The sequence below is a fragment of the Leucoraja erinacea genome, chromosome 4 (assembly GCF_028641065.1).
Source record: "Leucoraja erinacea ecotype New England chromosome 4, Leri_hhj_1, whole genome shotgun sequence".
Lineage (NCBI taxonomy): Eukaryota > Metazoa > Chordata > Chondrichthyes > Rajiformes > Rajidae > Leucoraja > Leucoraja erinaceus.
Genome location: NC_073380.1, coordinates 84,164,248 through 84,225,195, shown reverse-complemented (window position 1 = coordinate 84,225,195; position 60,948 = coordinate 84,164,248). Strand labels below are relative to the sequence as shown.

The 60,948-nt window shown below is 43.7% G+C and overlaps 1 protein-coding gene and 1 pseudogene across 2 annotated transcripts; both read left to right on the top strand.

Moving 5' to 3' along the window:
• The first annotated feature begins 5,258 nt into the window (after positions 1–5,258).
• On the top strand, positions 5,259–47,754 carry gask1a (golgi associated kinase 1A). Of its 2 annotated transcripts, XM_055634698.1 has the most exons (6): positions 5,259–6,171; positions 10,907–12,352; positions 24,145–24,267; positions 36,706–36,778; positions 36,938–36,968; positions 46,185–46,386. In XM_055634698.1, exons 1-6 carry the CDS (start codon positions 6,169–6,171, stop codon positions 46,384–46,386), a joined length of 1,878 nt encoding a protein of 625 aa, XP_055490673.1. In that variant the 5' UTR covers positions 5,259–6,168. The 2 variants fall into 2 exon arrangements, with proteins under 2 accessions (XP_055490673.1, XP_055490672.1); XM_055634697.1 differs by lacking the exons at positions 36,706–36,778; positions 36,938–36,968 and having other exon boundaries at positions 5,260–6,171; positions 46,185–47,754.
• LOC129696802 (U2 spliceosomal RNA) lies at positions 28,132–28,239 on the top strand (annotated as a pseudogene).
• Positions 47,755–60,948: the final 13,194 nt, after the last annotated feature.

Here is a 60,948-nt window from a genome sequence, read left to right as displayed (position 1 = left end):
CCGGCAATAAATTCCAATATGAACATTTACCAGATGCATTTTTTATTTATTCTGATCCAGTGTTTCAGCTTTGCCAGAGGTCACTGACAACTGTTTGCAGACTTCATCATTCAGTCTGAAACATGTCGTTAACCGAATATGGGCAACATTTAACCCATTAGTAAGGCATAGACTTTAAACTTTAGAGATACAGTGTAGAAACAGGCCCTCCAGCCCAATGAGTCCACGCCAAGCAGCGATCATCCCGTATACTAGCACTATCCTTCACACTACGGACAATTTACAATTTTTGGTCTGAAGAAATGTCTCGACCTGAAATGTCACCTAATCCTCTTCCCCAGAGATGCTGCCTGACCCATTGAATTACTCCAGCATCTTTGGTGTAAACCAGCCTCTACAGTTCCTTCTGTATTTTGGTCTAACCTGCAAACCTGTACATCTTTGGAGTGTTGGAGGAAATCGGAGTAGCTGGAGAAAACCCATGTAGTCACGGGGAGAGCGTACAAACTCAGTATTGGTAGCACCTGCCGTCAGGATCGAACCCAGGTCTCTGGTGCTATAGGCAGCAATTCTATCACTGCGCCCTTGTGTTGCATAGACAAAGATATTTGAAATATGCATTACACAGGTGATTATTTCATCAGTTCTGATGACAAGTTGTTGATCTGAAATATTAACCTTGTTTCTCTTTCCATGCTGCTCAATCTGCTGAGCATTTCTTAGTATTTTTGCATTTTTCAGTGAGTTCTTGGCAACGTCTATCCATTAAATAGCATAATTAAAGCAGGCTAATTGCCCATTAATCTACCACCGTTTGGGGTGTGGTTGGGTGCAACCCTTTGACCAAAAGTATCAGCTTCCAAACAAGTCTAATGCTTGCACATCTCACATTATACATATACCCTCAAATTCTTGATTCCCCTGCCCTGGGAAAAATATTCTGTATATTCACCCTATCTATTCCCCTCATGATTTTATACATCTCTAGAAGATCATTCCTCAGCCTCCTGCTATCCAAGAAATAAAGTCCTTGCCTGCCCATCCTCAACCTATAGCTCAACGCCTTGAGTTGTGCCAATATCCTCGTAAATCTTCTCTGCACTCTTTCCAGCTTAATGGCATCTTTCCTACTGCAGAGTGACCAAAACTGAACACAATACTCCAAGTGCAGTCCACTTCTATGTCACAAGAAAATGTAAAATATGAAAACAAGATACTTAAAGTTGAATAATATGGGAGAGAGTAGGCACCAAGGATTTGAGACACTGCAGTGAAGGCTTTAATGGAAAAGGTATAAAGTAGGACATGTGTTGTGTTCACATGCGAACAACCAAATACTATTGGAAGGCAGCAGCAATGGAAATCAAAACCCTATGAGTTTGAATGCAATTCATCAAGAGGTTCGGTGACCTCATACCTTAGTCAAGTTGATTGAATGCAGTTCTGACCAATGGCATAGCTGGCTAGAACACTTCAATTCTATACATCCTCATGGCTCAAATACTAACAAACAGTTGATGATAGGATGGTTCTGTTGCCTGATAACAGCTAGAAAGAAACTCCCTGAATCTCGAGGTGTGCATTTTCACACTTCTGTACCTCCTGCTTGATGTACCTCCTGCTTCCGGTAGGCGGCGCGGCTCTGGCCAGCAGCGGCCTCTGCAGTCTGTCCGCGTTTTTATTATTTTCTGTCTGTGTTTTAATGTAGTTTTTTGTTAATTTTTGTTGGTGTGTGTGTGTGGGGGGGTGGGGTGGGGTCTGCGAAACTTTTTAAATCTCTCCCTGCACTGGAGACCAGACCTTTTTCAGTGGTTTCCGTTTTTGGGGCCGCAACAAAGCGGCCTCCAACAGGAAGAAGCCGAGGACTCTGGTGCTACTCACCGTCGCCGTCGCTGGGCTGGCCGAGTCCGGAGCGGTTGGAGCGGTGGAGGAGCGCTGCTGCTGCTGCTGCCGCTGCTGCTGCTGCTGCTGCTGCTGCCGATGCCGCTGCTGAGTCGGAGGCTGCTGCTGCGGGTCTGCGGACAGCGGCGCCGGGAGCCCGCAGATCCCTGGAGAGAGACCGCTTTTCGGGACTCCTGCAACGGAGAATTCTCCTGCCCGTGTTGCGGGGTTGAAGAGCTACTGGAGCGGGGCCTCACTACACCGCCCCGCGCGGCTGGAATGGCCGCGGGACTTTGCGATTATTACATCGGGGCTCCAACACCATTACCCGGTGTGCGACCTCGCACCACCCGGCGTGGCTTCAATGGACCGCGGGACAATCGCCATCGCCAGGGTTCTGCTTTGACTTTAACTCTGCTGGAGAAGAGAACTCCCTCACAGCTATGTCTCGATGTGTGCATATGTTTCACATTTGTCTGTAATGTTCTGCAGAAACGGCATTTCGTTTGGACCTCTAGGGGTCCAAATGACAATTAAATTGACTCTTGACTCTTGACTCTTGACTCTTGATGTGAGAGGGGAGAAGGGGAGGTGACAGGGGTGGGACTCATCCTTGATTATGCTGGTAGCGTTGCTGAGGCAGCAAAGGCCTATCCTTGCAAGATTTTAGAAGAAAATTAGATAATGTTATTTAAATATATAAAATCCTTACAAAGCTTGATAGCGTAGATGCAAACTGGTGTAAACGTTCAAAATTATTTCAAAAGGCATCGTAAAGCATGGTGTCTCATGTAACAAAATATCTAAATGTTTGAAGGCTTCAAAGGACTTAAATGACAGAAAATGTATAGATCATTTTTGTGACAATAACATTTAAGACAAATAACATAATGATACAATAATTTATCATGCTCTGAGTTCTAGGTTATGTTTTACGTGGTAAACCGGAATAGTGAAACTAGTGCCCCCAATGTTATAATCAGTATTTTGTGAAGGAGTATTTTGTGATATACGAGACAAATCGTACATCAGTCATGTTCTTATTGAATAGTGCATCAGAGAAATAGTCCTGTTTCTTTATTTTGGTTTATAGATACAGCATGGAAACAGGCCCTTTGGCCCACCGAATCATAGAAACATAGAAACATAGAAAATAGGTGCAGGAGTAGGCCATTCGGCCCTTCGAGCCTGCACCGCCATTCGATATGACCATGGCTGATCATCCAACTCAGTATCCTGTACCTGCTTTCTCTCCATACCCCCTGATCCCTTTAGCCACATGGGCCACATCTAACTCCCTCTTAAATATAGCCAATGAACTGGCCTCAACTACATTATGTGACAGAGAATTCCAGAGATTCACCACTCTCTGTGTAAAAAATGGTTTTCTCATCTCAGTCCTAAAAGATTTCCCCTTTATCCTTAAACTGTGACCCCTTGTTCTGGACTTCCCCAACATCGGGAACAATCTTCCTGCATCTAGCCTGTCCAACCCCATCCACATTGACCATTGATCCCCATTCACACTAGTTCTATGTTATCGTACTTTCGCATCCACGATCAACACATTAGAGGTAATTTTACAGAGGCTGATTTATCCACAAACCCGCACGTCTTTGGGATGTGGGAGAAAATCGGAGCACCCAAAGGAAACCCATGCTCTCTATGTTGAGGAAAGAACTGCAGATGCTGGTAAATCAAAGATAGACATAAAATGCTGGAGGACAGGCAGCATCTCTGGAGAGAAGGAATGGGTGAAGAAGGGTCTCGACCCGAAACATCACCCATTCTATTTCTCCAGAGATGTTGCCTGTTCCGCTGAGTTACGCCAGCATTTTGTGTCTATTTCCCATGCTCTCTATATTCTCTAAAGGATTTTGCAAAGGAAATGAAACAACAGAGCCAGACTGGATATTGTTGGAAGTGGACTGTTACATTATCAGATACGGTATCATCAGAAATTATTTGTGTAGATTGGTTTATGCATGCAACCAATCATATATAGGTTAGCATCACTAACCCTGCCTTACTGTATCATTTATATTAACACAATTAACCCAAAATTGTAAATTGTTCCTAGTGTGTAGGATAGTGTTAGTGCAAGGGGATCGCTGGTCGTCACAAACTGGAAGGGCCTGTTTCCCTAAACTAAACCCATCTCAGAACCCACAGAACTGGAGAGGGAGAAATGTCCTTCTAATTCCTAAGAGCGGGAATAGTGAATTATGCTTGAGGCCAAATGGCCTTTTCCAACTTCAATATTCTCAAAAATATTTTACAAAGGAAATGGTTACCCAGAGCCAGACCGGATCAACTCAGATCTATTTGAGTGGAAGATATGCTGCATAATCAGAAACAGCATCCTAGGAAATGATTCGCTTCAGAATTTCATTCAGCAATATTACCAATTTCTTGTTCTAATTTTGAAGAAGAGTTTATCCCTTTATTTCAGCTGACTGCAAATCTCTTAACAAATACCTTCCTTTATCTGAATTATTTAAGTGGTACAGAAATGAATAAACAATGCCTTAAGATTTCATTCGAGACCTATGGAGGCCTATGGGCGGCACGGTGGTGCAGCAGTAGAGTTGTTGCGGGAATTACAGCACTTGCAGCACCGGAGCCCCAGGTTCGATTCCAACTACGGGTGTTGGAATCGGAGGACTCTGTAGAAGTTTGTACGTTCTCCCCATGACCGCGTGGGTTTTCTCCGAGATCTTCGGTTTCCTCCCACACTCCAAAGACGTCCACGTTTGTAGGTTAATTGGCTTGTTTCTATAGGAGTGTAGATTGACCCTAGTGTGTGTAGCATAGTGTTCTAATGTGTGGGGATCGCTGGTCGGTGCGGACTCGGTAGGCCAAAGGGCCTGTTTCCGCATTGTATCTCTAAACTAAACTAAACTAAACAACACTACCATGATCCTTCTTTCACAAATAATGCTTACTCCAGTTTTATTTTCCGCTATCACAGAAGCTGCTGCTTGTAAGTACAAAGGATCGATCATCATAGTGTCATCTGTTTAACACATTTGACTGAGAATTGTTTGTGGCTTAGTAGTGGTTTCAATGAACTCGGGCTAGTATTCTGGGTTATTTATAAGTTACAATATTTAAATATTCATGAGTTCATAAACTCTCATGTGTTCATAAACATGTAACTGGCCAGAATTTGACTATTTTTCATGTGCTGCTCAGACCACGTGGCAGCCCACAAGTCTGTCATTATTGAATTGGGAAAGGGCAAAGGAGAGGTATTGTCTGTGTACACTGAAGCAGTCTTTGGATACTTTGTGTATTGTGTTAAAGGGTTGGAGGTCTCTTGATGCTTCTCTAGGGATATTAAAATGATAGCAGAAACAAACTGCTGGAAGAATTGAGTGGGTCAGGCACCATCTGTGTAGGTAAAAGGCCATTCAATTGTTGGGGTCATGACTGATCCCTACACAGATGCTGCCTGGCCTGTTGAATTCCTCCAGCAGTTTGTTACTTGCTTTAGATTCCAGCATCTGCAGTCTCTTATGTCTCCATATTGAAACGATAGCGTGATGTGGAGAGTTTCAATCCTCATCATTTCAGTCTGTGAAGTGTATACTCTTAACCCACCAAACACCCCAAAATCAACCTGGTTTAATTTCTAGCCCAATCTGAACAATAGTTGGGATTATTTTTCTACTTGAACATTAAATACTTTGACTTCCTGTTGAAAATTAGCAATATATTTCTTATGGCAGGAGACCTTTACATGGAAATACAACTTTTACTTTGAAATGATCTTCTGCATATAATCGGGCCTCCCTAAAAGGGGAGGGGATAGATGGATAGTTTTAACCATCTTTCTGCTGGCTCCTTTCATTGTAGATGTGAAAAGCAAGTGATGTTTATTAAACAGCTTCCAGGAATAGTGGAGTTTTATGAAAACCTAGGAGCTTTTCATCATCCACTGCTGCTCTTCAGAAGTAAATTGCAGCTGAAGCAACTGAAGAAATAGTTTGTATTGAATTATTCCTGTTGAGATAGAAAAGGAGAATACCTGCTCTAACTTAAAAAAAAGTGAAAAGTTGCACAGAAGGATCTGTGATGCCAAAACACTGATACCAAAAATAACTGGCTCAGTGTAAAATAGCTCAAGTTTCTTATTAAAATGCTACTGCTGCACACAGGAGGAAAAAAGCAGTAAACCCCTGCTTAGGGCACCTCATGAATGGATGGATAGAAGATACGGTGTTGAAGGACTTTTAACACGAATGCAGAAGATATATTTCAGAGAATTGTAATTCCTGAGGAGAAATGGTATGATTTCATTACTCTTACAGTATTAAGGCGATTTATTTCTCATTTATTTTTCTAAATACAAAAACGGACGGCTCTATTTATCCAAGGAAAAAATATTTCTGTGAATTGAGGTAGAGATATACAGTGCATAGTCCTTGGCTGGATTCTCTGAAATCCGACCCTGGACTATCATCCCAAGCCCCAGCATGTGGACAGTGAATGTTAAAATCACGTCGCAAAGTTAAAGTTAGATGTGCTATGAAATAAAAAGTTGCATTAATATACTGCCTTCTGTAATTGAAGGACATTCAAAGCAGCCAGTGACATATCTTTGAAATGAAACTGCTGCAAATCTGGTATCAATTTGCAAATAAAAATAGCCTTATTTAAAGGATAAATATTTGCCAGAAATTGAAACTAGCTTCCCTGTTCTTCTTTGTTACTGTTATGGAATTGTTTACATTCACCTGAAAGAGCAGATGGAGGCTTTACTTGGTTTAATATCTCATCAGAAAGCAGCACCTCCAAGAGTTCAGGGCTCCCTCAGTGCTACATTGAAATGCCACATATTTCTTGGTTGGGAATTGAACCCACAAGCTTCTGACTCAGGCAAGAGTGCTGTCACTGGATGACATCTGGCACTCTTACAAGTGTTAACATGACTTAACACTTGGTGCATGAATCAAAACTGAAACATCATTTTGCCTCAGGACAAATACTCGTGCCTGGGCAGAAAAGAGTTTTGGGTCAAGATAAAAAACAGAAAATGCTGGAAATAATCAAGAGGTCATGGAGTATTAATACAAAGAGAAATGGGGTTCATGGTTTAATCTGAAGACCCTTCATCAGAACAGTTTTGGGTTCAGGCTCCAATCCTGGGTTTGAGCATTTAATCTAGTTTGGAACTTCAGTTTGTTTTGAGTAAGTGGTGCTTCATCAGAGAGACTACACAATGATGCAAACATTAACATAATACTCTTTGCCTCCATGTTTCCAATGATTTATCCTTCATCTTCTTTGTTCCGTCATAACAATCAGCAACATCATCTACAAACATGGAGTAAGCTTCCATTTATACCAATGATGCCATCTCTACCTCGATGCTCCTCCATTAACACTTTCATTGTTTCTACTTTGTGGGAACACTCATCTAATATTCAGCCATGTATTGACGATGTTTATCTCCAGTTAAATATTGAAAAGATGCACCCCACCTGAATTAATTTCCATATCACCCATCACTGTTTTATACCTTTTCCCCCATACCTTGCCTCAGTCTGAACAATACTGCTTGCAATTTATTTGATCCCAACAATGCTCTCCCATAGAAAGGTAGCCTAGTTCCACGTGCACAACTTTGAATCTCCACCCAGCCTCAACCCATCAACCATTGTAACCCTAATCAATGTCATTATTGGTTTCAGGTGTCATTATTTCAAAGCTTCTAGTCAGCCTCCTGTTTTCTATCCTTCACTAAGCTCAGCTCATTGCAAACTTTGTAGACAAGACATGGGGAATGGGAGGGGTAGTTGAAGTGCTGAGCCACCGGGAGGTCAGGTAGGTTCTTGCCGAACACCTCCGCCTTGTCCACAAGAACCTACCTGACCTCCCGGTGGCTCAGCACTTCAACTCCCCCTCCCACTCCATATCCGACCTCTCTGTCCTGGGTCTCCTCCATGGCCAGAGTGAGCAACACCGGAAATTGGAGGAACAGCACCTCATATTCCGCTTGGGGAGTCTGCATCCTGGGGGCATGAACATTGAATTCTCCCAATTTTGTCAGCCCTTGCTGTCTCCTCCCCTTCCTCAGCCCTCGGGCTGTCTCCCCCCATTCCTCAGCCCTCGGGCTCCTCCTCCTCCTTTTTCCTTCCTTCTCCCCGCCACCCCCTATCAGTCTGAAGAAGGGTTTCGGCCCGAAACGTTGCTTATTCCCTTCGCTCCATAGATGCTGCTGGACCCGCTGAGTTTCTCCAGCATTTTTGTGTACCTTCGATTTTCCAGCATCTGCAGTTCCTTCTTGAACATGAAATCAAGTCACGTCAACTTGGTTTATTGTCATATGCGCAAGTACAGAGAGATACAGGTGTAATGAAATATCTTGCTTTCAGCAACATCACAGGCATATAGACTCAGAGGGACAAAAAATAAATATGGAGAAAGTACACTTAAAATTTCTAAAGGAAATAAGACTGCAGAAAACAAGACATAGGTGCAAAAACAGAGTTTAAAAAAACAAAAAACACAGAAGAAATTAAAAAGTACACAGTAGTGCAAGAGTTGGATAGTAGTGTTCTGTTGTTGAGGATTACGGTTGGCGCAGGTTCATGTTGGAAAGTAGCTGAACCTGAACCTGATGGAGGAAAGGGCTGGGCATGTGATGGACCAGGCTGAATCGACTACACTCTGCAGCCTCTCACATACCAGTGTGTTAGAACACAGAAACAGGCCCTTTTCCCCACTGTGCCCATACCAGCCATCAAGTGTTCAGAATGTATTTTCAATCAATATGTAGATGCCCTTCTAGTAGAGAGCTAAAACTGCAGGGCAGGTGACTAAAGTGTTAATCGGTAAGCACTTTGAGACCAGCGATCATAATTCTATTTTAAATCATTTTTAAATAATTTGGATGTTCAAAACATTAAGTGCTATGATGGGGGAAGGCCAATTCTGATGGAATTACAGGAACCTTCAAAAGTTGGTTGGGGAAGGCTGTTTGCTGGTTAAGGGTTGTCTGGCAAATGGGAGGCCTTGAAATAAGGAGTGTTCAAGACCAGCATATTAGGTAGCGGAGACATAAGGAACTGCAGATGCTGGAATCATGAACAAAACACAAAGACTTTTGGACAGGTACTTGGATTGGAAATATTTAGAGGGTTATAGGCCAAACGCAGGCAGGTGGGAATGGGGCATCTTGGTCGGCATGTGACCAAAAGGCCTTTTTCTTTGCTCAATGATGCTATGAGAAAGTGCTGCAGTAACTCAGCAGGTCAGGCATCATCTGTGGAGGCAATGGATAGACAACGTTTCAATTCACGACCCTTCTTCAAACTGATGCCAAGGCTGACAGGAACACGGAACCCTGGATGACAAGAGATATTGAGACTCTGGCCAAGAAAAAGAGGGCATACAGTATATCAGGTACAGGCAGCTGGAATCAAGGTAATCCTTTGTGGAGTATAAGGGTGTAGGGGTACACAGGAGAGAAACCAGGAGGGCAAAAAAGGACAAGAATTAGCTTTGTCAAATAAGGTCAAAGAAAATCCAGCGATTCCACAGTATATTAAAGGCCAAAGAGTAACTACAGAGAGAATTGAGCCCCTTAAAGATCAAAGAGGTTATCTATGTGTAGAGCCCCAGCAGATGGATGAGGTGTTAAATGAATATTTCTCATCTATATTTACCATGGAGAGAGATATGGATACTATGGAACTCAGGGTGGTTATGCTTGATGCCATGAGGAAAGTACAAAGGAGTTTAGGACTCATCACCATGGCTTTGTGCATGAAAAATAGATCTCACCAATTTGTTTTTTGAAGAGGAGACCAAGAACGCGGTGTGGTAGACAATGTCTACATGGACTTTAGCAAGGCCTCTGAGAAGATACCACATGGCAAGCCAGTCTGGAAGGTTAGATCACGTGGGATCCAAGGCCAGCTAGCCAATACTATAAAACATGGGCTTGATAGTAAGAGACAGAGGATTGATTTTTTTAGACTGGATGTCTGCAATGAATGTTGTGCCACAGGGATCCATTTTGGGTTCACTGTTGTTCATTATAAAACAGCTTGTATGTGGATGTAGATGGTATGGTTAGTAAGCTAAAATTGATGGTATAGTGGAGTGAAGAAGGTTATCAAAGAATACAATGGAACCTTGATAACTAGGCAAATGATCGGTAGATGGAGTTTAATTCAGATAAGTGCAAGGTGTTGCATATCGGAAGACAAACTGGGGAAGGACTTACAAAGTAAATGGTAGGCCCCAAGTGAGTGATGTAGAGCAGAGATCTAGGGGTGCAAGTACATAGTTCCATGAAAGTGAAGACACAGATAGATAGACATGATGGTGAGGAAGTTGTATGGCTAGCTTGCGATCATCAGTCACGATATTGAGTACCAGAGTTGAGACAGTTGTACCAGACATTGGTAAGACACATTTGGAATACTGTGTATAGCTCTGAGTCACCCTGCTTTAAAAAGGACATCATTAAACGGCAAAACTGGAGGCCATAGACTTAAGATGAGAGGGGAAAGATTTAAAAAGGAACTAGGAAATGACTTTTTCGCATAGATGATGGTGTGGATATGGAACGAGTTGCCAGAGAAATTCGATAGGGGGTACAATTTAAAAAATACGACAGGAATATGTATAGCAAAGGTTTGAAGGGATATGGGCCCAGTGTGGGCAAATGGGGACTAGGTCAGTTAGGCAACATGGTCGACATAGAATTTATAGATAAAATACTGCAGATGCTGAAAATTAGAAATATAAACAGAAGTCCTGGAGATATCAGGTCAAGAGTAGGTGATGGATGGATGGCATTGACTTGGTGGATCAAAGGGCCTGTATCCATGCTGTACCTTTAAACCAAGTTAAAATAAGAAGACAGAGAAAACTAGTTAAACCCAATATTTCAAAGCAATGCATTTTCCGGCAATCCTATTCACTGGCTTGTGGTAATGTGGAATGGGATTTTTGTGAAGCAGTGATCCACATTTGGCTGAATTATTGTATTTGTTGTCTCTCCGTAAAGGTATCCAGATTTTCATTGAAGAGAAAGTTAAGGATGAAACCAGTGGTTGCTTGTTGTTTCTTTACTGCCCTATCCATGGCGGCAATAAACATTTTCCCTTCATTTCATTTCGATGACAGCGTATCTGGGCTTGATTATCAAGCATCCAGCCAGTTATATGGAAAATTGACTCAGAAAAGACTGTGGAGAAACACTGGCTCCATCCCCAAGCAAACAAATAGCTTCTACAGACATGACAAACTACTGCCAATGGAAAAAAGACAACTAAAAAGATGGCAGTCCAGTGATATGCCACACAATCTCGCAGAACCAACTCAAGAGAAGGGCAACAGGGAAATGCCTGAAGCAGCCAGCATATCGGAAGATAGAAGAAAGCTTCTGAGAGAAAGGCTGAAAAGTAGAAAGATGATGCTGCCTATGGTTCGGAGAAGCTGGAGGCAGAAAGTCAACAAGGCTGAAGACTCCTCAAGGATTCCCACCATACGCTTTCAATCCTTGGTTGAAAATGGCAATTTACAAGTTTCTAAGTCTAAAGAGACCACAGCAGACTCTCAAGATCCTGAGCATCTGTCCAAGGTATCTTCTACTTTGAATTATATGACCATTATAAAGAAGGCACACTTTCCACAAATTCAATGCAGTACAGATATTCAGTCCACCAATGATACTAAAAAGACTTTTGCATGGTTTAAATTTTCTCAAAATGATGGAAAGCTTACTCAAATAATTAGAGAGAATGAATACAAAGCCCTTCGCAGTGAAAAGATGATGAAGTCGGATTTTTCCTTGCAAAACAATGGGAAAAGTGAGAGAGACAGTGCTTCATTGATGAACCGATGGGTATCTGAGCTCAAGTTCCATAACAGTGTTGGAACCAGCTTACCAATTTCCAATGCAGGAAGGAGTGGTAGGCTCCATAAGGATTCTGCTCACTGGTTTGATTCGAATGATGTTGAGAAGATAAAACTGTTGACTAATGGTTCAGTGATTGCAAAGGCGAGGATACCAGGACACGGACAAGTAATGAAAGTTTGCCTCGGCCTTCAATCCCCCATTGATGGCATCATGGAGTGTTGTCAACAAGGGATGTGTGGTCTGATAAAACGACCTAGTGACCTCAATGAAATCATAGCTTTCCATCTGGACAGGGTGCTGGGTCTAAACCGGAGTCTCCCTGTTGTAGCCAGAACATTTCGTGATGATCTGCTGCCGTACAAGTTCACAAATGGAGTTGTTAGGCCGGTTGTTTGGTGGGATGCAGACATTCAACACATGGACGATCCCAACAATGACCAAAATTCATTTGTACTGAGCTGGTCTCAGTACCAGGCAATGCTGCGACAGGGATGCGACACTAACAAGTCTCATGGAAACCACGCTGTGCCCTGCCTCGGTGTGAAAAGGTCTGAGTGGGGCAGGCTAGCTCTCTTTGATTTCCTCTTGCAGGTAAGGTCTGGTTTTATGGGTGAAGCTAATTTTTCCACATTTCTTTAAGAAACTTACACATCCAGGGAGGTAATATTTTTTTGATGATGGCGATTCTTACATTTCCAGGAGAACATATTGGATTCTAGTCATGACCTGGCTGGTGATCCTCACTTGGAGAATCTTGTTGTTATTACATCCCACCACTGGTCTGCACTCTACAATGTTCACCATGATGTCTGCAGTTAGGCTATGCCACCTACAAGCCTAGTGAGGATGATAACAGCTTGTACTCATGAAGGACATTTAACATCAAGAAACACAATAGAGCACTGATTACATTCGGTTGAAGGGAGTACAAATTAGGCATGAAAATTGCATCATACAGGAAGGTTTAAGAAAGAATTGCAGATGCTGGAAAAATTGAAGGTAGACAAAAATGCTGGAGAAACTCAGCGGGTGAGGCAGCATCTATGGAGCAAAGGAATAGGTGATGTTTCGGGTCAAGACCTTTCTTCAGACTGTTGTGGGGGTGGGGGGAGAGGGCGGGAAGAAGAAAGGAAGAGGCGGAGACAGTGGGCTGTGGGAGAGCTGGGAGGAGAGGGGAAGGATGGAGAAAGCAAGGACTACCTGAAATTGGAGAAGTCAATGTTCATACCGCTGGGGTGTAAACTACTCTGACACAAACTCATTAATACTCGACAATATATTTCAGACATATGTCATCATGCATTTGCATTAACTCTTACACATGCAGAAAATAAGCTGTTTTAAAACAAATGTGTCGTGCACATTGCCACATATTCATGAAACATGAACAGCGTTAGCACGGCTCATGTTTATAGTCCATCCCTAATTATTCCTGAAATTAGTCAACCGTTTTGTTGGATCTGGCATCATATGTGGGCTAACCAGCTAAAGACAGCAGATTAAGAACATTGGTGAGCCAGAACACAATCCAGCGCAGGAACAGACTCTTTGGTCCAAGACTTATGTATTGAAGAAGGCAGAATGAAATGATAGCGGAGGCTGGGCTATCGTTTCTCCGAACACCTCCGCCCGGTCCGCAATAACCAACCTGACCACCCGGTCAACTCCCCCTCCCATTCCCCATCCGACCTCTCTGTCCAGGGTCTCCTCCATGGCCAGAGTGAGCAACACCAGAAATTGGAGGAACAGCACCTCATATTCCGCTTGGGGAGTCTGCATCCTGCGGGCATGAACATTGAATTCTCCCAATTTTGTCAGCCCTTGCTGTCTCCTCCCCTTCCTCAGCCCTCGGGCTGTCTCCTCCCATCCCTCAGCCCTCGGGCCCCCCCTCCTCCTCCTTTTTCCTTTCTTCTCCCTGCCACCCCCCCCATCAGTCTGAAGAAGGGTTTCGGCCCGAAACGTTGCCTATTTCCTTCACTCCATAGATGCTGCTGCACCCGCTGAGTTTCTCCAGCATTTTTGTGTACCTCAGAATGAAATGATAGCTTGCCCGTTGGAAGTTGGTAGTGCCAGCACTGCCAACTCATTTCTCCAGGTTTACCACCACTGCTCCACTCAGTCTTTGGTTGGATATTAGCCCAACATAACACGATGCCAAATACATAAATAAACCACGGAGAAGCACAGTAACAAGGTTTTTTTGTAGCTGTTGCCAAATAACAACACAAAGACACTGCTGACTGATACGGGTATTAGGAGCTAAAAAAGTCGCAGAGCCAGACTGAAAATGCAGCTGTTGTGTTATTGCTGGGATTCATTAAGTAGTATTAATAAAAGCCTTAGCCTGGAAGCAATTTACTGATTAGTCAAGACTCTACATAGCAGACAATAATTACCGTGACCAAACATTGAAACAAACTTTCCCAATAACTTAAATATAAACCTGATGTTCAAACAACAAATGATGAGAAGCACATGCTTTTCCCCCACAGAGAATGTTTTTATCTAATTATTCATGTTGCCACAGTTCCCTTGCCTAATATTTGATCAGAGAATTCGAGCTGCTTCCCACCTCCACTGTCTTGGCAAAGGTGCTCTTCCAATTCTACATTATCTTTATGAATTTGTGTGCAGCATTCACTTCCTGTCCAAGCTGCCTGTGGTCGTGATTCAGACTGCCTACATATTCCACAGAATCTATTCCCCATGGATCCCTGGGGAGCCAGCTCCTTCTGAATAGGCAGCAGAAAGTTAACTGTACTTTTACTTCTGGAAAGATAAGTAATTGCCTCTTCTCAGAACTTGCCTTTTCCTCCTATTGCAATGGTCCTCCACCTTAAGACTTAAGGAACATGACAGGGTCTGACAGAAGAGTGGGGCGACTTCCCCCTCTCAAACGACAATTTTCACGTCCAAATGTTTGCTCACCGAGTCACAGAGAGATACACAATGGAAATAGGCCCATTGACTGCTTGCAATAATCCTGCATTAATCCTATTTTTTATTCTCCCCAACCTCAAATTCCTCCTTTTTCCTTCCTTCTCCCCGCCACCCCCTATCAATCTGAAGAAGGGTTTTGGCCCGAAACGTTGCCTATTTCCTTCGCTCCATAGATGCTGCTGCACCCGCTGAGTTTCTCCAGCATTTTTTTGTACCCACAAATTCTACCACTTTTCTACTCACTAGAGACGATTTACAGTGACCAAATAACCTACCCAGCCGCATAGCTCTGGTCTGTGAGAGGAAACCAGAAAACCAGGGAGAAACCAATGCGACACATGCGGAATGTGCAAACTCAAGACAGACAGCATCTCAGGGCAGGATTGACCCCAGGCCCCTGGCGTTGCATGGCGGTGACTTTATTAGGTTTGCCACTGTGCCACCCAATTTAGAGAGGGAGCTGCATCAATTCACTGGCACCCCAATACTTCCTGTCCTCTTCAATTCCTGGACATCAATGTGAGCATGAGCCCACAGTCAGGATGCACTTCCTGTAGGATCTAATTTGTCATCACATGCTGTCAGGAACAGTTAATGGAATCCAACTTTCGTAGGATTTCAGTGGAACAACGGGAAAAACTTCTACAATACCCCTCACAACCTCAGGACAGACATCCCAATGTGTTTGTAGCCAAAGAAATCCTTGTGATGTGTAGTCACTTTGTAATATAGGGAGCATAGGAGGAGAGTTGCATACAGCATGCGCTCACAGACAGTAATTTTTAAGTGATGCCGTCGAATGAATAAAGACCAGGATAATGTGAGAATATATGGAGTCATAGAGGTATACAGAATGGAAAGTGGACCTTTGGCCCAACTCGACCATGCCAACCAAGATGCCGGCTTAAGATAGTCCCATTTGCCTGAATTTGACCTGTGTCCCACTAAACCTTGCTATCCCTGTACCAGTCTAAATGCATTGTAAACATTGGAATTGTAGCTGCCTCTACCACTTTATCTGGCAGATCGTTCCATGTACGCACCATCCACTGTGTGAGAAAAATGATACAAGCAAATGGCATTAGCATGGACAGGCATCATGTTTGGCATGAGTTTGGAACAAAAAGCCCTTTTCATAGTTTAGTATAGAGATACAGCACGGAAACAGGCCCTTTGGCCCACTCGGTCCATGCCAACCATTCAATTACACCAGTTCCATGTGATCTCACTTTCTCATCTACTTGCATACAAGGGGATATTTATGGAGGCCTATTAAACTGAAGGCCAGCACATCTTTGGAATGTGGGAGGAAACCGGAGCAACCAGAGGAAATCTAAGTGGTCACATGGAGAACATGCAAACTCCACACAGAGAGCACCAGAGGTTAGGGTTAAACCAGGGTCTCTGGTGCTATGAGGCAACGGCTCTACCAGCTGCATCCTAGTGCTCCCCAATTCCATGTTTGTTCTGCTCAATTCCATTCCATGACCCAAGGACGTCATCGTCTCCTATGCTCCAGGGATGAAATCTTATCCAGACTCCTTATAACAAGCCCTCAAATCCCGGTAACAACCTTGTGAATCTTTTCAGCACCCTTTCCACCTTAATGATAAGCTTTCCTATTGTTCTTCAGCATAGATCTTGCATGTCCACCTGAATTAGGAGAACAAGTCTCTTTTTAACATCTCTATTGAGAAAGGACATCCCTGCCAGAATGGTCCTTTCTTGGGATTGTAGACGCCAAGATGTTGCACTCACAAATCCACTTGACAAGACTTAACCATAACCTTGCACGAGATGAGAGAATGGTATCATTTAGCCACAATTAACAACTTGTCAGATTCCCTCCAGTCTGCAAGACATATAATAAAACAGATGACTTCTATTGAAGAATTATATGATTCACCCCTTTTATTGCACATTTATTTGGTCTCATCGCTTATTTTAGGATATAGAACAATAATGCATAGGAACAGACCATTCACCCCACAATGTCTTTGCTGAACATGATATAAAAATCAAATGTATACCTTCTACCTGCACATGATCCAGATATATGATCCAGATACATTATTTCCTGCATGTTCATTTGCCTATCTGAAAGCCTCTATTATATCTACTTCAACCGCTATCCCTGGCAATGCATTCCAAGCACCCACCACTCTCTGTGTAAAGAAGCTTGCCCTGCACATCTTTAACATTTCCCCCTCTTACCTTTAAAGCTAGGATTTGGCACTTCCACCCTGAAAAAAAGGTTCTGATGGACTAATCTCTTAATTTTATAAATTACTATTGGTTCTCCCCTCAGCCTCCGTCACTCCAGAGGAGACAATATGTCCAAACTCTCCTTGTAGCTAACACGCTCTAATCCAGACAACATCCTGGTAAACCTCTCCTGGTAAACCACTTTCTCCTAAGCCTCCATAGCCTGTAATGGAGCCACCAGAACTCCACACAATAGTCCAAATGCAGCCTCTCCAAAGTTTTATAAAGCTGTTACATGGTTTCCTGACTCTTACTCTCAATGCCGTGACCCATGGTGACAAACATACCATATGTCTTCTTAATGCCCCTGTCCCACTTAGGAAACCTGAATAGAAACCTCTGGAGACTTTGCGTCACACACAAGGTTTCCGTGTGGTTCCTGGAGGTTGCAGGTGGTTGCCGGAGGTTGCAGGTGGTTGCCGGAGGTTGCAGGTAGTGGAAGCAGGCAGGGAGACTGACAAAAACCACCGGGAACCGCACGGAAACTTTGGGCGGGGCGCAAAGTCTCCAAAGGTTTCCATTCAGGTTTCCTAAGTGGGACAGGGGCATTACCATTCTATCTACTTGCGTTGCTACTTCCAGGGAGCTATGGACTTTGACATCAAGATCCCACTGAAAATCAATGTTATTAAGGGTCCTACCATTAACTGTATAGTTTCTTCTTACATTCAACCTCCCAAAGTACAACACCACACATTTGCCCAGATTAAATCCATCTGCCATTTCTCCATCCATACCTGTATCTGATTTTAAGTGTGTAAATGTCAATTTAAGGAGAAGTTCTGATTGACCGCTTCTCACAATTTAATTATCTGGAAAGAGAATCCAAGCAAAAGAGACCCGAGGCAAGGTTAAGGCCCTCAATTCAGCACATAAATCCTGCCATAAATTTGATAGTTTTCTTCTGTCCAATTGCCCCAAGGTGGAACAATAAAAATCAGGTCCACACAAGATGCGTAAACTGGAAGAATTTGAAGGTAGGAGAATTTTGACACACAGCCCTGTTCATTCATCACAGAAATAGGGTAGAATTTTGGACAACCTTGAGTTTATGTAGAGTGTGTGGTGGGATGCCAGTGAGGAAAGCATTGGGAAATTCCAAGCTTCAGGTAGTAGAAACACTCAAAAGCTGATAAACTGAGCTAGGGGCAATATTACAGCAATATTATCATCAATTTTATATATCCAAGCATCTGGTGACTTTTCCGCTTCTGTACGTCAATAAAACAGCCTGCGTCTAATCAATCCCTGAAAACTCTGCAGATCAGTTTGATAGCTTCCATTTGTGGTCATATAAGACTTCCTTTAAATCCAGCAAGGAAGTCAATGGAAACTTCTTTATCCAAAGAGTGGTAACAGTGTGGCAGTCACTACTGCAAGCAGTAAGATGAGGTAAGCAGTTCCATTTCGAGGGAAGCCAGATAAACATATGAGAGATGAAAAGGAAGAGAAATTTATTGTTATAAGCTGAGAGGAAGTGAGATGGAAGGATGCTTAGATCCAGAGTAAATTCTGGCATGTCTTTTGATCAGTCTACTTTTTGCAACCATACCATTAGTTACCCTGAACTCTAGATATCTTTCCGGAGGAGGCGCTGTCCTGAACGGCTGCCTGTCCTGCAGCTGTCCGTTTTTTTTCCGCCATTTTTAGTACGTTAAGTGTACAGTCAGGGGGTCTAATCCTTTTATGTGTGGGGGGTGGTGGGAGGGGAAGGGGGAAACTGCTTTTCCAAGTCCCTACCTGGTCGGAAGGGTTGCCTTCCTCCGAGCAGCGTCTTCGACCCGTCCTCGCGGCCCACCAGCGGGTCCTGGAGCGACGTTTTCGTGAGGGGCCCTGCCCAGAACATCGGCTTTGGCGGCGGAGCGGCGCTGGAGCGCTGTCGCGGAGAAATCGATGCCTTTCCTGGGTCACTCCAGTATGCTGGGACCGCGGATAATAACATCGGGGGGCTGCGGTTCTGGCGAGCGGCCGGCTGCTACGTTGAACTTACATCTCGCCGAGATCACCAGTGTAAGCACCGTCTGGCGCGGTCTGTTTGGCTTGGAAGCCGCGGGCTCCGGTGGGAAGGCCGTTCCTTGCACCCAAAGCCGCTGGGGGTTCTCCGACGCCATACCATCACCCGGCGAGAACATCGGGCGCCGTGGCGGCGACTGTGGAGGCCTCGATAGGCCCGACTTTGGGTGGACAAGAGGATGGGGACTGGACTTTGTGCCTTCCCCCACAGTGGGAATCACTGTGGGGGGATGTTTTATGTTTGGTGTTGAATTTCTTCATGAATGCTATGTTGTATTTTTATTAGTGTGCTGCAAGGACATCTGAATTTCCCCTGAATAAGGGGATTAATAAAGTCTAATCTAATCTAATCTTTTCTTCCGCCACATGGGCGTTCTACCATTGACTAACATTATCCAACATTGTGCAAATTGTTTAGGTAACACCACTTTGAAACTCTTTGGGAGCCTTACTACATTAAAGATACTATCTAAAAGTCAGTTATTTTAGAAATCTATTTTCATTAATGATAGGATCTAAAAATCAGTTATTTTAGAAATTTATTTTCATAATCATAATCATACGTTATTAGCCAAGTATGTTTGCAACATACGAGGAATTTCATTTGCCATACAGTCATACCAATAAAAAAGCAACAGGGCACACAAAATACATTTTAACATAAACATCCACCACAGTGACTCCTCCACATTCCTCACTGTGATGGAAGGCGACAAAAAGTTCAATCTCTTCCATTCTTTGTTCTCCATTCTTTGTCGGGGGGCCTCGAGCCTTCCGTTGACGGGGCGATCTTGGCTCCCGTAGCCGGCGGTCGGGCCATCGGCGTCGGGGCGATCAAGCTCCTGTAACGGGGGAGCTATTTTGAAACTATTAAACATGCAAAACCTTTATGTTGGTTTGTGAATATTTTAGAATATTTTTGATTTTGTCTGGTGTTTGAAAAGGTGTGTGTCAGATACACAGGATTAATCAAACCTTTGGAGGACTGTCAAGAACCAGTTCCCTATTACTTGCTGCCATGGTTGGTCAGATATTAGAAATAGAATAAACATCCTTAAGGTTAGGAAGGGGTTCATTAAGGAAGTAGAGAAGTAGTTTGAGTTTTCAGATAATACCAGAATTTAGGATCAACTTTATGCTTATATATAAGATCTAATGCTAAATCCAGTAGGAAATTTAGAAGAACCATTTTTCTATCTAAATCCAGTAAGAAAGTCCTTTAAACTTTGATCAGGCAGATATTTTTAGATCACTTATCCACGTTCTCCAGAGATGCTACCTGACCTGCTGAGTTTCTCCAGCACTTTATGTCCTTTTCTAGCCCCAAATGATCTGTGGATTGTCGTGATGTAAGTTCAAAACGGTCCCACCCTGAGGGGAAGATTGAACAGGATGATTCCAGGCTTCAGGTGATTAAGCTGAAGCAAACCTCTAGTAATTCAATTTGATTCAAATTGGGAAATGACTGAGGAGCGACTGGAGGAGTTTGAAATAATCCAAGAAATAGGATTGAAGACGCATCTCTATTTAACAGACAATAAGGCCGAAGGGCATATATATTAAATCAATCTACATTTCCATCCCACACAGCCTGGTATCCCCACCACATTTGCCAAGAACAGTGTCCTAGACAAAAAGAGGTTATTTAAGGTGACTTTACACATTAAAAAAATATTAGACATTTTCAATATCAATCATTTCATCAACATTTGTTGGGATAATCGAATAGTGACTGCACAAACTAATTTCTTTCAGAGGAGATATGGAAAGGCAATTTTTAAAGTGGGGATCGGATGGGGAGAGAGATCTAAAAAACATCTGCCTGGTCACAGAGCTTCTTATTCTAGATTTTTCCCATCTGGCCTAGACACTTAGTACACATTAAATTCTTTTGGTTTCTTCATAACATATACTTTACTGATGTCAGTTTTCAGATTCCTGAGTCAATGTGATTTGGTTTGGAATATGGCCACAACCCATATTTGTAAAGACTGAGTTATGGAATTTATTTGGCACTGCTGGCATCAACTTATATCTAATCTTCATTCCCAGTTTTAGATTTCACTCATAATATTAAGTTAATCCCTCCATGTAATATTAGCAATATTATTTCAAAAGACTTCACCTTTTAAAATATCCCTTTCATTTAAGTATGTTAAAGCTTAAAAGCAAAATATTGTAGATGCTAAGAATCTGAAATGACAACAGATGTTCCCGAAACTCGTCTGCAATTCAGGCAGCATCAATGGCTTTTCATTAGTACTGGGAATACTTCAAGATAAGCAGGTTCTGAGATGCAGAGAAATAAGGGGAGGGAAGATTGTTTGAAAGAGGACCTGTAAAAAAAGATGTAAACAGCATAGTTAAATGACAAAAGAGGTTATCAGTGTAAGGAAACAAAACCTAAGAGGAGGCGAAATGGAGAAGAATTACAATAGACAATAGACAATAGGGGTGCAGGAGTAGGCCATTCGGCCCTTCGAGCCAGCTCCACCATTCACTGTGATCATGACTGATCATCCACAATCAGTACCCCGTTCCTGCCTTCTCCCCATGTCCCTTGACTCCGCTTTCTTTAAGAGTGTCTAATTCTCTTGAAAGCATCCAGATAATTGGCCTCCGCTGCCTTCTGAGGCAGAGAATTCCACAGATTATCTGGGTGAAAACGTTTTTCCTCATCTCCGTTCTAAATGGCCTTATTCTTAAACTGTGGCCCCTGGTTCTGCACTCCCGCAACATCGGGAACATGTTTCCTGCCTCTAGTGTGTCCAATCCCTTTATAATCTTACATAATCTTACAGTCCCACCATCCCGGGATTAATCTCGTGAACATTCGCTGCATTGCCTCAGTAGCAAGAATGTCCTTCCTCAAATTTGGAACTAAAACTGCACACAATACTCCAGGTGTGGTCTCACAAGGGCCCTGTACAACTGCAGAAGGACCTCTTTGCTCCTATACTCAACTCCTCTTGTTATGAAGGCCAACATGCCATTAGCTTTATTCAGTGCCTGCTGGACCTGCTTGCTTACTTTCAGTGATGATGTACAAGGACACCCAGATTTTGTTGTACTTCCCCTGTTCCTAACTTGACATCATTCAGATAATAATCTGCCTTCCTGTTCTTGCCACCAAAGTGGATAACCTCACATTTATCCACATTAAACTGCATCTGCCCACACACCCAACCTGTCCAAGTCATCCTGCATCCTCATAGCATCCTCCTCACAGTTCACACTGCCACCCAGCTTTGTGTCATCTACAAATTTGCTAATGTTACTTTTAATCCCTTCATCTAAATCATTTATGTATATTGTAAATAGCTGTGGTCCCAGCACCGAGCCCTGCAGTACCTCACTAGTCATAGATTGCCATTCTAAAAGGGACCCGTTAATCCCTACTGTTTCTTGTCTGCCAACCAATTTTCTATCCATGTCAGTACCCTACCCCCAATACGGCCTGGAGCTGATGCAGCGGGGCTCGGAGCTGAGATTGCGGGACCCGGAGCTGGGGCAGCGGCCTGGAGCTGGGGCGGCTGCTGGAGCTGGGGCAGCAGCCCGGAGCGGAGACTGCGGGACCTGGAGCTGGGGCGGCGGCCTGGAGCGGCGACTGCGGGACCCGGAGTGGGGGCGGCGGCCCGGAGCTGATGCTGTGGCGGGCCGTCTCGGAGCAGAGACGACGTTCCGGCTTTCGGCAGCGGCGTCATCACCACGGAGGTCCGCTGGACTGGAGAGCGGCATCTCCGGCCTGGATCGATCGCCTCAACGCAGAGGGAGAACAAGGAGGGAAGAGACGGAGAATAAGACTTTGCCTCCTCACAGTGAGGATGTGCTTGGTGAACTCACTGTGGTGGATGTTTAATTTGTGTTTATTGTATGTTTTGTTTTTATTGGTTCTGTGTATGACTGCAGGCAACATAATTTTGTTCAGACCAAAAGGTCTGAATGACAATAAAGGAATCTAATTCTAATCTAATCTAATACCATGTGCTCTAATTTTGCTGACTAATCTCCTATGTGGGACCTTATCAAAGGCTTTCTGAAAGTCCAGGTACACTACATCCACTGGCTTTCCCTTGTCCATTATCCTGGTTACATCCTCAAAAAAATCCAAAAGATTAGTCAAGCATGATTTTCCCTTCGTAAATCCATGCTGACTCGGGCCGATCCTGTAACTGCTATCCAAACGCGCTTTTATTTCATCTTTTATAATTGACTCCAGCATCTTCCCCACCACCGATGTCAGGCTAACTGGACTATAATTCCCTGTTTTCTCTCCCCCTCATTTCTTAAAGAGTGGGATAACATTAGCTACCCTCCAGTCCACAGGAACTGATCCTTAATCTGTAGAACATTGGAAAATTATCACCTAATCACTGAAAGGTCTGAATGACAATAAAGTATCTATCTATCTATCTAATAATTATCTAAAATTACACAAGTAATATGATAGGGATACCAAAAATCTGGAATAATGTTGTAGGAATGCTGATCATCAGAAACAGTTAAACTCACTGTTGAGTCTAGAATGACATAACATCCCCAATTAAAATATGAAGGACTTCAATCTTATAACAAGCTTTGTTGAAATAATCTAGAAGGCCTATGATAGGGAGGTCAGCGTGGGAACAAAGTTAATTATTAAAGTGACAAGTGACTGAAGCACAAGGTGCTGATGAATAGTGGGGAGGTATTCTGTAAAATGATTATCCGTTATTTAGCCTTCCTTTTTTGCTTCTTGTCATGTTATAAGAATGATAGTCTACTTCATCACACCAGATTCAGGTTCTTCAGACAATTTAGCTTTGTTGGCTGTGATGATAATATACACCTGCAGAACAATTAAGACAAAGTTGCCTTGATATGTTGATGCACATCATCCAGATCTCTGAGTGTCGAGTCCTCTAGATGTTGATGGAACATCCCTTCTTTTATGTAGTTAAATATTTTGCATGTAGTGGTCAAAAAGGCAAGTTGGAGTAACATTGGCTGACAGTCCACACTTGCTGATGGTATCATAATGAAGTTTAAATTAAACTATCTCTATATCTGCAAGTTGTGAAGAGCCAACTTCCCTGGCAAACATTTTAATAGTACTGTACTTTTAAAGTAAACATGTTGCAGACATGTGGAAAATGCCTGGGTATAATTAAGTTATGTTTCCCCAGGTTCACGATCGCCTGGATCGAAATTGTTGCGGTTTTAAACCAGAAATCTCAGAGCCCTGTGTGGAGGATCTGCTGCATGGGAAATGCAGCAACCTTAAGGAGCAACTCCTTGTCCATATCCTGGTACGTTGGGAAGAGAAACCTATAGATTGGTCCAACAGAAAATGAAAAACCCGCGGATATAATATCTTTCGTAATTTCAGGATATCCCAAAGCTCTGCAGAGGCAATTACACACTTTGGAAGTGTAGTCACTTGTAGGAAATGCAGTTGTTAATTTATATGGAGCAAGCTTTCTAACAGAAATGGCATACTGCTCAGATAATGCCATTGAATTGTTTACATTCACCTGAGAGGGAAAGAATGGGCAGTTTCGCTCATGTGATATTGGTACCTCCAATAGTGCAGTATTCAGGGAGACAGCATAGAGTTGGATCTCAAATGGGACTTCAACACATAACTGACTCTGGATACAGTGCAACCTAATGCGACACAGCAATATTTTACTGCCTGCAAAGATTCTACTGTCTGTGGGAAGGTTGGGCAGATGGAGGAGCCTCAGCCGTATCTGTGTGCCAAATGCCCACACCAAGTCTTCTTGCAATGCAGACACATTCTCTGGGACTGTCAGACACATCATAACTATGGGCCAGAGATTTCAATTTGATTGTGGTTAAACCCAGAAACAAAAATATTTCACCGCAGCACATCTTAGCAACAGTATCTAAATCAAAATGAATGAGAAAACCCATCCAGCACATCATTTATTCCCTCGTCTTCTCTTACTGAGCAGTGTTTCACCGTTGCTGGCAACTTGCTTGTGCATTATCATACCCTGGATAGTAACAGCAGGTAGGCCAATTAGTGCAATGCATCATACCTGACGCTGCACCACACAATCAAACATAGCTCCAGTTTGTTCAGGGACTCATATGATCTTTACACCTGGAGGCTCCAAACTAGAATGGCTTGTCAGAAAACAAAAATCGATCACCTATGTAAATACAGTAACTACGTATTTGTGGTTCTCTGTTGTAAGTAATCTCCCAAGGAATTAATACTATCAACAAGGCTTTAGAAGGCTTCAGAAGATTGAGGGGGGATCTTATAGAAACTTACAAAATTCTTAAGGGGTTGGACAGGCTAGATGCAGGAAGATTGTTCCCGATTTTGGGGAAGTCCAGAACAAGGGGTCACAGTTTAAGGATAAAGGGGAAATCTTTTAGGACCGAGATGAGAAAAACATTTTTTACACAGAGAGTGGTGAATCTGTGGAATTCTCTGCCACAGAGGGTAGTTGAGGCCAGTTCGTTGGCTATATTTAAGAGGGAGTTAGATGTGGCCCTTGTGGCTAAAGGGATCAGGGGGTATGGAGAGAAAGCAGGTACAGGATACTGAGTTGGTTGATCAGCCATGATCATATTGAATGGCGGTGCAGGCTCGAAGGACCGAATGGCCTACTCCTGCACCAATTTTCTATGTTTCTATGTTTCTATAAGTTAGATGGCATGCTTGCTTCTTGCCTGGATAAATGTAGCTCCGACCAGAAGTTTGATACTGTCCAGGACAGAAGTTTATCCACGTGTTGCTTTATCCACCACCTTAAATTGTCACTCCAATACTTGTACTGGAGCACTGTACAAGATAAAATGCTGGAGTAACTCAGTGGGTCAGGCTTACGCATCTCTGGAGAACATGGGTATATGACATTTTGGGGTTGGGACCCTTCTTCAGACTGATTTAGGGGAAGGGGAAAGGGAGCTGGGAGAAAGGAGAGACAGGACAAAGTATGGCAGGTGAGGGGATTTTTTGATAGGCAGATAGATGGAACAAAATGCAGAAGTTAAAGCAGAAGGTGTGAGATAAAGTAGATCAATTGAAGACTTGCAAATTGTGAAGCCAGAATAAGCAATGTAGGAGGAGGGGGAAAGGACAAATTGGTGTGAGCTCAGGTGCTGCACAGGGGTGGGGGGTAAGAAAAGGGGGGTGTAGGGGAGAGGGGTGGCGTAGTTCATTTAAATTGGTGAATTCAAAGTTAATACCATTGGGTTGTAAGTGGAATATGAGGTGCTGTCCCTCCAGTTTGTGTGTGGCATCACTTTGGCTATGGAAGCCCCGGACAAGGTCAATATGGGACTGGGATTTAAATGGTTAACAACCAGAAGATCCAGTTGTGCACTGCAGTCACTGTGCAAAATGTCCTGCAGCAATTTGTTAATGCACCTCTGACAGCACCTCTTAGCAGATGGGCAGACAGTGATCACCTGCGAGATTGCAACGTTGTTTATGACCCTGATCGCAACTTATTTGCAGTTTGCTTCAGTTCAGACTTTATCCTGTGGCAACACTGTGCAGCATTCACTCGACCTGAGTAGCATTCTAGCCAAGTTCCCCGTACAACGGGATGATCTGTAACCATCCCAAGTGTCAGAAACTGAGCTGGTGATTTGTGCCCATGGCATCGGTGCCTCCATCCAGAAAAAATATTGCCCAAGCCTTCAAAAAACGTAATTAGTGGATGACTATTGTATTTGTATGTGACAGTGATTTGGTGCAGACTCACAGTCCCCCATCAAATTCAAGCTCCACCACAAACCCAGGAAGTCCCAGATGTTATTGGTGCATGTCCAATGACCTACGGTGCATGTGTGGAATTCAGAGCACGTGTGTGCCAAGGTTGTGGGTCCCATATTGGCTTACCTCGAATAAACATCACAAACCCAACAGGGTTACCTTTGTGAGCCTTAAAGAAATATAAATGGTGGAAATACTTTCTAGCAAGACATATCCTAAAGTTTCCCTTGAAGAACCACACTGAATCTATATTTCAGTTGTCCAGCTGTTGAAAGTGCTTGTCACAAATTCTGCTTTTTGTTGCACATTTTACTTCGGAGTCACGTGAGTGACTTCGTGAAGAACCCCGCTTCCACGCATGCGTGCCATATCGCTACACGCATTGCAACGAGTCACACAGGGGGGAACGGCGTTCCCCAAGCGGGAGAATTTGAAAGTCGGGAACAGCAGGTAAGAGACTCTGCGTTCCTTTTTTACTACTTACTTTTAGGTGGCTGCGGAAAGCCGGCGGGGAGACCCGTGGAGGGCGAGCAGCCAGCAGCAGCAACAGCACGAGTTTCCCTGGAGGGGAACAACCTGAGCCCGACTTTGCTCCCGCACCGGCAAAATTCACCTCGGCCGGGCGGGAAGCAAAGTAAAAAAGGTCCCTATGCCAGTCTCAAACGAGACTGGCTTGGGAGCAGTCGGTAGCAGCCAGCGCAGAGGCTGCGGGACAGACAGCTCGGACCAGCGAGGGGCTCGGAACACTCAGCGAGTGCAGCGGCACTGATGGAGTCGGAACGGGACGTTCGGGCTGAAAACCTTCTTCAAAAGGTAAGGCCCAGGGTCCAGGGGATCCATAGGTACAGCCGGGGTTACCGGCTGCGGAACTGCCGCGAAGGACCAGGCCCGTGAACACCGGGGTCGGTCCAAGCGGCTCGAACCCGACACAGGGAACGACGGTCACCAGCGGGAGAAGGAAAGTCGGGAACAGCAGGTAAGAGACCCTGCGTTTCCTTCAACTTACCTTCTAGGTGCAGACATGGACCAGGTCCATGTAAGGCCGGCGGGAGAACCACGGAGGAGCGGCAGCGGCAGCGGCAGCAGCAGTGGGAGCCGGCAGCTGCAGGAGCACTAACAGCGGCAGCAGCACTAACAGCGGCAGCAGCACTAACAGCGGCAGGAGCACAGACAGCGGCAGCAGCACAGGCAGCAGCAGTGGCAGCTGGCACTTCGTGAGGAGCTGGCAACGGCAGGAGCAGCATGGGCACATCGATTCCCGGAGAGGGAAAAACACCTGTGCCCAACTTCGCTCCAGCATGGTGAGAAAGTTCATTTCTCGACAGCAAAGGACTTTGCAGTTGACTGGCTGCAATCTACTACAAGGGACCAGTATGTGAAGACCAGGGTCAGTCCCATCGGGGTAGTTACAATAATCGCTTCTCGGCTTTTTGGCTAAGATCAAGTGTAGTATCTGTTCTTATCAGTTTAATATCTGATACACCCCTTATCTACGGACCATATATATTAAATAAAAACTATAGTAGCTGTTATCATCAGTTTTAATGTCTTATATGTCCCTTAGCTAAGGACCATATAAGTAGGAGTGCCCAGAATTGAGGGCATTAGAGTGGGGTTGGCCGGCTGCAACGACCACAAGGGACCAGTACCGTCAGTACGGGGGTGGGTCCCAGGGGTCTAAGATAAAGGAGCAGCCAGGAGTGCTGAGAGCGTTGAAGCCAGGTTAAAGGAATAGATGGAATCAGCTGTGCCAGTTATCCCCCTCACCGGCCATATCCACTTCACGGAAGGAAGGACAAAACTGGAGAAGGAGGACCATGGAACAGCGGGCAGCCAGCAGCAGCCAGCGGCACTTGGATCAACCGTAGTGGGATCAGCTGTGCCCGATGTCGGCCCCGCACCGGCCAGATCCATGTGACCGAGCGGTAGGCTAGACACAAATTAAACAAGGTAGTGGACTCCGAAGGGTCCGACTTTGCATAAAACCACCGGCAACCAGCGCCCGAGAGGGCTGGAGCGGGAAGAAGCGGTGTATGGAGCCTTGCTCCAACGTGATAAAACCACAGCAGTACCTCTTTGAGGGCTGCACAATGCTTCTACCCCATCAGAGGGGAGCACTGTGGGTCAGTTCTGGGTTGACTTGCAAGAGGGGTCCGCAGAACAAAAGACAAGTGGGCAGCAGTTAAGCCCCACAGGGGTACCCCGTGCGGGACCCTAGAGATCTCTAACTCTATAAAAAAGAGTAGGCAGGACCCGGATGGGCCAGAGCCTGGTAATACAGCGTCCCATGATCCTAACACAGCAGGGACTCTGCTGGACATGGTGGCTGATGACTTTAGCCAAGTCAAACATGGGTAGACTTGGATCCAGGATGGCAATAGTATTACTATATGTCTGGCCACATACGCCAACAAGGGAAAAAATTTACAAACACTGGCCAGACATCTGCCACCTGGCAACGGTGAGGCATTACAGGTGCCCAGTGTAAACCAATGCATTTGGCAGCATATGGACGAACATCAGGAACCAGGACCTCAAGATCCAGAGAACCTTCAAGGGATTGACGGAAGGCATCATAGCATACACCCGCACCCTGGACTAAACGTAGGTAACCAAAGACCATCAAGACGCACTAGATCTGTTTAATAATATGCAATATGACCTGAACTACAAGTGGAAGGCGGCCATTCAGCCAGCACTAGGACCCCAAAAATGCTACCATTTGCAAACAAAGAACCGTGTGTGGACTAAGCCAAGACACTGGGGCTCATTAAGGCCAGCGCAAGGGCCTATTTTGGAGCATGATACCAGCCACAGGCAAGGCCATAAAAAATGTGGCTCATACCAGTAGCAGTGTCAGAAATCAATACAACCTGCAGGATCCGTTTTAGGGTATGGCCAGGGCGGCCACCCTGGAAGATGCGGAAGCCTAAACCTCCCACACAACCCCGAACAAGAAATATTAAACCAGAACCTTATTTTCTTCTGTTAAAATAGGGACCTACGAGGGTAGGGGAGGTTGCAACACTACAGTTATGTATGGTATATAATCACTACAGATTCATATAATCTCAGCAGTATTCAGGGTTATCTGATAGGGTTTTTCTCATCCCAATAACCACAGTACATCATACACCAGAAGGGCATTTTGTCCTTACATAAACCAAACAATCTAAAACCCACATGGTGCTACAAGATTTGTACACGAAAGATTGGATTGAACATATTTATTAAAATAAAATAGAGTAGGGTTGCAGGATTATCATTGATTTAACCCTAAACACATGTGTTCTAGATATTCATTTTAAGATGGATGCTCTTATTATTGATAAAGACTTGGTGTCAGTTGCGGGTTTCTATATGGCAGGCATTGACTCAATAGAGGAACTTTGGCAATATAGAGCTTACAAAAGGGGCAATCATTAGCCCCAATATTATGTACTAAAATTCGTAAACCAGCTTGGCATTGTTATGTAAATAAGCCATAGGGTGAGGTTTTCCCCCGTTCGGACCCATCAATGGGGTACTAGGGATAATTCAACCACACTCGGCATCTGGAATTTTCAGAGTACCCGACTGACCTTCTCAATCATGGTTTTCAGTCTTACAGGGGATGGTGTTAGAACCATGTTCCCTATGAACATTGCCAAAAAATTGTTGATTTATCCAGTGACTGGAGACTCCATGCCATAACACTATGGATTTATTGATTTGTAGAGTCTAACAGACCCACTATACTGTCAGACAGGACGATGAATCTCATCTCATCTGCACTAAGACTGTCAACACGGAAGCAGTACCTTGGACACATCAAGAAATGGGGCATATACTGCTTGGACAACAATCTCGGCCAAAAACATTCTGGCCGTATTGGGATTTTAACAAGCCTCCATTAGGATAATCGATGGAGCTACAGTGCCATTAATAGTGCCACAAGTGCACTCTCCAATTACCTATCACAAGGATCGGAACGGCACGCGGTGGGAGCGCACCCCTGGTAAGCAAACCAGGTACTCCGAAATCTGGGACGTGGGTGTCGTTTTCTCAACATGCTGAGGAGCTTGTAGCTCATAACAGCGTTGTCACCTCAGTAACAGACCAGGAAGATGGTTATGCTCATGGTGTTATTTACCGCACAACAAGTCCAGCCATTAAGCAAACAGAGCCTGGACTCCCTGATCATCTCACCGAGAAACTGGTGTTGTCATACAGGATTTAATAAAAGAAAACAGATCGGGTTCCTCGGGTCTAGGGTTTGATTTTATGGTACACCCATATGGCAAACGACTGTGTATAACAAGACACATCTAACAATACATAGCATATACTCGGAACATTCGAGGTCAGAGTATGGAGTTGTTTATCTCTTACAAGAAACTGCATGATAGGGTCACGACTCAAACTATATCAAGGTGGCTCAAAATGGCAGGAATAGACACTGATGTTCCAACTCTCATTCCACCAGGACTGCAGCAACATCCGCAGCAATATTGTACAGGTACCCACAGACCAAATCCCCAGAATGGCAGGAGGGTCATTTTAAAAAAGGGTTTTTCCACAGGTTGTATAATAAACCAGTTTATTTGGAGCCATCATTGTATTAAGAAAACATTTTAGGTTCAACAAAATAATTTGCCCGATAGGTTACAGGGGTTATGATTCTCAAAATTTTAAAAAGTGTTATATTTTTTCGTTATACCACACAACTCTTTGTATAATTGTGTTTTAAAACTACTAATGATGCTCTCTCCCAATACCCAAGGCAGTTGTGAAGCATGGACTCGTTCCACGGCATGAGGTCACAGAGCTTTGAAATCTTCACGAAGTCACTCACGTGACTCCGAAGTAAAATAGTAAGATTAAACGAGAACTTACCAGTTTGAAGTTTGATCTGTATTTTATGAGGAGTTACGATGAGGGATTTCGTGCCCTCCGCTCCCACCCTCATATGATCATATCAAAAACTGGTATCTCTTTGATAATCTTACTATGTTAGATCATTATAGGTTCCTGTGACCTCACACCGCTGCTTTGAAGTATGACACGCATGCGTGGAAGCGGGGTTCTTCACGAAATCCCTCATCGTAACTCCTCATAAAATACAGATCAAACTTCAAACTGGTAAGTTCTCGTTTAATCTTACTATTTTCTTTAATATAGTCCACATTGTACCCAGAATGTCTGACCTTTTTAATCACTTAGGTACAAATTATGTTTAATTTCTTACTGTTTAATTTCTCCTTTATTCAGCAAGGCTGCAGGCTGCATTTGAATTGGTTGTCAGTCATTCACTTTTGAGATATTTTCTTATCAATGTTCTTGAACAAAAGGATGGCCCACTTTCTTCAACAAAATCATTGCGTAAAAATGAACCATTATTGTTTGACTTGTCAACCTTCCATCACTTGAAAATTGCCGTGTAGTTCATTAAATATTCAGGCACTTTTTAAATGTGGTGGGAGTTCCTAGCTTTATCTCGTTTTAAGAGTGAATGGAAACATGAAGAGTTTGACAGGATAAATCAGAAGAGGCCATTTCTCCTGAATGGAGAGTATAGAACAAAAGAATATTGTCTCAGGATAAAGAGGTGGCAAATTATGACTGAAGAAGATTTAGTTCTTTACTCAGAGGACGGTTAATCTTTGGAATACTTGGAATACATGGTCAATTAAAGAAAATATTCAAGACTGAGATTTTTGGACCCTGTGCGAAACAGAAGTGGATTGAGTGGGGATGTGTTCTGGACAAAGATCAAGAAGGCTCCTGCTCCTATATCATACTGATAGTGGTCTAGTTCTCACCATCCAGCTATCAAGGTTGATGGGACAGTCCCAGGAGACCAGCAGATCTCCTTCTGGCCATCAATGTTAATATTGGTGAGTGACGTGTATATAAAGCAGGTGCACCAATATGCAAATATATGCACAAAGATCTTATAGCGCTATAAGATCTTTGGTACAGCCAACCATCCAAGTGATACGGTGTTTGATGGCTCTGGGCTGGTACTCGCTGGAGTTTAGTAGGATGTAGGTGGACCTCATTGAAACTTATCGAATAGTGAAAGGCCTGGATAGAGTGGATGTGAAGAGGATGTGTCCACTAGTGGAGAGAGTCAGGACCAGAGGGTACAGCCTCGTAATAAAGGACATACCTTTAGAAAGCAGATGAGGAAGAATTTATTTAGTAAGAGGGTGGTTGATCTGTGGAATTCTTTGCCACAGACAATTATGGAGGCCAAGTCATTGGGTATTTTTAAAGGAGAGATTTACAGGTTCTTGATTAGTAAAAGCGTCAAAGGTTGTGTAGAGAAGGCGGGAGAATGGGATTGAGAGGGAAAGCTAGATCAGCCATGAATGAATGGCAGAGTAGACTCGATGGACCGAATGGCCTAATTCTGCTCCTATGAACTATGAGTCCAAAAATCCATATCATATGATAAACACAAAATGTTGAAGTAACTCAGTGGGACAGGCACCATCTTCGGAGAGAAGGAATGGGTGACGTTTCGGGTCTAGACCCTTCTTCATACATGTCTTAATATGCAGCAGGAAAAACAAGCCAGAACTTTCCACTTTGATCATGACCAAGTAATGGAGACAAGTTGAGGGAAGATAGCCCAGTGCGAATAATTAGAGTAATACAAAGAAATTGAATATTTGGAAGGGGGATGCAGTGTTTGTGAGAAATATTAATTCATTTTTGTGCCAACACTTTCCCTAGTAATGTGTTTTGATATAGACTGATGCCCATGGCTTCTCACACAGTGATCATAGATCTCAATAATATTGCAGACTGACAGACAGAGACAAAAGCAGATGATGGAACAGGTGCTGTTCTCAAGTGCTGGAGAGTTTTCACAATCAACAGCAAGTTATTTGCCAATTCCCCTGCTCGTGGATTGGGCAAAGCAGAAAAAGGAGAACTAATTTTTGATTTGAACTGGAATAAACAGCAAAATTCTCCATTGGTGCAGAACAAATGACCATTGATCCCTCTAATATGAATTAGCTGTGGTGATTTAGTGAGAGTTCATTTCAGGGCCAATCACAGAGGGATGTGTGCTGTCTTTTTTCACCCAGCTGCTGTGTTCTGAGAAGAGGGGCTGGCAGACCAATAGCTCAAATAAGCAGAAACCCCAGGGGAAAAGGAGTCTAAGTACGATAAGTTCCAGCCCAATATCATGGATAGTTCCTGACACAACCTGTTCCAGTTCCACGACCATATGCTGAAATAACATTTTTCTAGTTTTGCAAAATAACATGTATGAAGTCAGTTCACTAGATTAGAAGTTCAGATTCCACAGCTTTGAGCCAAGAGCAGAGTGAGGCTGGTACTGCAGGAAGCTGGGACGCAAGCTGCATAATAATTTTGTTCCAGTTTTGGTCTCTGGAAGGTTTTCCATTTCCTTCCCTGTGGCCAGTTTATTGACACAGAGGCTGTAGGTTGTCACAGAAACAAGGCTACTTCTTGGGCAATAAGTATGGATCCCAAAGACCACACTTTGAGGGATTTGGGGGATTCCTCTTCTTCATCTACAGGCTACCCCTTGGTGATAATGTCGACAGCCATAGGGTCAGAGTCCGCAGGTGTGGCTTCTATTCACTGCCACCTGTGAACTCAGCTGCCTCCATGCGATCACACAGTTTGCTCAGTGTCAAGCCTTTGATCAGTCAGAAACCTGTCAGAAATATTGCAGCATCGTCTATTCGGCTTTGTCCTAGACGTGGTGTAGACACCACATCCTCCACAATGCAGTCATAGAGCACTGCATCTGTCACTCCACCCTCATGCATGCCTTTATCACTTCTACACAGCCCTACTTGCTGGAGCCATGGAGAGGTACAGCATGGAAATGCATTTCGTTGTCTAATGCATTTCGTTGTCTCTGTACTGTACAGATTCAGATTCAATTTTAATTTTAATTTAACTGACAATGACAATTAAAATTGAATCTGAATCTGAATCTGAATCTGAATGGAACAGGCCCCTCAGCCTACTGAACCGATTCAACCATCAACCAACCATTTATACTAATCCTACACTCATCCTATACTCCCCACATCCTTATTACACAGAGAGTGGTGAGTCTGTGGAATTCTCTGCCACAGAAGGTAGTTGAGGCCAGTTCATTGGCTATATTTAAGAGGGAGTTAGATGTGGCCCTTGTGGCTAAGGGGGTCAAGGGGTATGGAGAGGAAACAGGTACAGGATACTGAGTTGGATGATCAGCCATGATCATATTGAATGGCGGTGCAGGCTCGTAGGACCGAATGGCCTATTCCTGCACCTATTTTCTATGTTTCTATTAACTTTACCCAGCATATGCTACAATTTGTGTAAAGTTGTTCCCCATCTACATTGGGCACATAGTGATCCCCACACCAATTTCCTAGTGTCCGATGATCTCCTCGTGCCCTCCATCTACCTCCTCAAAATATTAAATCCCTGTCGGTTTCTGTATGATCACATCCCACCTGATCACTGTGATCTGAAAGAGTTCAGGATCCACACCAACCTTCGATTCCTCTGCCTCTTTACATTGATCCATCATTGATGGAGAATATTTGGCCAGTGATTCCTATCCACTGGAATTATTTCTAAATAATTTCACCATTTAAAAATATATCCACTCTGCCAAGTTTCAAGTCACCACTCATGTGAAGTTTTGTAGGGCTTTTTCCTTACAGTAAATGTTGGTGAGAAGGATTCAAATACGTTGCCTACAAGCATTGGATGCCTGATTCTGATCTGTTACGGACTTACCATAGAGAACCAGTGGCTAGAATTGTGATCTCTGCCTCTAATTAAGGTCCAGACAAATACTTGAGGACAAATAGGTAAAGTCATATTGGCTGTGGGCCGAGCATCAAAAATGTGTCTAGAAATCAACTTTTGGGATCCATATCTCGGAACTACATTAAATTTTGCACAGATTTAGATAAAATATAATTGAGAAGGAAATCATAACTCGTCAGTGGCAAACGATCAACATTAATTAATTAAACTAATTAGAAAATTAGATCGAAAAAGTAAGCACCATCTAGTGTCCAATGCCCATAATACACCATGGGGAGACAAAGGTGCTGGAGAAACTCAACGGGTGCAGCAGCATCTAAGGAGCGAAGGAAATAGGCAATGTTTCGGGCCGAAACCCTTCTTCAGACTGATGTAAGGTGGGGGGGGGGATGGGGAGAAGAAAGGAAAAAGGAAAAAGGAAGAGGAGGAGCCTGAGGGCTGAGGGAGAGCTGAGAAGGGGAGGAGACAGCAAGGGCTACCGGAAATTGGTGAATTCAATGTTTATGCCACTAGGGTGCAGACTGCCCAGGCGGAATATGAGGTGCTGTTCCTCCAATTTCCGGTGGTGCTCACTCTGGCTATGGAGGAGGTCCAGGAAAGAGAGGTCAGATTCAGAATGGGAGGGGGAGTTGAAGTGCTGAGCCACTGGGAGATCAGGTTGGTTATTGCAGACTGAGCGTAAGTGTTCGGCGAAATGATCGCCAAGCCTACGCTTGGTCTCCCCGATGTAGATCAGCTGGCATCTAGAGCAGCGGATGCAATAGATGAGGTTGGAGGAGATGCAGGTGAACCTCTGTCGCACCTGGAATGACGGTTTGGGTCCTTGAATGGAGGGGGGGAGTAAAGCGACAGGTGTAGCATCTCTTGCGGTTGCAAGGGAAAGTGCCCGGGGAGGGGGTGGTACGGGAGGGAAGGGAAGAATTGACTAGGGAGTTATGGAGGGAGCGGTCTTTGCTGAAAGCAGACAGGGGGGGGGAGATGGGAGTGGTGGGGTCACGTTGGAGGTGGTGAAAATGGGGGTGGGAGGGGTCCTGGTTAGTGCACTGATGCCAAACCAGCCCTTTGTGTTCATGGTCCAGCAGAGCTGATGGAAAAAAGTGTTCACTCCTTTTGGGTATTGGCTGATTAAAGGATTCTAGATTCTAAACTTGAACTTCTTGCGATCATTAATGGGCATAAACTTTTGCATTAGATTCGAAAAGGCAATCCATCTCAGCTTGTCTACATCGACAATGCAGCAAGGATTCTGCAGGATTCTAAATCTCAACTTCAGACTGCTGCGATCATTAATGGGTAAGTATGTGTCCCCCCCCGACTTTTGCATCCATTTAACAAATTCCATGAAAAGGCAACTGCAGATGCTGGAGAATCTTGTCTACACAAAATCGCAATGGAGCAAAACTTCTACGGGCTAAAGATAATCTTCAACTCCAGACTGCTGGAGGGCATTGATGAGTAAGTATGTCCCCGACTTCACGCATCCATTTAACAAATATCCATCACTGCTTCCCAAACATAATAGTGTTTAAAGCCCCCTGTCTGGTGCTTTTAATGTTTTAGTATCTCTGTAGAAACATAGAAACATAGAAAATAGGTGTAGGAGGAGGCCGTTTGGGCCATCGCTGCCATTCATTGTGATCATGGCTGATCATCCACAATCAGTACCCCATGCCTGCCTTCTCCCCATATCCCTTGATTCAGCTAGCCCAAAGAGCACTATCTAACTCTCTTTTAAATTCATCCAGTGAATAGGCCTCCACTGCCTTCTGTGGCAGAGAATTCAACAAATTCACAACTCTCTGGGTTAAAAAGTTTTTTCTCATCTCAGTTTTAAATGCCTCCCCTTTATTCTTAGACTGTGGCTCCTGGTTCTGGACTCCCCCAACATTGGGACCATTTTTCCTGCATCTGGCGTGTCCAGTCATTTTATAATTGTAGATGTTTCTATAAGACCCCTCTCATCCTTCTAAATTCCAGTGATTACAAGCCCAGTCTTTCCAATCTTTCCTCATATGACTGTTCCGCCATCCTGGGGATTTACCTCGTGAGCCTACGCTGCACTCCCTCAATAGCAAGGATGTCCTTCCTCAAATTAGGAGACCAAAACTGCACACAATACAACAGATGTGGTCTCACCAGTACAACTGCAGAAGGACCTCTTTACTCCTATACTCAAATCTCTTTACTCCTATACTAGAGGCTGAGAAAAAGAGAAAAGGCATGGCCAGAAAATTCCAATTAACCCGAATTATGGTCAAAGCCATGCCACAGAAGGAATCACTTGGAGCACAACTGACTGGCCATTATACATATCTGAGCTTGAGAATGTGACACTCACTACTGTAAGACCAGTCTCAGTAAGGGCTGGGTGTTGCTAATGAGATTAGTTTATTATTGTCACGTAAACTGAGATACATTGAAAAGATTTGTTTCCAATTAAGTCATGTTATACCTGAGGACAATCAACCTATGCACAAGCACAACAGCTGTTGCAAAGATAGAATGTCAAAGTCTCATAGTTGAGGAGTGATGACTGGGCATTTCAGCCGAGCACATGGTGGCCGGTGGGGCGGAGGAGGGTGCGGGAGGGGAGGGAGACACTCGAATGCGGCATCAGAGGGTGGTAGGTGTGGAAAGAGCCTGACTACCAAATCCAAAGAGATCAGACCACAGTGTCGGGTTTTTGGGTCAGATCATGTCAGAACGACTCGAAACAACGCAAAGATGAGAACTGGTAAATAAAAAACAACTTCCAATTATATAACGCTGGGAGAAAAAAAAATATTATGCAATTGAATCTCTGGGAATGGACACACAAAAAGCCTTATAAATATTTTAGAGTCATAAATGGTTAAGAATAAATCATTATTTCTTAAACTTTAAATCATATAACCATGTAACCATATAACAATTACAGCACGGAAACAGGCCATCTCGACCCTACAAGTCCGTGCCGAACAACTTTTTTCCCTTAGTCCCACCTGCCTGCACTCATACCATAACCCTCCATTCCCTTCTCATCCATATGCCTATCCAATTTATTTTTAAATGATACCAATGAACCTGCCGACACCACTTCCACTGGAAGCTCATTCCACACCGCCTACCACTCTCTGAGTAAAGAAGTTCCCCCTCATGTTACCCCTAAACTTCTGTCCCTTAATTCTGAAGTCATGTCCTCTTGTTTGAATCTTCCCTATTCTCAAAGGGAAAAGCTTGTCCACATCAACTCTGTCTATCCCTCTCATCATTTTAAAGACCTCTATCAAGTCCCCCCTTAACCTTCTGCGCTCCAGAGAATAAAGACCTAACTTATTCAACCTATCTCCATAACCTAGTTGTTGAAACCCAGGCAACATTCTAGTAAATCTCCTCTGTACTCTCTCTATTTTGTTGACATCCTTCCTATAATTGGGCGATAAATCCAAATGTCAACTGAGCAAACTTGTTTCTAAAGCACGTTTTATGGTCTCAGGAGACTCTAAACCTCTTTACTAAAGTCTTCTTCTGTGTGACTGGGACAGGCAATCTTCGCTTCCTCCTGCTTCTAAACCCTTCTATATTCTTTGACTAGCCTGATCACAGAAGCCTATGGACCAAGTGTTGGTGAATATGATCAGTATGAATGGTTATTAATGTTCTCCATTCCAGGGAGTAAAATTGATTCTAGGAGGTTTTCCTAATTAACTGTAGTGAGGATATCAAAAAATAAGGAAAGGAATGGGCCACACATGTGTCTGCTCCATCATTCAGTAAGTGCAATTCCAGCTTTTGCCTAATTCCCGAAACCCTTGATTGCCCTATGGTCCAAAAAACCTATCCTTCGCAACCATGAATATACTTAATGACCGTGGGGTAAATAATTCAAAAACTACCGAGAGGAAAAGGGTCCTTGTCCCATGGAAATGTAGGGAAAAATACGTCTCTGTGCTGTATAGCTCTATAACTCTATGGCACATGGTGCAGAAGGAAGCTCATGTACAGTGTAAACCTTGGCATGGACCAGTTGGGTCAAATGGCCTGCTTCCGTGTTTTTGACTTCATGTTACTTAAAAATAATCCCCAGCATCTCTCCAACATTGTCCGATTGGGTGGAACCATGCTTGCCTCTGTTTGATCTATTAACATGTAAAAGGGTTTCACTTCCGATATCTGCATTGTTACCTCCAGTGTTAACCCTTGGCCTCTCCTATTTCTCAATGGCATCTCAAGGCACTGCACAGAGTGCTATAAAGCAAAATTTGTCATTAGACATAGGAGCAGAAGGTATTAGCATGACCAAGAGGATATGCTTTAGGAAACATAGAAACATAGAAAATAGGTGCAGGAGTAGGCCATTCGGCCCTTCGAGCCTGCACCGCCATTCAATATGATCATGGCTGATCATCCAACTCAGTATCCTGTACTTGCCTTCTCTCTATACCCCCTGATCCCTTTAGCCACAAGGGCCACAACTAACCCCCTCTTAAACATAGCCAAATAACTGGCCTCAACTACCTTCTGTGGCAGAGAATTCCACAGATTCACCACTCTCTGTGTGAAAAATGTTTTTCTCATCACGGTCCTAAAAGATTTCCCCCTTCTCCTTAAACTGTGACCCCTTATTATGGACTTCCCCAACGACTTCCCCTCCAATCCCTGGTGATGTAAAAGAGAAACGAGTTGTATAGAGACATAACTGTTTAAGGTGGGAAATCCAGAGGTCACGATCATGGCACGGATGTCAGTGATGGTGATCAACAGCCAGGACTAGACTGGCGGGATATGTGGAAGTAATATGGTGCAGCTGGTGATTACAGAAATGACAGAAGCACGACAGGAATACAGAGAGGATTTTTTGCTGCAGGTTAAACCAGAGATTACAGAGATTCTAATCATGATTACAGAACATGATTACAGGGTGGCACGGTGGCACAGCGGTAGAGTTGCTGCCTTACAGCGAATGCAGCTCCAGGGACCCAGGTTCGATCCTGACAGACAGATCTGTACGAAGTTTGTATGTTCTCCCCGTGACTTGTGTGTGTTTTCTCCGAGATCTTCAGTTTCCTCCCACACTCCAAAGACGTAGGTTAATTGACTTGGTAAATGTTAAAAAAATGTCCCTAATGTGTGTAGGATAGTGTTAATGTGCGGGGATCGCTGGTCGGCGCGGACTCGGAGGGCCGAAGGGCCAGTTTCCGCGACGTATTTCTAAACTAAACTAAACTAAACATTCACCAGAATGATAGTAAGAATGAGTAGATAAAGGATCACCTTTAAGAATGAACTGAAGAGGATTTTTTTTTCCTCTCAGTTGTTTGAGAATCTTTGGAATTTCCTACTCCGGAGTGCTGATTATGTTATTAAGTATATTTAAGGCTACAAGGGATAGAATTTTAGAATATGGTTGCAATTAAGAGTTATGGGAATTGGCAAGAAGATAGAATTGAATTTACTGAATGGTGAAGCTAACACACATGTGGCTGAGTGACCAATTTATTTCCTTATTGTTGTTAATCCCCTTACAAGAGACTGTAGTTAATTTAGAAAACTTCCAAAAATCAGCTTCAAATTTCCCCTCTAGAATAGAAAATGTCGAGGAGGACCCTTTGTGTGATTTTGTAAATAACTAATTGTTTTGAACCCATAAACAGTAAAAGAGAATGTTTTGCTAGAAGCCGAATCACTAATGAGGGATCCAAAAAAACAGATTATCATCAGAAAATGAATGAGGTTAGAGATATTATTGTTTAGCAACTTATTGAAACAAGATCTTATGAAGAGACTACAATGACAGTTGAAAGCGAATTGGCTGAGTGCTTGATTAGGAAAAGCATAACAATCAACAAAGGGAAAGCCAGGGCTTAGAACAAATAGTCCCAGGCAGCGATGACAAACAAAATGTGTCATAATAATAATAATAAATTTTATTTTCGGGCGCCTTTCAAATCTCAAGGACACCTTACAAAGATTAACAGAAGAGAAAAAAACATATAGTCGGAGAAAAATAAATAATGACATCTTCAATATACAAATTAAAGATTGAAATCGCTCCAAAGACACAAAATAAAAAAAAATAAAAAAACACAATGTGAAGAGAGAGCAGCGGCAGCTAAAGCGTGCCAGCGTCCACTCTCTCTTCCGTCTTCTAACACTTGTGTTTCATAATTCTATTGCAGCACAGTAGAAATCTGAGCAATGTAAGCAGCTGGACTTTCCGTCACTAGCCAATCATGCTCTCAGCACTATTTGCACAGAAAATCATAATGGCCAGGAAAACTCCCACAGCCGGCAAAGCTTCATGCCTGAAACATTCCTGTATCGATCTTTTATAGTGCCTGACAAACGCATATGGAGCAAGTTGTATTTCAGGAGAAATGAGGAAACGGAATTAGTGTGGAAGAGGAGTATTTTCAGGATTTTGTTTGGGCAGTGTAACTGTTAGCATTGTGTTAGGAGTGGAAATAAAATACTGAAGATAATGCAACTAAATTGAGACAAATGACGAAACAACATGGATTATAGATGGGTTCCCATTGGTGACGCCGTCAAGAATATGCACTTCAGGACAAATGATCGTGACGAGGAGTGTGGAGAAGGTGTGGGCAGAATTTACAGTTGAAGTGACAGCAGTTATACAAAAGCACCACGGGTGGCAGGAGCGTGTGCCTGTTGGTAAACCGTTCCAGAAAAAAAACAAGTTAAAATTGCTTTTTAAACTCAAGCTTCCATTAGAAACAAAATGGGTGGCATGGTGGTGCAGCAGTAGATTTGCTGCATACAGCATTAGAGCTCCGTGTTCAATCCTGACCTTGGGTGCTGCCAAGGTCAGGATTTGTTATCCCATTCCCCACTATGGGCAATTTACCAAGGCCAATTAACCAACAAACCTGCACACCTTTGAGATGTGTGAGGAAACCTGATCACCCAGAGGTAACACACGCGTTTCTGGTAATTAACCATTAGTGAATGAGTAAATGCGTCAGACAAGGGCTGATATATTCAGGCGTAAATATACGTTATCAATTTGGTATATTCAGGTATAAATATTTTTTATCAACTTGATGTGATGAAAATGAGAAAGCTTCAAATTCAAAAATTATTGAAGATTTAATTCAAACTTTTCATATCTTTATATTTTGCTTTTTCATTTTTTCTACCATCGCTAATTTCTATCATTCCCTTTATTTATCTTTCCGCACAGTGAATATGGTTGATTGAACTGCACACAATTCCCAGATCTCTTGCAGACTTCACTGTGCTAAAAATGACACTATAATTATTGACAGCTGCAGCACAAAATCTGTGTCCAAGTTGTCAGCATGATGAATAGTGACTTTCACCCCTTTGCTTTTGATCACAATAACAGGGCCATGAACTGAACTGGTGTAGAAGGAAGCTCATGTACAATGTAAACACTAGCATGGACCAGTTGGGCCAAATGGCCTGCTTCCATGTCCTTGACTTCATGTTAGTTAAAAAATAAAAGCTTGAAGAGGCTGTTGAAATTGTATTCTTGGGGGGTTGTTCTGAACAATATACATACGGTTTTAAATATAGTGTTCCAATGACTTTTAGATTACAGAACGATATCGAAAGTGCTTGCAAGATTTTGGAACAGGTGACTCTAATGATGAGTCAAGAGTGTTTTATTGTCACAAGTCCCAGACAGAACAATGAAATTCTTACTTGCAGCAACACAACAGAATATGTAAACATAGTACTCTGTAAACAATATAATAAACCCAAGACGTTCAGTATACATGTCCTATAAATACACACACACACAAACACACACACATGCGCGCACACACACACATATCTCTATACTTATAAAACTCTGATCTTGGATGTGTGTGTATTGTGTGATGTTAGTCTGCGTTGCACATCTCCTCGAAAACACGACGTGTTAACGGTGAAATTTTTACATATACCGATAGAGATTTACGCCATGATGTCAAAAATCTCCTCATCTGAAAATGTTATGTGTTATTTCTGGAGTTATTTATGAAAATGTGCACAAATCTCAAATAAGAGATAGTGTTAGCTGTGAGGAGGATGCTAGGAGGCTGCAAGGTGACTTGGATAGGCTGGGTGAATGGGCAAATGCTTGGCAGATGCAGTATAATGTGGATACATGTGCGGTTATCCACTTTGATGGCAAAAACAGGAAAGTAGACTATTATCTGAATGGTGGCCGATTAGGAAAAGGGGAGATGCAACGAGACCTGGGTGTCATGGTACACCAGTCATTGAAAGCAGGGATGCAGGTATAGCAGGCAGTGAAGAAAGCGAATGGTATGTTAGCATTCATAGCAAAAGGATTTGAGTATAGGAGCAGGGAGGTTCTACTGCAGTTGTACAGGGTCTTGGTGAGGCCACACCTGGAGTATTGCATACAGTTTTGGTCTCCTAATCTGAGGAAAGACATTCTTGCCATAGAGGGAGTACAAAGAAGGTTCACCAGACTGATTCCTGGGATGTCAGGACTTTCATATGAAGATCGGCTTGTACTCGCTAGAATTTAGAAGATTGAGGGGGGACCTTATAGAAACTTACAAAATTCTTAAGGGGTTGGACGGGCTAGATGCAGGAAGATTGTTCCTGATGTTGGGGAAGTCCAGAAGAAGGGGTCACAGTTTAAGGATAAGGAGGAAATCTTTTAGGACCGAGATGAGAAAAACATTTTTCACACAGAGAGTGGTGAATCACTGGAATTCTCTGCCACAGAAGGTAGTTGAGGCCAGTTCATTGGCTAAATTTATGAGGGAGTTAGATGTGGCCGTTGTGGCTAAAGGGATCAGGGGGTATGGAGAGAAGGCAGGTACAGGATACTGAGTTGGATGATCAGCCATGATCATATTGAATGGCGGTGCAGGCTCGAAGGGCCGAATGGCCTACTCCTGCACCTATTTTCTATGTTTCGAAGTTAGAAAATAAACGAGATGGTCTCACTGATGATGTCACAATGGATCTAACGGACTGCCTCTGCTCACGCTAAGTGTGACGTCACCACTGTTCTATCTCCTGTACCTCTTGGCTTCTTAACTTTCACTTCTTTAAAATCGTCACTTAGCGTTTTTAAACTGATGCTCGGGTCATGCTGCGCTCTCCTCTGGGCTCCTTGAAGTTCTAGAACATGGCGGCAGCAGTCATTATCGCCGCGTGGGCTTGGGGCAGCGCGGTAGGAAGGTGGCCGTGGCGGCCATTACTCCCTCTGGGAAAGGCCGTCTATGGCGACCTGTGGTTCCTCCGTCGACCGCAAGGACTCGGGGAATCGTGAACCCTTTTCCTCGCTGGTGATCCCGATCCCACCTGACGATCTCTGGCCGTCACAGGGGACGACCTCCTCTCTCCCCCGCCAGGTCGTCTGTCACGTGGGTGGGTGGGCTTCCCCTCACGGAAGCCACTCTCTCCCCCCTCCTCCCTTTCCCCCATTCCCCCCCCCCTCTCTCCCCCTTCCCCCCTCTCTCCCTCTCCCTTTACCCCTTCTTCCCCCCCTTCCCCTCCTCCCCCCCTCCCTCCCCCCCACCCCCCCCCCCCCCCCCCGTGTGTGTGGGGGTTGGTTAGTGTGTGTGTGACACCGCAGGGCCGCCGCCGCCGCCCCCCCCCCCCCCCCCACCCTCCGCAAACGCGCGTTGAGGGGACAGGTCCCACTTGGTCTAGTATACACATAAAAATAGACAATAATAGTACAAAAAGACAAAACAAATACCCCCAAGTCTATATAGTTCAGAGTTTATCTGGAGGTTGTTTAATAGCTTATTCATAGAGTAGGTTCATTGCAACGTTTTAGAGGAAAGAGCGATAGATGTTTAGAGAGATAATTTTAGAGCTTAGAACACAGAATACTAGCAGAACAAAAGACTGGTAGAATTAGAGAAATAAAATGATCTTCAAGAGTTATGGAAGTGGGAGTGAATACAATGATAGGTCAGCTTGGGAATGAACAAGAATGAGATTTTTTTAATATGTTGCAAGATTGGGAGCCGATGTATGTTGAATATGAATTTGGAGTAAATTTGGACAGAAGAGTTTAGGTTGAATATCGAACAAATCGTAGTGCAGCATCGGAACAGGTCATTCAACGCACAATGTACTTGCATGATGCCAAATTAAACTAATCTCTTCTGCCTGCACATAATCCATATTGCTCCATTCCCTATCCTACATATCCATGTGCCTATCCAAAACCCTCTTACATATCACTGCCAGGAGTGGTGCCTCCATACCATCCCTAAAAGAGCTTTCAGGCACTCATCACTCTCTGTGTAAAAATCTTGCCCAGCAGATCTGCTTTAAACTTTCCCCCTCTCATCTTAAAGCAATGTCCTTGACATTTCAATCCAGCGGAAAATGTTTTGACTGTCTACCCTATCTATGCATCTCATGAGCTGCAGATTATGGAGAAGTTTGACTTTGTGGCGCCACCTGGTGGTTAGGCCACCTGTATGCGAACCCTTGGCAGTGGGGGGTAGGGTCGCGTGACTGGGCAATGGCGGGAAAGAGTTGTCACGGGGTTTAGTATAAGTATGGAGCCCGGGGTCAGCCTTCCCCCATTCGCGTGTGAGTTGATCTCTTTACCTGAGCAATTAAGTTTTCTTTGTTTTCACCACGCGTGGCTTGTTTATTCGCCCGCCATAACTTGAATGAATTCTCCCTCTTTAACTCTGATATATCTTTCCTCTGTAGATTTCCTGCACACGCAGTCAAACTCATGCAGACTGGTTGCTTACGGAGCAGATTGCTGAAATCATTGCATATGGACAGGGAGTTCTGGGACAGCCACAATGGGATCAAAGGGCTGAAGAAGTTGGTTCAGGTCATAGAAAAAAGGGCCCAGATCCTGCTCAACTACATCCAGGAGAAAGACATCAAATTAGTTCACGACTAATGAGAAGGTAGCACATCTGCAGTGATGTGCAACTCCAATTGTTTGAAACCAGAGTAGGAAAACTTAACCTGGGAATTCATTGCATCATTCTTATGTTCAACTCATGATGGGGAGTCCTGCAACAAGCAGATCTCCAATTCGTCATTTGCAGTACATTTGCTGCAATGCACCTGCAATGCACTGACTGTTCATCAAGGTTTCTCCAGGGCATGCGGCAGAAAACCACATATATCTCCACAAGCAAAATACTGCAGATGCTGGAAATCTGAAATGGGAGCCGATAACGGAAATGCTCAGCAGATCAGAGGACAATAATTTTCCTGCTTTTGTGCAACCTGGCACATCCCTCCTAGATAGGGACATTAAATTATTTTGGGCATTAAAGCTAAGGTTCCATTGTCAGGTGGGGAAGAAATTTGGGTCTTGGGGAGTGAAAATAAAATTAAACAGGCTGTCAGTCAAAGATTATTATTAAAATTTGCTATTGATTTTAACATTTCTGCAAACCACCTGTCTGAGAAGCAGAAAGATCCTAATGCATTAAGTATGATATTTTTTCAATCATTTCAGAGACCTCCTGCTCCTGCCTCTAGCAGAGTTATTGACAGGTATGTCCCTTTTTCTCTTGCTTGGCCTCTCTGCGAAAACTATGCCAGCCTCTTCCTACAATGATGGGACCTGAACTAGAACTTCTGGAGGAGCAGAGCTCTCAGTTCTTGGCCATCCAGCTCCTTGCAACGGAAATTATCTCAATGTGCTTGGTCAAGATTACTGCAGCCTTTACATTTAATTCTTAGCTCTATTATTTTTCTAGGTAATGGTTAGATCACGTTTTTTTAAAAATCCAGATCTTTTAAAGCCTTATTGTAGGTGTGGTCTCAATCGTTACCCATCTCACTGCCAGGCGTCTGATACACAATGAGGCAAGCATCGGATGCAAGAGCGCCCAACACTTTTTGTTGCCGTTCATTCACAGGGGAAGAAGTCTCATCCAGACTTGAAGGCCAAGAGAATTCAGCCGCACCAGAATGCAGGGACAAGAGAGGCAATTCTGCTGCAAGCCCCAGTTTCAGCTTTTTGATACAGTGCCTGATGTTTCCTTCCGGTTTTCATTATTGTTGGAGAGTTTTAAAATTAAAATAGTCGACAGATTTTAAAAAGCATTTGTGTTTCATTTTCTCGGCTGGACGTTTCCCTCCCTTGTTTTGGATCTCTGTCAAAACACAGGTAGACACAAAATGCTGGAGTAATTCTGCGGGTTAAGCAGCATCTCTGGAGAGAAGGAATGAGTGAGTGACGTTTCAGGTCTTCAGACTCACAGTCTCAGCTTGAATTCACCACGTCTAAATTTACACTTCCTCCCCACACTATTACTTTCACAATCCCTCAGCCTATTGGTTAAGGAGACACACCCTTTGCCTTTAAATGAAGTCCCAGATTCTCCTGGAAGAATATCAACAGCTCACGTTTCAGCCAACGAGCCACACACAAAAAATATACCTAATTCTGCAAGGAGAAGTTTAAATTAAATCAATTTGTGTTAGTTGTCCTGCCACAACACAAATAATGCTGATTGCACAGATTCAATCATGTTAATTGTAAGGCTTTGATTTTCTCTGTTAATTGTAATGCTTTGATTTTCTCATGCCTGACTTGGATACAGGACCATGGTAAAAGGCTGCAGGAGGAGCACTGGGTTCCAATGGATGGGATGGGATTACTGAATAAGTGGAGCACAAGTTGTGCAGTAGTTGAACAGTTAAATACATTTCTTTGTTGCTCCATGACAGCACACCGTGTGACACTGCACATGAATATATCAGTAAATTTCTTTCTTTACATCGGCCTCAGCGTTATAGTTTTGGGGGCTGCTTTACATGCTCGCTTCTCGGATAGTGAGAATTTCGAGCAAAAGTAGCATTTAGTGCTTGCACCTAAGTAGTCTTGAGGAGGTGGAGTGCTATCCCCCTCTTGAGATGCTACCATCCTTCTGTGCAAGGTACTCCAACAGCACTGCTAAGTTGAGGGTTCCAGGAATTAGACACAGCCACAATTAAAAAATGGCAATACAAAAGCAAGAAACTCTAGGCCTGAAAAGAACATCAGTAAAAATATTTAAGAAGGAACTGCAGATGCTGGAAAATCGAAGGTACCCAAAAATGCTGGAGAAACTCAGCGGGTGCAGCAGCATCTATGGAGCGAAGGAAATAGGTAACGTTTCGGGCCAAAACCCTTCTTCAGACTGAAGTCTGAATACACATTACCTAATCGTTACCTATTTCCTTCGCTCCATAGATGCTGCTGCACCCGCTGAGTTTCTCCAGCATTTTTGTGTACCTTCAGTAAATATATTGTCAGATGCTAACAGTAGGCAGAAGTTGTTACATATGCTATAGGACACTTGTTATAATCATCCCTGAGATATGCTTTGACCATATTTATGCCATCACAAAGCCCAGTTACATCCATCTCTGTTATCTTGGCTAACCATACCCTGGCACTGTTCATGTGCTGCTGAAACCCTCAATTGTAACTTTGTTACTCAATACATCATTACTGAATACATTACCAATCCTGTCTATTGTTCTACTTTTTGTAAATTTGCTGCTGTATAATCTAGAAACTTATTCCCCTCACTCATCGCCTTTACACAATCCGTCAAACCTTGGAATGTTCTCCCACATAAAAGGCACAATATAAAAGCTTGTCCTTGTTTCATAAGTAACCTTAACAAACGCCAACTGAAAATACACATCCAGAAACTTTTGTTATTCATGCAACCAGAATTCTCGGGCAACCTGCAAAAAAATGTATTTAAATGAAAATAATAAAAGATAATAACCTCTAACCGTAAATTCTATTTCAATATTTATTCAAAATGTGTGAAAGTCATCTTTACATTACCTAGGGGCTGATACAAAAACGACTCATTCTGAGGGCTGCCGCTCACACCACCCTGCAGGATCTTGTTGTTTAACACTAAACACTACAAAATTACCTACTTACAAAATTCTTAAGGGGTTGGACAGGCTAGATGCAGGAAGATTGTTCTCGATGTTGGGGAAGTCCAGAACAAGGGGTCACAGTTTAAGGATAAGGGGGAAATCTTTTAGGACTGAGATGAGGAAAACATTTTTCACACAGAGAGTGGTGAATCTCTGGAATTATCTGCCACAGAAGGTAGTTGAGGCCAGTTCATTGGCTATATTTAAGAGGGGGTTAGATGTGGCCCTTGTGGCTAAAGTGATCAGGGGGTATGGAGAGAAGGCAGGTATAGGATACTGAGTTGGATAATCAGCCATGATCATATTGAATGGCGGCGCAGGCTCGAAGGGCCGAATGGCCTACTCCTGCACCTATTTTCTATGTTTCTATGTTTCTAACTGAAGTTTCAGGCCTCTGCTAACTTGCAACGTTATTGATATAGATGTTGGTTTATTATTGTTACATGCACTGAGATACAGTGAAAAGTTTTGTTTTGTGTGCAGGCCGGGCAAATCACACCATACATGAGTGTAATGTAAAATAAGAGTGCAGAATATAGTGCTACAGCTGCAGAGAAAGTGCAGATTTTTAAAAATTGAAAGGGTTGCAAAAGGTAGATTGGAAGGTCGGGAATTCATCTTCAGCACATGGGTGTTCCGTTCAAGAGTCTGATAACAGCGGGGAAGAAACTGTCCTTGATTTTGGTGAAGGTACACAAAAATGCTGGAGAAACTCAGCAGATGCAGCAGCATCTATGGAGCGAAAGAAATAGGCAACGTTTTGGGCCGAAACCTTTCTTCAGACTGATGGGGGGTGGCGGGGAGAAGAAAGGAAAAAGGAGGAGGAGCCCGAGGGCTGAGGGACGGGAGGAGATAGCAAGGGCTAACAAAATTGGGAGAATTCAATGTTCATGCCCGCAGGATGTAGACTCCCCAAGCGGAATATGAGGTGCTGTTCCTCCAATTTCCGGTGTTGCTCACTCTGGTCATGGAGGAGACCCAGGACAGAGAGGTCGGATGGGGAGTGGGAGGGGGAGTTGAAGTGCTGAGCCACCGGGAGGTCAGGTAGGTTCTTGCGGACCAAGCGGAGGTGTTCGGCGAAAGGATCGCCCAGCCTCCGCTTAGTCTCACCGATGTAGATCAGCTGACATTTAGAGCAGCGTATATTGGTGATATGTGCATTAAAGCTTTGCATCTAATGCCCAACAGGTGAGGGGGGAAGAAAATGTGAGACAGCATGGTATAGATGCATGATGGGCTAGGCTGCCTGAACAGTTCTCTACACTCATATTGGCTCTACACCTCTGATAAAATAAGCAAAGATGATTCTGCTAGCATATTTCTCTGCTGCTAGCCTCGGGACTAAAATGACAGGTCTGTCAAAATATTGTTCTTGATCTCCTTATCATGTTTTGAATAATGTTGAGATTGATGTGTTACAGTCAGAGAGCTCCTAATGAATCTTCCAGCTTCACAAAGGCCATTAAAATGTATTAATTCTCCCTAAAGATGCACCTCTCTGGTGTGGGTAGAAGAATTTGGACTTGGTTGACTGCCACCCTTCCTGAGATTGTTTGTTGGCAGCCCTGTTTTGTTCTGGCCTTCTCTATCTTTTAGCCTGAAGAAAGGTTCTGGCTCAAAACGTCACCTATTCCTTTTCTCCAGAGATTTGCCTGGTCTACTGAGTCACTCCAGCATTTTGTGTCTACCCACTCACTAAAAGCAGTCAGGTCACAGGAATGTCACAGAGGCAAGTGGAGAGCCTTTAAATAGCAGGCTAGATAAATGAACCACAAAATCAGGGCCAACCATCCCCAGCATTACTGAAGGAGTATGCCTTAAGGAGTATGCATTGTTGAAGGTGCCATCCTTCAGAAGAGCCATTAATCCGAGATTCTGTCTATTCGGTTACGTGAACATAAAAGGGGATATTTTTATGTTTAATTAAAAGCGCAGATGGGATCTTGGACCTATTGTCACTAGGGGGGACACGGTGGTGCAGTGGTAGAGTTGCTGCCTTACAGCGCTTGCATTGCCAGAGCCCTGGGTTCGATAGCGACTATGGGTGCTGTCTGTACAGCATTTGTATGTTCTACCCGTGACCATGTGGGTTTTCTCCGAGCTCTTCGGTTTCCTCCCACACTCCAAAGACATATGGAGTATGTAGGTTAATTGTCCCCGGTGTATGTGGGATAGTGCTAATGCACGGGAATCGCTGGTTGGTGCGGAGTTGGTGGGCCAAAGTGCCTATTTCGATGCTGTATCTCTAAACTAAACTAAACTACTGCAAGGAGTGGTGAACTTCACTCAGATTTCCTGACTAACATTTATCTTTTGCTCCATATCTCTAACATAGAATATCCAACCACTGTCATATTGACACTCCTAGGAACTTGATGGTGTTGGCCAGAATATGTCTGACGTGGTCAAAGATGTGAAGGTTTTGAAAAGACAAACTGGGAAGCAGAAATGTGTGTGAGGAAGCTGTAGCAGACACAAATGCCAGTGTGGACCTGTTGGCCTGAATAGCTTGTCTTTGTGCCATGAACTCTATGCTATTTCATTTCTCCTGTATTTCTTTATTATCAAACCAGCTGAGAATAAGAGGTTTTCCAGACATGTGTTGCAGCACTTACTTGGAGAGGAAAAGATGATTTGGGAACAGTGTGGCTGTTACTAACATTTACGGACCAAGCAACAAACTTTATAGCAAACAAACTCTGGTGCATCTCAATCTCTAAGGCCTCCACCTGCCCCACAATGAAGTTGTCACTATCCTTCAACTCCATGCTCCACCATTAGTAGATGTAGCTTTATCTGTCTGTTTCCTGAGCCCATGCATCCCCTCCCCCTCTCCCTTCCATTAAAACACTGCTTAAAACTTCTCTCCATGGTCAAGCCTTCCTTCTACTAACATTGCCTGCTTTGGTACAGTGTCTAAACCTGTACAACAATATTTTCCTGCAAACCAATTGGGACATTTCCCAATTTCACAGATGCTATTTAAATCCAAATCATAATGAATTCTGTTTGGAAGAGGAGACACGTTCAACAGCAGGTGGCGATGTTACGAAAGGCAAGGCACTGAAGAGAGACTCGGGGCCTGAACCACCAGCCATAACACCGATCCTATCTGCATGTGGCGAATGGAGTGACAACTGACACGTGTGCCGCTAGCAACCAAAAGACTTGCACTTCTACAGCAGCTTTCGCCATCTGGGGTCATCCCAATACTTCTCACAGACAACAAAATAATCTTTAGGTGTAATCACTGGTGTGATGTTGGAAACACAGCAGCCAGTCCATCCAAAGCAAGCTGGAAGATCATAAGATTATAAGTGATAGGAGTAGAATTAGGCCAATCTACTCTGCCATTCAATCATGGCTGATCTATCTCTCCTTACCCTCTTTCTCCTGCTTTCTCCCCATAACCCCTGACAACCTCGCGTCTAGAATCTATCTATCTCTGCCTTAAATATACCCACTGACTTTGCCTCCACAGTGTTCTGTGGCAAAGAATTCCATATTCACCACCCTCAGACTAAAGAAACTCCTCCTCATCTCCTTCCTAAAAGAAGGTCCTTTCATTCTGAGGCTATGGTCCTCTCGACCTCTAGTCCTAGACTCTCCCACTAGTGGAAACATCGTCTCCACATCCACTCGAGTTATCCAAATTTTCACTATTCTGTATGTTTCAATGAGGTTCCCCCCCACTCATTCTTCTAAACTCCAGCGAGTAAGATTGTTAAGTTGATAATGCCTTGATAACCTTCCAGCAATGTTGATTAATGGACACTGACCGATTGGCGTGTATTGGAGGTAAAACTCTAGCTTCTTCAAGTGATACAGCACATCAACCTGATGCAGTCTCTATCAGAGCAATTCTCCCTCAGAACTATATTGTGAGCTTCAGGATAGGTATTATATTTGAATTGTTGGAGTAGGACTTCAACACTGGCCATCAAACTCAGAGGTTGGTAATCACAATTCTTTTTCTTCTCCTCTTATATCAGGACTCTGTACTTTAGATTGTTAAGGCTATTTCCAGTTAAGTGCTAACTGCTTATCTCCAATTAATTCAAGCAGGATCTGGATGGGGTTAGAGTCAGAGTCATAATAGAAGCAGGCCCGTAAACCCAACTCCCTCATGCCAACCAAGATGCTTATTTGAACTAGTCCCATTTGCCTACATTAGACCCATATCCCTCTAAACCTTTCCTAATCATGCACCTTCTTCTTCTTATCGAGTCCACACAAAAGATTAGGAGTTGTTCACCCAGAGCTGAACACACTTCTCGGTATCTGCATACAATGGTGTCTGTCTTGTGCTTCGTGTGCATGGTGGTGGAAAGATTGGTGGAGGACGTGAACGCTCTTTCCTTGACCCGATCATGCACCTGTCTAAATCTATATACTATTAAAACTCTGTGTGTGTGTGTGTGTGTGTGTGTGTGTGTGTGTGTGTGTATGTCATTATTTTTGCCTTTGATTGGTTACTCCACCAAAGCCAGACGCAAAAACGGCACAATTTTACTGTTACACTTGCTGATCCACACCTCATTAAATTTAATCTGTAATTATTCTGTCCACATCTTTAATAAAATTCCACCACTCACTCTTTTTGTCGCCTCCTGCTGGCCATCTTCTCATCGTGTCTCCTGTGTGACCATAACGGCTGCTGCCGCCCGGCTCTCTTCCACTCCCACCCCCCCCAGGCCCGGCTCTGTCACGCTGGCTGAAGCCAAAGATCAACTGGCCCCCCGCTGCTTTTCGCAGTCCTCGCTGGCGGCCCACAGGCTCACTCGGTATCACACGCGTGTGTGTGTGTGTGTGTGTGTGTGGTGTGTGTGTGTGTGTGTGTGTGTGTGTGTGTGTGTGTGTGTGTGTGTGTGTGTGCACGCGCTAACGCGCACAGACGGTCGATCTGGCTCACGGTTTCATCGCTGATGGTTGATCCAGCTCTAGGTTTTTTAGGTGAGTGCCCTCGAGCTTGAAGGTGGAAGACAGTAGCTGATAAGTCACGTCAGTCGGACAGGCTCTTAAGTCCTACCCTGGTTTGACTTATCAAAATGCATCACCTCACACTTTTCAAAATTAAATTCCTTCTGCCATTCCGTAGAGTGATCCAGATGCTTTAATAAGCTTAGATAGTCTTCATCACTCTACCACCACGTTTGGTGTCATCCTCAAAATTATGAACAAAGGTAACTGCATCGTCATCCTAATCATTAACATATATGACAAATATTCTGCTATGGAAATACCAGCATCTTCCTTTGACACTGCAACTTCTTGAAGCTTGTTATCTATAATGGTATAATCTTTGTGCTCTAATCATTCTCTTACCTCAAAAAACAGAACGCTGGAAGAATTCGACGGGTCAGACAGTGGAGGCAAGTCGACATTTTCTGTTGCAAAGTAAAGCCACTGTTCGGTCTGAATGTCTGTTTTTATTTCAATTTTTATTTCAATTTTTAGGCCTATTTTTAGATATGGTCATTTTAATTTTTAAAGCTATGTGTATTTATTCTGTTTTTATTAACCGCACTAATGGGAACTGATTTTTTCGTTTCATCTGTGTATGTAAGTACTCAGTTAAAATGACATTAAAGTAAATACTGAATACTGAGACCCTGCAACAAGACTGTTGGTGACGAGGAAAAGGTGCCAGTATATAATGGTATTCCAGAAACATGGAAAATAGGTTCAGGAGTAGGCCATTCGGCCCTTTGAGTCAGCACTGCCATTCAATATGATCATGGCTGATTATCCAAAATCAGTGCCCCGTTCATGCTTTCTCCCCATTTCCCTTGATTCCGTTAGCCCTGAGAGTTAAATCTCTCTCTTACCCTACCCTCTCAGCGCTGATGCAGTGTCTCAATCTGAAACATTAACCTACAACTTTTTGTCTCTACAGATGCTGCTTGACCTGCTGACGTCGTCCAGTATTCTGCTGTTTATTCCATATTATCCAACATCTGCAGTCTCTTGTCTTCAATCTTTGGTGTCGCCCTTCCTTATCTCTTCAACTCTTGTGCTTCACTTCCTCTAACTTTAATTTCCATTACTGTTCGCTGTATCCTCTGTTCCGTGGACCCTAAACTCAGACTTTGCTTTTTATCCAATTTTATCCTCTCTCATCCGCTTAAAACTTAATCCCCTGCCCTAATACCTCCCCAGCAGATGATGGAAAATGTTGTCTGGTAATGCTCTTGTGAAGTGCTTGGGGCTGGTTTACTGTATTAAAGATGCTAAAAAGGCTGCTGTATGTAACTTGCTAGAATTCCCTGAAAACACAGTCTATGAAAATCGGAAAATAGGAAAAAAATGAAGTTAGGGCTTGCTCAGGGAATAATAAATTATCAACTATATAAAGAAAAAAGGGAGATGTTTTTTTTTAACAGGAATTTCCGCATGGGTTTGCCATGAAATAGCTGCTTCATTCTGAACTATCTTACTGGAGCTCTTGCTCTACATGCATGCTGGCAGTTCTTCCAAACAGATGTCAGCTGAAAAAAGAAAATGATTAATGTAATTTTAAAATCAGTCAGAAACGGAAGAGATATGCCAATTAATAACAGTGTGTCGAGCTCATTTGAAACTGCTGCATGAGATTGCATCTGCCATTTTAAACTTGCTATTTAAAATAGCCTCAACTTAAGTGATGAAGCAAGAAATAGTAAGACTGTCAGCGAATACAGGGATTTCTTAACTCATATTTACAAACATATTTACAATATTTACAAGAGGGTTGGCATCCAGCATCACAAACGATGTGAAAGAAAATGGGGTGGCAAGAGTTGCTTTCTTCCAGCTCTTACAACCCAGGTTCGATCCAGACTACGGGTGCTGTCTGTATGGCGTCTGTACATTCTCCCCGTGACCGTGTGGCTTTTTTCCCACACTCCAAAGACGTACGGGTATGTAGGTTAATTGGCTTGGGGTATGTGTAAATTGTCCCTGGCGTGTGTAGGATCGTGTTAATGCGCGGGGATCAGCGCGGACTCGGTGGAACGAAGGGCCTGCTTGTGCTGTATCTCTAAACTGAAATAGCAACTGGATATGCTTGAAACATATTCGTTTTCTGATTCCATTTCTCATTACAGTATATACCCATTGGCAGGCACTTACAATCGGGTTAATCTGGCGGGACAGGCAGAGTTGAGCTGGATTGAGCGCTGCTTCTCCGCGCTGGCTGTGGGCCTGTGGGGGCCGCTCCCGTCTGACTCCTGACGTCTCTGGCCGCCCCCGGACGTGGGGCACTCGGGAGGGGACGAGGATGGTCCAGTGGCGGTTCGGCAGCGCTTGCGGCGCCGGTGACACAGGATCGATCCTAGCTGCGGAAGAGGCACAGGTCTGTGTCCATGCCGCGGCACTGCTGCCGAAAGTGTTTTTCGCTTGTGACCTATGACCTGGGCATGTGCAGTCACAATACCGAACTTGCTTATTGCAAGGAGATGTTTCTGGAGTTACAAATGTCAATAATATATTAATCTACACTTAGTAACTGTAAATCCAGAAGTAATTAATGAGATGAAAACCATGTAAAATGGTATTTCTGCAAATCATCCTTATATCTGCCCAGAAGCTAGCTCGTATATAAAAGATGTCACAGTCAAATGGATTCTCCACAAAGCTTACAGTACCTTCAGCATGGAAATATACTTCATTGCCATTGGGATAATGCTTATGTTATTTTGGCTTTTGGTTTGAATTTCAATTCTTTATTGATGTAACAGAAGGAAGAACTTTCCTAAGAACTCGATCAATGTGCCAATATTGCAAAGTGATATTTCAGCCTCTGGGTTTTGAAGTCTCTTGTACTTTGTGTGACCTTGGAGGGTGAGCCATTTGAGATCCAGACTTATTTTGGAAATCATGCAACCTACACAACGAAAATCAATTCAATTATTTTATTGTTGAAATAATGGCCCAGAGCTTGGCCCCAGTGTCAAAGTTGCAGTTTATAGCTGCCTTTAAAAACTTTTGGTAATGGTAACTGCTATGTAACTTGACCAAATGTGGTTTGAATGTCGAGTCTATTCATAACTTCTCAAGGTAGTGAAATTCATAAGGAAAGAGGGTCTCTCAGCCTGCAACTTGGTGATTTACTTGTTAAACTGCTCATGTGAGGATTCCATAAGTTGCTCTTCAATACCATTGAGTGTCAGTGACTTCATCATTATTCAGTAATCCAAATCCAAGCCAGGAGGAAACAAGAGAAATTGAGCGCCCCTATCAATTGTTTCACACCTCCCAATTACACTTGTTACTCCTCCCGGTTTCACCCAGAGTCAGCAGAAATTAAAGATCAAGTTCTAATACCCTGCTGTGAACATAAATCTGGGGGGGGGGGGGGGGGGGGGGGGGGGGGGGGGGACTAGGGCGGGGACCAGACTAGCATACCATTAACAAATTATGATCTTCAAAATTATTTGGAATCTTTAATCATTAGGCTGCTTGACAAATAAAAATCATACAGTCATCTAACAAATAGGCCATTTATTTTTCAATAGGGCTCTGGTGAGACCACATCTGGAGTATTGTGTACAGTTTTGGTCTCCTAATTTGAGGACGGACATCCTTGTGATTGAGGCAGTGCAGCGTAGGTTCACGAGATTGATCCCTGGGATGGCGGGACTGTCATATGAGGAAAGATTGAAAAGACTAGGCTTGTATTCACTGGAGTTTAGAAATATGAGGGGGAATCTTATAGAGACATATAAAATTATAAAAGGACTGGACAAGCTAGATGCAGGAAAAATGTTCCCAATGTTGGGCGAGTCCAGAACCAGGGGCCACAGTCTTAGAATAAAGGGGATGTCATTTAAGACTGAGGCGAGAAAAAACTTTTTCACCCAGAGAGTTGTGAATTTATGGAATTCCCTGCCACAGAGGGCAGCGGAGGCCAAGTCACTGGATGGATTTAAGAGAGAGTTAGATAGAGCTCTAGGGGCTAGTGGAGTCAAGGGATATGGGGAGAAGGCAGGCACGGGTTATTGATAGGGGACGATCAGCCATGATCACAATGAATGACGGTGCTGGCTCGAAGGGCCAAATGGCCTCCTCCTGCACCTATTTTCTATGTTTCTAATATGTTGTAGAAGAGTTAAGCATCATAAGTAAAGGTGATTTATGATGGAAGAGATAGGAAGAGTAGTCATATGCCGACACCATGTGCAGCAGTAGAGCTGCTGCCTCGCAGCACCAGACACCCGGTCCTGACTAAAGGGCCTGTCCCACTTGGGCGTTATTTGCGTGTCATTTACACAACATCATTTATGCGTCACGACGCACGACGTGCATTACACCCGCACGACGTGCATTACGCGCGCATGGTGAGACGTGGTGGCGTAGGCAGTGACGTGTGGTCGCCCGCGGTGACGCAGGATTTTGGGATTCACAAAATCTTCGACCGCCACCTGTCTGACACGCAAATGACACCCAAGTGGAACAGGCCCTTAAGAGTGTTGTCTGTGCGGAGTTTGTACATTATCCCTGCGACCATGTGAGTTTACTCCAGGTGCTCCGGATTCCTCCCACATTCCAAAGGCATGCAGGTTTGGTAGATTAATTAGCTTCTGTAATTTGCCCTTAACGTGTAGAATGTGAAAGTGGGATAACATAGAACAAGAGTAGGGGTCAGCGTGGACTCAGTGTCCTAAGGACCTGTTTCTACGCTGTATCTCTAAACCTCCCAAAATGGTTCATTTATTAGTTAACTGTGGTATTGGTGCTTAATCTTAGGCAAGTAGAAGGCGGATTTTAACACACAAATCAAAAATCTGCAGATACTGGAAATCTGAAACAAAATTGCTTAGTCTTCTAACTGCTCAGATGTAGTGAAAAGCCATGCCAGAATATTTGCAGCACTGCCGACTGTGATTTATTTTGCACTCAGGACGAGGAACATTGCTTTGGCACCTAAATTATACATTATATTACAGACCTTGTCAGTTGTGGAGTCCAAATGTCAATTAATGTTAAACCCCTTTAAAGTTGATTGAATCTGAATCTGAATCAATCTCTTTAAGTTTATCATGTACAAGTTTCAGTACAAAAACAAGCTAATGGAAATATTAGCACAAATCCCATGGTTAACATTGATAAAAACAAAGTCAAACCCATATTGCTAGCAACCTGGAAGCTTTAGAAACACTGTACAGCACAGAAACAGACCATTTGGCCCACCTTTTCCACGACCAAGTTGGCATATTGGCCTAGTCCTATTTGACTGTATTTAGCCCGTAGCCCTCTAAACCCTTACTGTCCATATATCTTTTACAATACATCATTGTGTCCACTTATACAGCTTTTTCTGGCAGCTCATTCCAGGTACAGACTACCCTCGGAGTGGAAAAAGCTACCATGAAGTCCCTCTTAAACAGCTCACCTCTCATTTTATGCTATGCTCATTTAAAATCTATCTTGTGACCATTCACTTTATCCATGTCCCTCATTGCACACCTCAATAAGGTCACCCCTCGGCCTCCACTCCAAAGGTCATAGCCTATCCAACCCTTCCCTACAAGTCAAACCTGCAAGCCCAGGTACCATTTTGTAACACTGCACCCTTTCTAATTTAATGACGTTCCTCATGTACATTGCCCTCCATAATGTTTGGGACAAAGACCCATCATTTATTTATTTGCCTCTGTACTCCACAATTTGAGATTTGTAATAGAAAAAAAATCACATGTGGTTAAAGTGCACATTGTCAGATTTTAATTAAAGGCCATTTTTAGACATTTTGGTTCACCAAGTAGAAATTACATCTATGTTTATACATGGTCCCCCCATTTCAAGGCACCATGATGTTTGGGACACATGGCTTCACAGGCATTTGTAATGGCTCAGGTGTGTTTAATTGCCTCCTTAAAGCAGGAGAGCTCTGAGCACCGTCTTTCCTCCAGTCTTTCCATCACCTTTGGAAACTTCTATTGCTGTTTATCAACATGAGGACCAAAGTTGTGCCAATGAAAGTCAAATAAACCATTATGAGACTGAGAGACAAGAATAAAACTGTTAGAGACATCAGCCAAACCTTAGGCTTACCAAAATCAACTGTTTGGAACATCATTAAGAAGTAAGAGAGCACTGGTGAGCTTACTAATCACAAAGGGACTGGCAGGCCAAGGAAGACCTCCACAGCTGATGACAGAATTCTCTCTATAATAAAGAAAAATCCCCAAACACCTGCCCGACAGATCAGAAACACTCTTCAGGAGTCAGGTGTGGATTTCGAAGGGGGTGCCGTTGAGTATGGCTGCCCTGCCAGCAGCTGTTAGTCCTTTCACCCTTTTTTAAAAATTGAGTTAAAAGCGTTTGTTTTGGAGGTCTTCTAGTCCTTTATGTGGTGGGTGGGGGGAGGGGAAGGGGGAAACTTTATTTCCTAGTCCCTACCTGGTCGGAGAGGCGGCTTCCCTCCGAGCTGCTTCTTCGCCCCTTCCCCGCGGCCTACCATCGGACTGGAGCGGCCTTTCCTGTCGGGACCGGCCGGGACTACAGCTTTGACAGCGGCACAACGCAGAGGCACCATCACAGAGCGGGCGATGCCTTAACCGGGTCGCCGTGCGGT

Bases quoted from the DNA above. Each gene is read 5' to 3' on its own strand.
- gask1a (XM_055634698.1), top strand. The intron at 24,268-36,705 runs GTACGTTGGGAA...CTTTTGCATTAG, and splicing joins AACTCCTTGTCCATATCCTG to ATTCGAAAAGGCAATCCATC. The intron at 36,779-36,937 runs AACTTCAGACTG...TAAAGATAATCT, and splicing joins TCTGCAGGATTCTAAATCTC to TCAACTCCAGACTGCTGGAG.